A 58,519-nucleotide genomic window follows, 5' to 3' on the forward strand; every position below is an offset into this window, starting at 1 on the left:
CCAAGTAGTGCAAACAATCACATATATTGCCTACGTGCTGGTTGTCAAGAACACAGTCAAGTCTCCCATTCTGCCAAGGTGGAGGAGGGGGCTTCCGCATAATGTGCCAAAAGGGAGCCTCTAAAGAGCCATACATGATGATGGGCTAATGGTAAGGGGAGTGGTCTAAACCATACAAGGCTTCAATAAAAGCCACTTGTCTAGACCTCTTAGGGGTCCAAACTTTCCAGTAGCATCAAAGGCGGCTGCTGCACTGAAAGAAAGATTTTCATCCAACATTTGCTAACAATTTCTTAACATATTTTTGTTTTAATTTTGAATTTTATATTACTTCTGAAGAATAAAAGACAACATGACGAGTCTCCTGCGCATCACCTTGTTATCCTTAACTCTGGCTGGCAGTGTGTGCAGTCAGCCGATGGCCACTAATGCCCCATATTCAGGTAAGACTAAAATTATATCGAAATATATAGGTGACTTATTTTTATTTTAAGAAGAAGGATTAGCATGTGACACATGTAATGCGCTGAGAGGTCCCCAAACAGCATGCGGGTCACTGGAGGAGAGGTTTCTGGGGTAGTATCACACACACATTTGGCTCATTGACTTGTTACCTGCAGACCACCACATTCATACATCATAAATCACGCTCCCTGCCAGCATTACGGAGGGAGGGCAGAATCATGAACACTCCTGGTTGCACTGTTGAATGGGGTCATGAGGGTCACTGTGCTTGGTCGATGTCGGGTCTCACACAGTCCTAACATAATCTTTTGGTTGTTTGTTTGACATGATACGATTACAAGGGAGGTGTGTATTACAATTCCAGCTGACATCCACATACCTGGCTGCATTAACTGCATGCTATAAAATCACGTTTTAGCATCCGCTGCATGCCTGTGACATCATATGACATCATATGTCACAGGCAGAATATCTCACTTTGCGTTTTTTTTTCCTTAGATGAGAGGAAATAGATCATATGCAGACAAAGTGATGATGTTTTTCATCCAAATATTGGAACTGACCCCGCAATGGCCAATGAAGTGTGTATGTGGGAGTGTTTGCACAGCTGAGCACACATTAGATCCTTTGTTTTTGTTTAATATGCAAAAAAAACACTAATTAGGGAGGAATCTATTTTCAGAAACATTGGTAGAAAGTACAAAGACAACGAAAAATCACCTGTGACTTATAAAATGTCAAAACTTTACTAAAAGCAGGTACAACAGATCAGCAGAATTGATCAAGCAGTTCAAGCATAACCATAAAAATAGAGCCAGAAGGAAGAGAAGTGAAATTAACTCACAGTATACAGTAAATGACTCCCTAACTAACTGACTGGAGGAGAGGCTGTATTAAATAAAAATACATAGGGTGAGCCCCCGTACCACTTCCAGGCAGTACACTATAACCTTTGATAAAGCATATGAACAGTGTATTGTCTGTGTGCTCACAGGGTGCCGTCTGTCTTTACGCTTACTGATTCACTCTGGCGCCCTGAGCGTTTTGCCAGTCTACCACAGTAACATGCATTGTGACAGGAGCGGAGTTAAGATTAATAACCCACAGTCAAGCGTATAGCACCCAATGCTGAACATCAGCCGAACCTCTTTCGCTGTGAGGTAATAGTCTGTTAAGTGTAATTCTGACTGTGGGTGCTTCCTAGGGGTTGCCACGGCTGTTTGGGGAATGGGGCTTGCCTGGAAATGGCCTGAATCCAAGGCCTGGGCTGAAGTAGTGTTCATGTTACATGATCAGATGCTGATGACTTATTAAATGACAGGCTGCTGTGCTGGGGATACTAATATGCATCCATGCAACAGTGTTGTACCCGTTTTCTACGTTTGCACACATTATTCAGCATGGAGAACAAGAATGTATTGGAATTAGAGAGTTGGTGTTAGTGTGCCGTGTTTGCACCAGCTGTGCTTGTTAATTACGTCACCATAGTGACACAAACAGGTCAGCAGCAGAGGAAAGAGAAGTTGGATTTTCAAGCATCTTCTCAGTGAGTTGCTGTAAGAGCAAGATGTGTCTTCTATCGTTTCATTGCGGATATATTTTTTTACAAACTACAAGGTAGAATTGATCTCAAGATTTTAAATTGTATTGTATGGAAATTTTAAGTACAGTGTTCCCTCGTTTATCGGGGGTTTCCAAAATAGCCCGCAATCAGTGAAAGTAGCCAACTTCATTTTTTTTACATTTATTATGTTTTAAGGCTGTGAAACCCCTCACCATACACTTTACACCGTTTTCTCAGACAGGCAATAACATTTTCTCACATTTCTCTCTTGTTTATACACTCAAAAAAATTCAAACCTTTGTTTGATTTTTTTGTTTTTGTCCTGTCCAGCCATTAGGGCAGATAGTATTGTTGGTCTAAATGTCCTTACGTGCTCAACACATTTGCTCTGCCAGGGAAAAGTGTGAGATACACTTACCCTGTTATACAGAATTTATTTGACTTTCATGTTTTGTTGTTATGCAAATTTGGAGCGGCCGGATCGGCGCAGGAGGGGATAGAGAAGAAGAGAAAAGAAAACAGAGAGGGGAGTGCGGGGATAAGAGGGGGACAAAAAAGAGAGAGACAAGGACAACAGCAACAAAACAAAACAGCAACAAAACAACAGAAACAAAGAAACCTTTGTTGAAATTTTAATGAACAACCTTAATGATCAACACAAGAAATTATTAAGCCACTGACACATATTTCACTCCTGTGGCCGTGTCTTTTCGTCCTGGCGCCGTACCGCTGTACTGTAGCATTTTTGTATCCTTTTTAAAACATATTGCTGCAGACGAACCGAGGGCTCATTTACAAGCAAGCAAGCTCGCTATGACACAGGAGACATGGCAGGACGGCACAAAGGAGATTGATTGACAATGCTCTACAGCCAATCAGGACGAAGCAGACAGACGAGAGAGGGAAGAGGTAGACTCAACTTCCCACAGTGCAATTCTTCTTAAAGGGCAGGCTAGGCTTGTAACAGCGTTAAAAAAAAAATCTGCGAAACAGAGAATCCGCGAAAGGTGAACTGCGATAGAGCGAGGGAAGACTGTATTATAATAAAATTCTTCACAACAAGCAAATGAAATTCATGAAATTCAATTTAAAATCTTTTCAAGGTAACAAAAATACAGATCAATGTAAAGCATTCTGTGAAATCCTACTAAAATGATTGTTAAAACTGCTTTCTACTTCCAGAGTTTGTTCTGATCTCACTCAATAATACTGTATTTACAACTTAACAAAACACTGCCTGTCATTGGCACTTCCGTAAGACACAGTGAGGCACAGATTTTCGTGCCTCGATTTATGACTGACATGACACCTGGATGGTCTGTCTTGTGTCAAGTGACGTCAAGACTCTTGATGTCACTTTCCTCTGCTCCAGAAATTTTGAAGTCCCATTTTTTTAAGCACACCTCATTAAATGCGTAGTGTTTATGAGGCACGGCAAAGCCTTGAGTCATTCCTGGCAATACAAAAATCCATATATAATTATCTGGCGCACAAGGGGTGTTTCCTATAGCTCTTGTAATACTTGGCATGTTGATGACCAGTCAGAGACGTGTGACTGGTGATTAACTGGTGTGATGTGTAGATTGTCAATGGTGCTTCTGCTCATTATCAGCTATGTGTGCTGTGTGGTTGGAACTGTTGATGTGCAATAAGGCACATTCCATAGGGATGCAAAGATACCAGTGGCTCCACTCATTGCCAGTGAAGGACATCCTTTGAATGCAGTGACACGGCTCTAGTTTGGTTGTTGAACACAACTTGCAGCCGAAATCTGAGACAGAATGTTTCAGGCCTGATCACTGCAGATCCTGACTCCAATTGCTAGGCTGATTGCACAGGGCTGTGCTTGTGGTTAAAGGGGTCAAAGGTTGTCTACATCTGTCCATCTGGGCCCCATTATAGCCTAGAGGAGGTCGCCGCCTCTTTGCTGCTTCAGGTCCACTTGTCTAAGCAAGCCCTGTGAGGTCTAAATATGGCAGTTACAGAGGTTGTGGGACCTCATTGAGGGTGGGCTGCTTGGAAACCTTAATGAATAGATATGTCGCTTGTCATACATTTAGTTTCTTTGTTTTATCTTAAAGGAAAACTGCACTTTTGTGGGAATTTGTATGTGTTATGTAGCGTTAACTTTCTATACCCAGTTAACCAATTAGCATTCTAAGAATGCTATTTGAACGTTCGGTGTTACTTGGGTAGTGGCTTGAGGCGTTGTGAGCGCGCCACTGACGGGCTGCGGGAGAGTGTGTGGTGAAGCTAGTCGCTAGCTGGCTAGTAACTCGCCGGTGTGGTGTGACAAGGTGTCAATAAGCCAGTGAAGCATTTCGATCGGTGTAACAATGTTAATAATAATGATAACAATGTCAGTGTAGCTTGGTTAATATGCGCGTCACATAACATGTAAATGGAGCGTTGTTGGCGCTTTTTGGAGTTTTTTTCAGAAGGCTTAACAGGCGGAGGCTGCACGGTGGCCTAGGGGTTAACATGTTGGCTACACAGTCAGGAGATCGGGAAGACCTGGGTTCGAATCTCCGTTGGGCATCTCTGTGTGGAGTTTGCATGTTCTCCCCGTGCATGCGTGGGTTTTCTCCGGGCACTCCGGTTTCCTCCCACATTCCAAAAAAAACATGCATGTTAGATTAATTGGCGACTCTAAATTGTCTATAGTTATGAATGTGAGTGTGAATGGTTGTTTGTCTATATGTGCCCTGTGATTCGCTGGCGACCAGTCCAGGGTGTACCCCGCCTTTCGCCCGAAGTCAGCTTGGATACCCAGCATACCACCGCGACCCTAATGAGGATAAGCGGCGTAGAAAATGGATGGATTTACAGGCAGAATATGTGTTTCCATTTACGTGCATCTTAGCTGTGTGTTTTTAGCTGTTTTTATATCTTTAGAATGCACAGAAAGGAGAAAGACATACGTGTCCATGTGTCTCACATAAGGATTGTGGATGATGGGCAAAATTCCTTTAGGCTTTCCTAGTTTCACCTGTATTACCCATATACTGTACTAACAGTCCTCTTCTCCTTTCTAGTTAAGGTGATCGCCGACCTTGGGGCCAACGTTACATTGCCATGCCGTCTTCCGTTCAGGGGCCACAGTTTCTTTGGCATTGGCATCCGAGTCAAATGGAGCAAGATAGCCGACGACGAGGCTCTAAATGAAGACGTGCTGCTTTCCATGGGCTTCCACAAGAAGACCTACGGCAGCTTTGAGGACCGTGTCTACCTGCAGGAGCTTGACAGCGAGGATGCTTCCTTGGTGATAACTGACGTTTCCACAGATGACACTGGAAAGTATCGCTGTGAGATCATCAACGGGATGGTGGACACCATACAAGAGATTGACCTGGAAGTGCAAAGTGACCTCACTGATGGTAAATGCATTGTTTTATATGTACTGTATGGGCATAACATGGAACATGATGATGGATATGCTTCTATTGAACACTTTGACAATCCCATATCCTCTGCTGTAGGTGTGGTGTTCCCCTACTTTCTGCCTCTCGGACGCTATAGCATTAACTTCAACGAGGCCGTGCAAGCATGTTTGGATCAGGACGCAGTGGTTGCCACCTTTGACCAGCTGTTTGAAGCCTGGAAGGGTGGCCTGGACTGGTGTAATGCAGGCTGGCTGGATGATGGTACCGTGCAGTATCCCATCACAAAGCCCAGAGGGCCCTGTGGCGGTGCCAACAACGGTCCTGGCATCAGAAACTACGGCAGGCGTGACAAGTACCTGAGCCGCTTCGATGTGTTCTGCTACACTCCTGCCTTGAAGGGTGGGTATTTAGTTTTGGGGGCGGAGTATGTAAATAATAACCAAATGCAAGTAAAGGCTCTCTCCCACTGCATTGTTTATTCCCTCTTTTATATTCCCTCTGAAAAACAAAGCCATATGTTTTTTGGACTTTTTAATTACATTTTCAGCTTGTTCACAGACATCTCTAGACACTGACAGATGGCATTAGCCGTTCAGAACTTTGGACATGTTTAAAATTTTGGATCGGGATTGGTGGTTCATATACGTTACTCTGATGGGTTTTTTTTACTGTTTTCACCATTACTCGGGGGAATCTTACGGGTTTTTTATGGCTTTTGGACAGGCGGACAGCTCATCCTCCTCCAGCCACAGAACTCACCGTATGTCACATGACAAAATTTTGCAACAATAGGATGAAAAAGATATGTTTTTACAGCCATGACGTGTTATATACTGTTCTATCATCCGTGGCCATAAAATTTGAATTTGCCACCATACGACTTCCATATTTAGATGGAGGCAGACGGAATCGTTAAACGGTAGCCTGGAACAAAGCCTTCAGGAAATATGGTGTACAGATTGTCCTGGTTTTGTCGGTTGTTGTGTCCCTCCATTGTCTTCCTTCTTGTCACCGCACACACTACTGGTGGTTATCAGAACCATTAAAGGCGTTTCTTTTTTTTTTTGCTGGGATGGAATAGAGGCGAGACGAGTCAGAATAAACAAGGATACATCTGGCCAGCAGATCTCCACCACATGTGGACCACAACTCATTGCTGAGTTTGAGCCGAGCGTATATTTTGTTGGCCATGTGATTTCTAGTTTAGAGCATGAACCTGCCATACATCAACCTTTCAGTTATGAGAGTGCATTTTATGTCTGTTCTGTTTTGTCTGCCACTTTCAGGACGTTTCTACTGGCTAACCCAGCCTGACAGGCTCACCTTCGATGAGGCAGTTCAGGCTTGCATCGACGACGGCGCAGAGATCGCCAAGGTGGGCCACATCTTTGCTGCGTGGAAACTCGAAGGCTATGACCGCTGCGACGCCGGATGGTTAGCGGACGGTAGTGTCCGCTACCCGATCTCCAGGCCACGCAGGAATTGCAGCCCCACAGAGGCTGCAGTGCGCTTTGTCGGATTCCCAGACAAGCAGCAAAAGCTCTATGGTGTCTACTGCTACAAGGCTGAGCCCTGAGTGGGTGCGCTTGAAGCCTTGACCACCAAAGAGCTGCTAGCGCATCCCAAAATAGCAACAAAGTAGCTAATCTTCGGCTCTTGAGTAGATTGAACATCATGACATCCAGAAACTGTGGTTACTTAAAAGAAACATTTACTGGACATTTCATGGTAGATAAAAAAATATATGCATGTCAAACATCAATGTTGAAATATGAAACAGAGACAATGACTTCATGGTTTTGTCAGTTAAAAATTTCAGAAAAACAATACAACATATTTGACAAATGTCACAAATAGTGACCAACAGTTCAAATGTTATATTACAGCAACATTTGCATCTTCAACATTGAATGTCCTTTTTACTGGTTGGTTTAGTAAAATGTTTTTATTTTTGTTTTTTAAATGAATGTGAAAGTGAAAATGAATAGATCAACACAGACTGTGACTTCATGTGCATAGAAAGCACCGATCAAATGAACTCCCATATCAGATTGACAATTTTACTGTTAGAATCGTGTGCTGTTTCTTTTTGTATTTTTAGTTTTGGTAGAGCGGGACAGAGTCCAGACATAGTAAAAGTACTGTTGCCCTGATTCAATTGTTAAAGTACAAGTAGGGTTCCAGTAACCAAGTAAAATGTACAGTACTTAAGAGTAAATGTTACCTGCACACTGCAAAAAAGAACAAGGGCATATAAATCATGTAAATTAAAAAAAACTATAAACTACCTTTAAAAATGAAAGAACAATAATGAAATAAAACATGCTGGCAACACGCTACACTGATTGTCACTGATTTACGTTATCGCTTGTCGCTTATCCAGTTTAGGATCACGGGTGGGGTGGAACCTATCCCAAGTCACTTTGTGAAAGGCGGGGCACAGTCAATCACAGGACACATGGAGATAAACATGTCACACTCACATTCACACCTATGGACTTATTACTAATCAATCCAACATGCATGTTTTGGAGTTGTGGGAGGATACTGGAATTCTCTGCGTAAACCCATGCAAGCATGCAACCATGCTATTATTTTCTGAATTTGTATTAAACATGAACCATGTCCATATTCAGTATCATAAACGATTAGATGATGTCTGGTTGCATACAGTGTGGTCTTCTGCGACCAAGCATCTCTTTTTAGATGTGGTTCGTCCAATTTCTCTTTGATATGATTTAACATGTGTTGAAATGTGTTGCAGTTCATCATTTCTTCTCAAAAGGTTCACATTTTTCATTTTTTTCACTATTACTTCTTCACGATTTGCTGTTGATGCTTGTGGTGTCTTCATGGTCGTCATCATCGTAAGGCACAGGAAATTCCATCATCATCTTTCGTTATTGATGAGTACTGGTACATTTTACAATTAAAATTGCATTTAATAAGTGTGAGAGGCATATAATAGGATTTAGAGTATCTAAAATAGGTATTTTTAGAGTTGAATTGGGTGCGTCCATTATTTGCGGTCTGTCACCATTCTCTCAGGGTCTCCGAACATAACCCCTGTGAAGAGCTGCAATGTGTTGTACACAAAAAGAATACTCAATTGCATTTACACCGTATGCTTTTTAGTAGCATACCCTACAGCATCATTCCTGTCATTGTATTATCAAGTATTATTCTCACAAAAACAAGTCCCACACGACCACACTATCATTTAACATTTGCTTTGGTGATTCAAATCCTAACCCACACATTTCATCTAGAAATTCATTTTGTCCATACCACCTGATAAAAATGATCTGCAACCGGAGTCAATTTCTAAAAGCATTCTGGGTACAATAAACCTTTCAGGTATTCCGCTGTACACATTTTTGCATAGCGATTGCAAGTCACCCGGAGTGCCTCTGGACACTAATGGCACCATTAGTGTGGCATTTCAAATCTAATTGGTCAATGCAATGTTTGTGGTTCGCTGTGGTTTTCACGAGGGCTTCCTGCTCCGTCATCAGCGGAGATGTAAGGTGTGATTAAAGGCTGCTGCTGGAAGTCCCTGCCAGGGAGGCAAAGGTGCAGTATCACCATGTGAAATGCACACCACTCATGGGTGACCGGTGGAAAAACATGGAAAACATGGAGCTCTACGCGCAGGTCTCAGAGGAGTCCGTTTTTGGTTTGTTTTGAAAAGGAAAGGCTCTCTGGCTAGTCCTGATTTCATCGACCTGACAGGCGCCTGGGCCTCAGCAGTGTGTTAATCATTGTTGCCTTGCTCTTAACCCTTTCAGGCGCGACACAATAGTTGCATACGTCGGGCCTAATGTGCCACCATCATTAATTTGTTTGAACAGAAAATACATTCAATCAGATTAGGGCTGCAGCTTTCGAGCATTTTAGTATTTGGGTATTCTACTGAAAATTCCTTTGATTAATCATGTAATCTGAACATAAAAACATAAAAACATATTTTTGCTTGGTTAATGAGCAATTATAAATACACAAGAGAACATAAAACATATCACTGAATAACGAATAACCAATTGCTTTCCTTTTTTCGATAATCAGTTTTACTTCTTAAACTCACATTGTGTATCGAAACAAACTGTTTTCTTGGGTCTGATAGATTAAGTAAAAGTGTTTTGTGGATAAATTTATCTTAGTATCCGAATCTGATTTACTAAACAAGGAGATCAGTCATTAGTTTACATTATTACGACTAAATTACAGTACAAATGACAGTATGTTAATGGCTGTGCATTTATAAACCTGCAACATCGATGCTGCAACATCGAAGATGTGCTGTTGTGGTATGGAAGTGCTGCGTTAAAATGAAAGCACGTCACAGCGTTCAACTTGCCGTTTAGCCTGAAATGCTCCCACACTTTCGTCATTTTCTGTCTTTAAAAGAAAAAAATTGTTGTCGTTCTTTCGTCCCATCTTCCATCTTCCCGCTCCTTCAACCAAACATGCGCTTCTTCCTCTGCGTGGGTGACATAAGCGCACAACGATTCATTGGCGGAGAGAAAATGCCTTGATTTGTTTTTGTAATTGAGGTACTAGAATTACGAGGAATCGTTTCACCCCTAAATCGGATCAGAATAGAATAAGTAGCAATTTTTTAGAGATATTTCCCCATCAGTGTACAGCAAGGACTCAATCTATACGATATGCCGCAGCATATACTGTCGACTCGAGCGTTTGCATCACTTTCACCGTGGTATTTCACAGCTGAAGAAAACCTAAATTTGACCTAATTCCCATGCATTCCAACAGGCAGCTCTTTGAAACACACGACTATTTCTTTTGTCTAACATGGGGGGGGGGGGGCAGCTAACTATAAAAAGCCACGCAAATGAAGTGTTTGAGTAGTGTTAAATCCTCTCAATTCAACGGGGCCAGGCCAAAAGCGTGGCCCCTCATTTGGCAGATTTAGACAATTCCAACTCTTTATTGCCCTAATCAGACTGGTGACATTTTACTTCAAAGACACATCTTGACTGTGGGAAGTAATCTCCACAAAGTGACAGATCAGAAAGTGCTGTTTTTGAAATTGCTCTACAGAAAAGGGCACATCAGCAGGATATGATATATTTTTACATGCACAACGGTGTAGAAAATGCTTCTTTCCTATAAAAACATTGCCATAATTTGTCACCTGCGGGAGGTGCTACATATTCAGTGTTTGAAAAAACAGATCCCCAGCATCCATTCATTCATTTTTTGCCACTTACAAAATTCTTTCATCCACGTTTCAAAAAGCATTTTCATTCTCCATGCAAGTCACATTCGGTCAGGGAAAGCAGAGCCTCATCTGTCGCAATGAAAAATTCAAAATTATATTTTTCTCTGGGCTGCACGCATACCCCTGCGACCCTAATTAGGATAAGCGGCATAGAAAATGAATGAATGGATATTTTTCTATTGAACTGTGTTATAAATGTATTTTCCTGCTCTAAATTGTCCATAGGTGTGAATCTAAGTGAGAGGCTTTTGATGAAAAAAAGAGACATAAAATAAATATTAATATTTGTCCATTGAACTGTATTATAGATGTATTTTCTCTATGATTCCAATCCAAATGTTTTTTAGAGTAAATTTGCACATTTCCTGATCAAATATGTGGCAGAAAGCTGAGCTGAAGCTGCGGTGACTCTCTACTCTCGGTTTAAGTGCACAAGCTCAGCCTACCGTCCGAGTATACTTCACTGAGTGCACTGGACAGGGGATGATGCCTGTTTGTCAGCATGTCGCCAATATAATGTTTGCATTTCTTATACACCATGACTAATGTAAGGTATTTAATGCAAGTGTGACGTTATTCCTACTAATTAGACAATATAATACAAACAAATGTAGTATACTGAGGGGCTGTAATACTCTTCCTGAAGGGGCAGGGGCGTGCCCCTTTTTTTTTTTTATACAACAAAATTAGCTAGAGATAGACTTAGAAACAGGTCAAATGCATGAAATATATTTTTATGCTCTGCTGAATGAATGAATTTGACTGCCAAGATGGAGGATTATATATCCAAGCTCAACAGAAGGTGATCAGACTTTTACAACAAAGTTTGAACTTTTCCTGGAGAAGGATAGGGTGCATGTACTTCATATGCAAATAAAGGTAAGAGCACAAATGAATATAATAGTGTTGAACATAATGTATAAAAAAAATCATTTGTACTAAAGTATTTTAAAAAGTTGCTAACATAGGTGAATTATGCTCTTCTTTTTTGTTATCCTCTTAATCAGCAAACTGTAAAAAAAACAAAAAAAACTCCAAATGAGTCAGTGCCTCACCAGCCATGAACCTTATCGCACATCCCTGTTTATACAAAGCGATCGTTATCATCACCTAACCTAAATGAATAAAGTTAAATTGTATGTACTGATATTTTCTTCATGTGAAACCGTAAGGTGAGTTGGAGATTCTCATTTGTGCAGAAGAACTTGCTACAAACTTAAATGACATAATGTGGTATCTTGAAGTTTTGATGAATATGTCAGCTCGGAACAAGAAGAAAGGAGAGGCAAAACAGAAAAGATGGCGCGTTTAAGACACTGACAAAATAAAATTAGGCGTATATTTGTGGTCTCTTCTCAGATATGAGCACAGTAGCACGTCCTCATTCAGAGCCTCCATGTCCACTACCTTTATCCATTTGACTTGGGTAACAACAACAAATTGTGTCCTTTGTAGGGGAGATGATACGGCAAAGCAACATTTGCCCCGGTGTTGGCTATCACCTGAACTGAGGATAGTTAAGTCATTGGAATGTTTTTGTTTTTTTTTTATGCATAGATGCATCTGTTGAAATGTATGGTAAGCCAATGAAAACCTCATGAAAAGGATGACAAACACAATCATAGCCAACACCTCAATTGATGACAAGCAACACGGTTCCCACAGTCTCTGTGACCTCCATATTTAGACCTCACAGGGCTTGCTTAGATAAGAGGGCCTGAAGCAGCAAAGCGGTAGTAGAACCCTTCAGGCAGTAATAGCGCCCAGATGGACCGATGTACACAACCCTTGACCCCTTTCACCACAGGTACAGCCCTGAACAATCAGCCTGGCAATTGGAGTCAGAAAGTCTGTCACTGATTTCTTAGTGAGGGTGACATTAAGTTGTGTGGTGAACGACCAAATTGAAGTTTTGCTTAGAAAACGTTGTGACTTGATCTAAAGCAGGGGTCACCAACACGGTGCCCACGGGCACCAGGTGTCCCCCACGACCACATGAGGAGCCCACAAGCCTGCTTTTCATTCAGGTTTTCAGTGAATAATGACAACACTAGAAATAAATGCATTCTGAAGTATAACATGTGAGTTGTGCATACCAACATTTTGTTAGTGTTCTGGTAAAACAAGCATATGAAAAAATGAAGGATGTTACTGGTGCCGAGTTCAGTCCCATAACCATTAGACGCCATCTGCGAGAGAAAGGGTTTTAAGAACAAAAAACATCTCCAAAGGCCTTGTCTCCTTCAATGCCACAAAATTGCCCGTTTGGAATTTGCAAAAAATGTTATTCTCTGATGAGAAAAAATGTAACCTTGGCGATCCTGATGGTTTACAACGTTACTGGCATGACAAGGAGATCCCACCTAAGATGTTTTTGCACACGGCACAGTGGAGGGGTCTCCATCATGATCTGGGGTGCTTTTTTCTTCAGTGGAACAATGGAGCTTCAGTTTGTGCAGGGGCGTCAAATGGCAGCTGGCTATGTGGAGATGTTGCAGGGGGCTTCTCTCATGACTGAAGGCACTCGTCTATGTTGGTAATGACTGGGACTTCTTCCAGAGGAATAATCTCACTCTTTTGGACCTTTCCTGCATGTTCCTCTGATATAAATCCACTTGAGAACATTTGGAGATGGATGGCAAGGGAAGTTTAGAAAAATGGACATGATTTCCTGACAGTGGATGCCCTCGGTGAAACCATCTTCATCACTGGAAACACTGGCATCAAGCATGCTCAAGACTTTTTTTGAGGCGATTAACAAGAATGGTGCAACTACTCGTTACCGAGTTCTTTTTTTTAACATTTCATTTCTATTTTAGTAGGATTTCAGGGTTTTTTGAGCTATGGTCTTAAACTTTTGAACAGGTGATGATGATTTTAGTTTCATAGTGGTTTGCTATAAATTGCTTACTCAAAAATGTTTTTGTCTCACTCCCATTTCTTCTTTTTGCATTTTGAAGCTCTACTTAGAGCCTCCTTTAGATCCAACAGCGCAAAATGTAAACGCAATTTTTCAACTGGTCTTAAAATTTTGATCAGGAGTGTATCTTTCCATCCATTTATACATAATCTAACACCTAAAATCATTTGAGTATAGGACTCCAAAGACATTTTAGCCTACACAGGCACAGGCACACAGGAGTCGTGTAACTGAATTACATTGTGCTGGCCGGGTTTTATATGGAAGACCGGACTTCACCGGATACAGAAAGTGTTGTGCCGAGTCGGGCCGAGTGTTATTGAACGGACCAGGGATGATCATAATCATTCACGCTCTTGCTTTGACTATGAAAAAACCTTCTGTTTCCGGCCAGAGCACGACGACACCTACTCACTAATTCCAATACACTTTCATGTTCGTCATGTTGAATAATGAGCACAAACAATAACACTGTTGCATGGATTCAAGGACTCAGGCCATTTCCAGCCAAGCCCGTTTCCCCAAACTGCCCTGGCAACCTGTTGGAAGCATCCACAGCCACAATCACGCTTAACAGACTGTTCCCTCAGTGAAAGACAGTCATTTGGCTGATGTTCAGCATTGGGCGCTATACATTTGGCTGTGGGTCGTTAATCTTAATGCTTCTGCTTAACTGCTTAGGATGCCTGTTGCTGAGTTAGATTGCCAATACGCTCAGAGCATCATAGTGAATCACACCCTGTGAGCACACATACACGGCTCACATGCTTCATCAAAAGGTTGTACTGGACTGCATGGAAGTGCGCTGTACAATGGGGCAGAGATGCAGTTCCCCTAGATGGCACTGTTGCTACTTCCAACATGTATATACTGTATTTAAGGCAGAGCAGTTATTTAATTGAAAAGGAAGTGTAACACAGCACATCAGACAGTAAGAGAGAAGGCTTATTTTCCTGTTATATACCACAGTTATATTGCATAGAAAGTGCTCCATTAAACAAAGGATTCAAGGTGGGCTCAGCTGTACAAAAAACACAAACATACTGGCCATTGCAGGAACAACATTTCAACATTTGGATAAAAAATGCATCATTACTTCCCAGAGTTTACATTTGAATCACTGCAGATGATCTATTTCCTCTCTTAAAAACACACACACACACACACACACACACACAGAAAGTGAGACAAGCTGCCTGTGACATCCACTGAGTCAGCATGCAGGGGTTGCTGAAGGTGCATTAATAACACTCCATACATACATTACAAGATGTGGCACCAATTTATTGTCTCATTCCATATCACGCTGCGATCAGCTATGTGCATATAAACTTGAATTAAAATACACTTCTGTCCAAATTCCATTATTTTGTAAATAACAAAATGGCCTTCCACTAAACTATTAAGTATCTTAGATGGCTTTCTTAGATGGTGAATTGTAAATTGTCTAAATAAAAGCCAACCAAATAGCTCTTTATTTTAGAACCCGAGGCCCGACATCCACCAGACACAGTGGCTCCACGTGACCCAATACGACAGTACAGGTCGTTGGTCTGTCCCGCTTCAACAGTGCTGGCGGTGAGGCTGACTTATTGACTAGAGGTGGTCTGACCCTCACCTGTGCATGAAACCAAGGTCTTCTTTCATGGCATGTGGCTAATTGACTGAGAGAAATGATTAACTAATTTACCTGTGCTCTGCAATTGACCAGTCTAAGGTGTACCCCGCCTCTTACCTGAAGTCAGCTGGGATAGGCTCCAGCATACCTGCGACCCTGTGAGGATAAGCGGCATAGAAGATGGATGAATATTTAATGTAGTGAAACCTTGGTTAGCGTCATTAATTTGTTCCAGCAGGTTCGATTCTAACCGCAACGGATGTTAACCGAATCAATTTTCCCCTGCGAAAATCCAAATAATCCATTCCAGAAAGACAAAAATGTGAACACAAAACACATTTTTATAGTTTTACAACTATAGTTTGACAATTAGAGATGTATATAAATACATATAAATGACCACTGAAAAGGATAAATGAACATTTAAGGTTACTTTTACCTTCATTGAAGGCATCATTCTGGGCGTGACTGAAAACAGGAAGGTGGTGGTGGTTGATCTCGCTGCCACATTGTGTCTTTGAGAACGTTTAACCTTAAATGTTCATTTACAGTATCCCATTTTATGCATGTAAAACTATATTATTGTGTTAATATTTTTGACAGTCAACCGTTGTTGACATCATACAAGGACGATGTAACTTCCGGTTTCGGTTGCCTTTTTATTTAGCTTGCTAATAACAAGGAACAAGGAAGGACGTTTTGGGATAAGAAAAAAAACCCTCTAAGAACACAGCTGGAATCACGCAGTGTTTTAATATGACAGGACACACGCCAATGTACGCAAACCGATGCAAAATTTAACTAACTGAAGTTCCACTGTAATAATAATAATAATCATGTACAGTAATGTCATTCTTCCACCACATAAGTCACAGGATCCTCCTGTCAAGGGCTATATTTTTACATTATGGGGTAGCCGTATTGCAGAAACTTACACAGAATACCGTTACAAGTTTTAATAACAAAAAGCGCACACCAGTGTGGAACAGTGATTAATCAGAGAGACAGATAAAAAAGTGTCAATGAGAAAAAGGTTGCTGTGTCTTAACTACGAGAGGGTAAGTGCAAACAAAAAGGCAGGCATAGCCTCAAGGGAAACAGACGCTGGAGATAAAATTATAATAATAATAATACACAAGCACGCTAGCAATAGCCATACACACGATTCCCAACTGCAAATACTCACAATGAGGCAGGAAAAGGCACAAGGAACTAGTCCAACTAACCTAGAGAATGGCCGAGATGACAAAAACAGTCCTGCAATTTATGAATGAATGCCTGATTGACAGCGAACCACAGTGAGAGCCATATCCAAAAATGGCCAAAACATGGAACAGTGGTGAACCTTTCCAGGAGTGTCCGGCCAACCAAAATTACCCAAAGAGCGCAGCCACGACTCAACCAAGAGGTCACAAAAGACCCCACAACAACATCCAAATAACTGCAGCCCTTAAGTCAGTGTTCAGGACTCCACCATAAGAAAGACGCTGGGCAAAAACGGCCTGCATGGCAGAGCTCCAAGACGAAAACCACTGCTGAACAAAAAGAACATTAAGGCTCGTCTCAACTTTGCCAGAAAACATCTCGATGATCCCCAAGACCTTTGGGAAAATACTTTGTCATCTGATGAGACAAAAGTTAAACTTTTTGGAAGCTGTGTGCCCCATTACATCTGGCGTAAAAGTAATGCTGCATTTCAAAACAAGAACATCATACTAACAGTGAAATATGGTGGTGGTAGTGTGATGGTTTGGGGCTGTTTTGCTGCTTCAAGACCTGGAAGACTTGCTGTGATAAATGGAACCATGAAATCTGCTGTCTACCTAAAAATCCTGAAGGAGAATGTTCGGCCATCTGTCCGTGACCTCAAGCTGAACAGTGATCCCAAACACACCAGCAAGTCCACATCTGACTTGAATCCAACGGGGTTGCTGTAGCATGACCTTAAAAAGGCGGCTCAAAAACCCTCCAAAGTGGCTGAATTACAACAATTCTGCAAATAAGAGTGGGCCAAAATTCCTCCACAGCGCTGTAAGGGGCTCATTGCAAACGCTTGATTGCAGTTATTGCTGCTGAGTGTGGCCCAACCAATTATTAGGTTTAGGGGCCAATGACTTTTTCACACAGGTCAATGTAGGTTTGGAGGTTTTTTTTCTCCTTTAACAAAAACCGTTTAAAAACTGCATTTTGACAGTGTGACGACACAGCTGATTTTTAAATTTCTTTCATCAACGGAAACATTTAAGTGTGACAAACGTGCAAAAAAATAAGAAATCAGGAAGGGGGCAAACCCTTTTTCACACCACTGTATGTACAGTAGAGGACAAGCTAAAACTGCTGTCTGTATGTTTTTGTCAACAAGATGTACCGTACTCCTGCAAGTTTTCATAATAAATTAGTAGTATCATGGAAGAAAAGTAAGAAAATCGATGCTGAAAAACTTCCATCACATTTACAGTTTGCCTTTGCTAGGAATGAACAGAAAATCAGTTTTAAAAACTTGACTGATTCCGCCACCTGCAGGTGAAAGCCCAGCATTGCATCCAGTAGAGGACTACAATTACTTCTTTTCAGCCATCCTCATTCCGTGACATCGTCTTAAGAAATGAAATGCCATTATTAGCTCATATCATATAATATTCGTTTTTATTTCTTTGGTGAGTTAAAGCAGGAGGGAAACAGCGTGACCTCTTAAAAAAAAAAAACAGACATTCACAGTGTGACAAGAAACATAATGTTATAAATACAAAAAAGATATGTGCACATTAAGGCTGAGACATTCACAGGCAGACAAAAACAAACATGTGTCTGTTAAACAAGACTGCATCAACACGTACATTATTATGTCTGTGGTACGCAACATTGTCGCAGCTGAAGAGGCCCTCCATCTTATTTGGTCCACTGAGACATTGTCAGTCCTATTGTGGAAGACATGCATGAACATCAGAAAAGATTAAATGCATTGAACGGTCAAATGATAAAATAGTCTGTGAGTGGACTAGAAACATTTAAGGAGATGATCTGGGAAATAAATTATATGCATCTCTGCTTAAACAGATGTTACGTTCAAGTCTTCGGAAGCGTTTCACAAAATACATTCTCTCAATAATAGACGTCACAAAGTATAGCTCAAAAGCAGCAGATGAGAGCGAGACTCTTTGGTGCATAAACATGAACAGCATTACGGTTATTGTAAACATGTCATAGCAAAAAAAAAAAAAGAGTTGTGCATTAGGTGATAAAGGCTTTATTGTGCTGTGAACCCAGACAGCAGCATCGACGTCTGGAATGCACTGTACCGTATTTAATTAAAAAACTCTCCATAGAAATCTTTCCATTAAAAACATGAGAATTGGATTTCAGGTCGGTACCTTTGTAAGCTGCCTCGGCTTGGTTTGAATCAAAACAGACACTTACATGATGAGAAAATAACAAAATTACATCTGTCCCTTTTATTTGAACACATTTTTTTTGCATGATCATCTCTGATGCCTCCAGCTTTGCTAAACTTGTCCACCAAACAGCATGACAACATCAAGATTTCATTTACATAACATAAGCGCTATAAATTCACAACAACCTTTTTTTTTCCAAAGAATAAGGAACACTTACGGTGATTTTTAAATAGCACGGTTGGAATACAAATGTGATATGTAACAGCCAGCAGTATTAAAAAATATATATTTGTACTTTTTTTGTATTTCCAGTAGCCAGCTGAAAGTATTTCTCCACACAGGCACTGGTATTAGAAAACAGTGTCTCTTGGTTGCAAAAAGTCATCTTCTTTAAAAGGCACTTCATAAGAGTCCATCCAGAATGCAAAGTCCTCTTGGATTGTTTGTATTCCCTTGTGCTTGTTCCTTTATTCCCCCACACAAGTAACAAATTGTTCTAGAGCCACAGACAGTGCATTTGGAATCACACACTCTTCCGCTTGTGTTCAGTCTTATCTCTCTGTACCCTGTAGCGCTGATGGTGGAGACGGAAGGCCTGACCTGGCCATTGTTTGAAGTTGTTGATGCTGTACAGACTTTTGTGTTGATGTTTTCTGAAGAAGCTTCTTTGATAGTTGGATGCTGTAAGAAGAAACCTGAAAAGTTAGCTCTAGAACTGTGCCATGCTTTTGTTGACCATGATCACTTTCTCTACTCACGGTTAACGCAGGAGATTTTAGGGGCATCCCAGTGTCCGTCCCCACGACAACGGATAACCGGAAGGTGCCTCTGAATGTAGCCTATCCGGCACTGGTACCTCACTAGTGAGTTGATCTCGTAGCGATCACGTTGTCTACCAAAGGTCCGTGCATTCTCCACCATCGGGGGCTGGCTACATGCCACTGAGGGGCACAAGCAACAATAAACTTCACATAAAATGGCACAGCTGGATCATTACTGCATGATTATACAGATTCAAAAGGGGTATGGTTTGGAATTCAACCAAAATGTTTTGAAAAAAAATATACTCTTTCTATGCATTTCATAATAACGTTTTTATTATTGTCATTACGACCCACGACTTCCACAAAATAGAAACTAAACATTTCTCCACAACTGTTCTCCACAAATATGTCAGTTAATGTAAGGTTAATGTATGTGCAAAATGCGATTATCAATGAAAGTCTACAGTTAAGGCTTGCAGACTAGGATTTTTCTTCCTTACCTGTGCCCTTCTTGCAAGTGAAGGTGAGGTGGTAGTTGCACGGAACATCATTCCACTGGCCGTCCTCATGCCAGATCATTACTACACAGTCCTCTCCTGAAGAGAAGAAGCTGTCAGGCTGCTGGGGCCTCCAGTTTTCATAATGCTGCAATTAAAGACACGTAGGGAGTATGAGACGCAATATAGAAAATGCTTGTCATTTAGCTGCAGATTTCTTCATGACCACAAGAGGGCGCAGCGGCGTGATTAGAATAAAATCAAGTGACCTCTGTGATGTGATCCAAACAAACACCATATGTTAGCCAAAGCAACAGCTACATTCAGACTACAGACTACAAACATGCATTTTTGAACAACACTATAGTCCAGTGTATTATTCAGCATGATTTTAAAGCAGCACCCCAATTGGTATTCATGTAAAGGCACTAAAGCTTTGACCTAACATGACATCGTTATGCACTGTGCAAGCGTAGCTCTGAAATTCAACAGATGCTCATTCACACGCTCATACGGCATACACACAGCTGTAGTGCTGTGGGCTACTCGATGTGCAATTGATGCGACCTGCAGCCTTTCAGCACATTGTGGGGCTCAAACGACCTCTTCAAAGATGAGACCTCGCCACACCCCCAAAACCCATCCCCCTTTTCTACAACAAGTCATGTCCCTGGGCCGTGCTACTCTGTCATTATGCTTTACAAACACAGCGACTTCCGGCTCACTCACTCCTTAAGCTAACAAATGTCATCAGCTGCACTGCAGGACGGCATCTTCCTCAAAATAATAATAACTAACTTTAGAATACAAAAGAAAATGATGAGGGAGTGTTAGGGAAACGAAAAAACAGCAATGTTTGTTGTATATTTGGAGAAAAACATCTTCAGAAAAGTCCAACTTTAACATGTGAATCACAATTCTCACACAATCCCATTTTCCCATTCCCATTTTTCCTGAAATGTCCCTTTTTTCAGTGATTTCTCACAAACTTCTGATTTTATTCAGGTTGGAGAATTGTTTCTTTTTCAGTGTGGCCCCGATACTTACTTATTCTATAAATCATTCAATGAATATATTGAAGAAAAGACATGGAAGTTAGCATTTTTAGCATATTAAAATGGGTGAGGGTGACCACCCACCCAGACCCCCCAGACTGCCGAGTCCATCTTTCTGGCAGTCACAGGTGCTGTCCATCTGTGTTGTCTTCCAGCCTGGTGGGCCCTTCCAGCAGCGACTGACTGCCTGTTTCAGGAAAGGCGGTGGGGGGGACTACTATACCATAGTATACCTGTCTCCGCCTGTCTGGTTTGAGTGTCACTCACACCCTTAGCTGAGAAAGGCTCTCAATAGGTGGCCTAGGTGCTTATCTTTAAACCCTTTGGCTACCTCTATGCATCTCCTATCTGTGGAATCATCTTTGAAGTGAGGACATCATTCCATACAACATGAATGCACATGGCAATCAGTCACTTTCCTGTTTAGTGACAGGGATCCTCAACACTGCTAACAGGTTTCCACTTGTGCTATATACACACTCCCAGTGCCGTCTTCATGTATAGTTGGGCCCCACATTGGGAACATCTTCCACAATGCTGCAATAAAGGGTGTTCCTCTCTACATGAGAACATCTGTCACTGACACCACGTCCAAATATTTAGACTGTCGCTTTGCCATGTTTGTTGAGGGGGAGAAAAAAATGGCGTGGGAGAGCAACCTATCTTACCGTAGGGCTGCCATCAGTCCATCGGAAGTCACTATCAAACATCTTATCATTCAGGCCAATCCACTGGTAGTCCTGTCCAAGACCTAACAACCAGAACAGACAGCTGATTGCATTTCCCGCCCTTATTAGGACTGCTCAAGTACAGAAATTGAAGCAATGGTGTTTTCGGACTGACAAGAAAGTAATCTTACGGTTTACAAACTGTTGCTCCTCGTGGGAGAGGATGCTGGTCAGGTGAGCCCCATGCATGCGACACTCTCGCTCCGCTGTGTCCCAGTTTCTTCTGCTGGGGAAATACTTGTAGCACTGGCCATGAAACTTGTGCCAGCCATAGTCACACGTCTCTGTGTCTGCAAGGAAAGAAAGCAATAGGGATTTAGTAGCACATGAATATTAGCGTAGCATCCATAAATATCTTCTCTACTGCATCCAGTGTTAACAACTCTACATTTTGGGGCTCGAAGCTCACTGTTATACATGGTTAGTACTTTTAATACAATGCACTGAGCTAGTTTCTATAAGCATTGAAGAGAGCTAGCTGGTAAGAAAAGGGGAAGTCAAAAGGTGATTTGACCAGCAATTGGACAGCAATATTGATCACACGGATGCTGTGTGTCTGAACATTAACACGGAAATCTCAGCTTTCTGTTAGCTGTCTGTGAGTTTTCTTCAGTGCAGTAACAGAGGAACACAAAGGCCTATATCTCTCTGGGTTGCAGTTTAACCAAACATTTCTAAGACAGCAGCTGCATAGAGTACACAGTCTGAGTGTAATTCACTGATGAGTGATCTTTTGCAAAATGAAGGGCGTAGAATAGAAACAGGCCAAAAGTGCCTACACCCTAAAAAAATACCCTGGACTCAGAATAAAAAGAAAAACAGCATTCTTCCATTGAATGTCAGAAATATCTAGTTTATGTTTGCTCTGACCAAAATTATTCTCATTACAGATACTGTATATCTAATACAGTACATTGTTCCAAAAGTACAGTATTGTTGATTGGAATACTCTATAGTATGATAAAGTTACCAAGAAAGAATAGATTGTGTTTAGAGAAAATTGCATGCTAAGATCACATATATTAACAATATAAAAAATGAAAAAAAAAACCCAATGAAAATGGTTAATATTTTTCATTCATATCTGTAATGCAACGTCTTACAGTCTTTTGCCTCTTCCCTGTATACTTTCCATTCTAGAAGATACCCTTTATACAAATAAAAAATACACTTAACTTGAGTGTTTGGAACAGAAAATATATACAAAACAGATACTAAAATGTTACTGAGGTGAGGCGATACTGTATGTGTTTATGACTCATCTAATGACCGTGGGACTTCTATCTTGAGTGTGGATATTCTTTATAACACATTATCAAATAATAGCCATCCATTAATGTTCAATAAAATGTGTATTCAGTCACACCATACAAAAACAATTTCTTCTTGGTAGGGAGAGATTTTGGAGATAAGACTTACCCTCCTCACAAAACAGTCCAGAGTAGCTTGGTAAACAAACGCATGTGAAGCAAGCCACTCCATCAATGCATGTTCCCCCATTGCGGCAAGGGCTGGACTGGCATTCATCAATATCTATTAAAAAGAGTTATTTTCAAGCCCTTTAAAAGTAGATTTTTACAAAGAAAAGCATTTTTGGAGAACTTTTTCCAAGACAATTTCCTACCCGTATCGCAATGATCACCGCTGTAACCAGGTGCACAGCTACATGCAGGAATGCTGCCACTCATGTAGCAGGATCCTCCATTCTGACACATGTTTTCAGTACAAGAGTTAATTCCTGTACACAAAGGAAAAACAAAAAAAATGAGTTGAAAAATAAACCAACATGTGACTGTATTGGCTTTAACACTATTTAGCATGACAAACCTGGAATTTCAACAGCCACTCCCAAAATGGTGTGGCCCTGATCAAGATCCGTATCAGGAGGCAAAGTTGTGTCCTCCCCTTTGATTGGTGATTCTCCTCTGCTAAGAGATGACTGTGTAGTTATGTCACTGTCTAGTTTGTCATCATTACCAGAGAATGATGGCTGAGTTGGTGTCACTGAAGAAACTGACAATATGTTCTGGCTTTGATGTTCAACTGGTGTCACTGTGAATTCTTTATGGTCTTGGGGGGGTATTGAAGGTCTTTCTGTTGCTTCTGGAACTTCCTCTTCTACAGAAGTGCGGTGAACTTCAGCAGACTCCACCTTTGAAGATGTGGTAGTAGCATCTACCTTGAAGACCGTCTGGATTTCATCAGATTTTGGCTTTGTTGTGGTCATTACATTTCTGGACAGACTCTCTGTGCTGGTTGTACCAATGCGTTCGTCCAGGCTGCTGACTGAGTCAAAAGGCTTAGCAGCTTGACTAGTAGTATGCACTGTTACTTCGGTCGTTGTTGTCCTGTCATTGTCGTGTGGAATGCTCTCCACTATGTTGGGATTTGTTACATCATAATCTGGGGTCTCCTCACCGATACCTTCATAAATGTTGTCAGCTGGAGACTGTGTTATCATTTCTGGTTCAGTCTTTTCACCACTTGAAACTTGTTCATCGGTAGGTTCAATTGTAGCTTGTTCTACAGAGGCAGATCCAGGATCAACAGCTGAAATAGAAGCAGCAAGGATGGTCGTTGATTCGCTGAACTGACTTGTAAACACAAAACTGGTTGGTGATACATCCACAGAGGAGATATCTGTGTGAGGGCGATGGGTCAGTGAAACCTCTGAACGTGCTTGCTCTAATGATTCCTGGGGGGGTGTTGTGTTTTGTTGCGGAGAAAATGTTGTGACAAATTGTACTGAAATACTTTCCTGTGATGGCACTGATCCGGGAAGGGCATCGTCATCTGAAATATGTTCTTCAGGCATTCTTGTGGTCACGGCTTTATGGTCTGTAGATGTTTCTCCAGAACTTGTCAAACCAGTGGGGTCCTGTGTGCTTGTTAAGTCAATGTATTGTGTCTCCTCACTGTCAACATCTGTCAATCCAGCGTCAATAGAAGTTGGTGTCTTGGGTAACTCAACAGTACTCGTCACATCCGGGGACTGTGTCGAATATGTATATATATATGTATATATGGGTGTCTCAGTAGATTCAGCAAAGACGATTTCATCTGAGATATGTTCTACAGGCGCTGTTGTTTCTACTGTTTTAGGGTCTGTAGAAGTTTCTCCAGACACTGTCAGACCAGTAGGGTCCTGTGTGCTTGTTATGTCCATGTATTGTGTCTCCTCACTATCAGCATCTCTCGATCCTGATTCAATAAAACTTTGCGCCTCAACAGTGCTTGTCACATCACGGGATTGTGTTGAAAATGTCTTTGTCATGGGTGTCTCAGTTGACAGTTGGTCAGACGTGTCTTCATATGATGACTGTGTCTGAGTTGATGTGCCGAATGACGTAGTTGGACTCGCTAAGTCTGCATCCAAGACGCTTGTTATTGTGACCCCTGAACCATCTTCTTCCGTTGATGTGAAAAGACTTATCTCTGCTGATGCAGACATCTCTCCACTTTCTGAAGAGCTTGAACTTTCATCAAATGTATCTGGCTCACCAGTTTGATCCACAGTCTTCCCAGAGCCAAACTGTTCAGTAACATTTAAAATGGAAGCCACGTTTGGAGTCGCAGTACTTGGCAGTGATGATAATGCTGGTGAGTGAGTAATATCAAGTTGTGCTGAGAATGATTCAGTTGTTTCCTGGAGGCTTTGTTTGCTTGGACTTTCAGGAGATGATTTCAATGGCACATTCATAGATGAATCAGTCTCAGCAGTTTCTTCTTCTGATTTTGCAGTCTGAACAGTTTCTGGAGCCGTTGTTATAGATTCAACCTCAGGAGGGATCGATGCTTCGATGTCCTCCATTTCATGTGAATGAGGTGAGGTAATTGCAGCATCAGTAATTGAAGGTCCATAACTTGATTCTTCAGCTTTTCTATCTTCTAATCCTTCTAATGCCTGTGTAGGCACACCACTAGGTTCATAATACTGACTTGACCCCTCAACGGGCAACATTGGGCTTGTTGTGGCTACAACACTAGTTTCAGCAACATTGGGATGATGAGTGAATGTAATCTCAGACCTGGCCGGGTGGAAGGAAATCTCGGACAGGGTAGTATTCAGTAATGGGACAAAAGTGGTAACAAATTGGATAAATGGGTCAGGGTTTGATGTGCTTTCTACAGAAGGTCCTGTTGATGTAGAAAACGAGTCATCTGTAAATGAGGAAGTGACATAGTCTACTGTGCTGTCATTCTGTGATGGGAACAACGCTCTTCCATCAGAGGAAGGCAAAACTGTTTTTGACAACGTTACCTCCTCCAACTTTGTTGTTTCATCATTATGCGTGCTGGACCGAGTATATTCTGTACTTGCTACAGTAGTTTCACTCTCAAATGTCACTTTGGTCAATGAAGCTGTTGTTTTATCTGCGTTCTCATCAGCAAAACCCTTCACATCTAAAGGATATAAAAATGTTGTGGAGAGACTCTGGTAAGTGCTATAAGGAGCAGTCGCTGTTTGTGTAGGAGGCTCTGAAACATAGGTGTGGTCATGTGATTGTGTTTCAGTAATATCAGCCAAGGAAGTGACAGATGGCTTCTCAGTGCTGTAGAGACTTGAAGCTGCATTTACTATTTCCAACTCCCCACTCCCAATCTCAGGTGAAGAATCTGCATATGATATTGTTTGAGGCTTCACAGTTGAAACAGTCAGCCTTTCCTTAACTGAGATGTCAGTAACATCTTGTACAGCAGTGGCTGTACCTGTACTATCGAGAGATGATGAAGGACTTTGTAGACTTTCATCTGTGGCTGTTTCATCAATAGCTTCAGGGTTATTTGTGCTCAACATTGAAGAAGCTGGTGATGTTGCCTGGGTCCATCCAGAGGATGTTGATGCTGTTGCTGCTATGGTTTCAGTGCTAATTAGGTCTTCCACTGCAGAACCTTCATCTGATTCATAGCCACTTGATGACTCTTCATGAGATGCTTGACTGGTTGGTTTGACTGAAGCAGGCTCAGTAGACACTGATGTGTGTAGTACAACAGTGACTGGGTGTCCAGAGACTTGTGACGATGCACTCACATCGGAACTTGTGGTTGCAATGGCCGTGGGAAAGTATTTTTTTTTGTCATCATCATCCACTTGCTTGGAATCTGGGTGTGGTGTTGTGTTGTTATATGATACTTCATTGCTTGATTTTATTGAGACAGTCATAGCTGGGCTGGTTTGAGATAATGATGTTTCAGTGTGTTTGGTGGCTGTTACTGTAATATCGGATGTGGATGGGGAATATTCAGAGGTGGTCGAGGCGTGTAAAGTTACAGGTGTAGGATTGACAAAGTTGATGGCATCAGTTCCTGATCCCTCTGGTTCTTCTGTCACCTGCAATTGTTGTGTCATTTCAATTGCTGTGACACCAGCGGCATCCTCTGTCTGAATAGTTGGGTTAAATGGCGAAGAGGCGACAATGGAAATGTTATCTGCATCAATAATGATATCAGTGTTGGTGATGAGCTCTGGAGATGGACTTCCTTCTTGTGTACCCTGTGTAACTGAAGCAAAGAGTTGGTGTTCATCTTTTGCATCTTCGGTAAAGATAATTGGTTTGCTGGTTGATGATTTAGACACATGGAGGACCATGGTAGGTGTTTGTTCTTTTAGGTCAGTCTTGGCATGGCTGCTGGGAGTAACGATAACAACCTGTTGGTCTGTAATGCTGTGATATACAATTGAAGGAATTGGGGTTGGCACAGTTGTGAATTCATCGTGTTCACTGCTAGGGATGATTGTGGTTAGGCCTCTTGCACTGTCAACATCAATGGAATAGGGGAGGGGAGTTGTTAAGACTGATTGTGTTGCACCCTCAGCTACAGTTATTACATCAGAACCAGTGCTAAAAATGGGAGAATGTGTCATCTCAGGGGTGCTGGAAGTTAATCGCATCTCTCGTGAGGAAATCTTCTCATCTGTGGTTGAAGTGGCCGAAAAAACTGTTTTGATTTCACCCGTTGCCTCTCCAAATGTCATGGTCATCACAAACGGATTGGCAGTGAAATTCTCTGTGGTTTGGCCATCAGAACTCTCCTTTTCTACCAATGTGAAATCTAACGATGATTCATCAATTTTGGATGTAACAACTGATTGGGTAGAAGACACCACATTTGCCGTTGGCTTCACTGTGCTATAGAGAGAAGACCCTGCAGTCACAGCTGTTGCTGTTAATGGGGTCTCTGTGATGTGAACAGAAGGTACTGTAACTGTTGTTTCATTTTCAGTAGATGTAATTTCATGGGATGCTGTCTTTGAGGACATGGTAGTCCAAACATCTGTGCGCACATTTTGGGAATGTTCACCTGAGCCATCCTCTTCTTTATACTCTGATCTTGTTTGCGTCTCAGGTGAAAACGCTGTTGCGCTCACAGTGTTGTACAAAGAAGAAGCTGCATTGCTTGCAGGTTCAGTGTCAGTATACTCACTTGAACTGCGCTCAGTAACAGCACTGGGTGAAAGAGTGATTTGAACTGTGGATGCTACAGTCGTGTCAAGCACTGAGGATGTTGCTATTGGCAGAGATGTTGACATGCTAAAAGGGTCAGTACCAGAACTCTCTTCTTCCATTGTGGAATCATCAGTGAAGACACCACTTCCTTGCTCAGTAAAGTAAATCTCATCACTTGTACTTGGAGATTTAGTTGATGACACAAATTCCTTGGTGGGCTGTTTGCTAGGGTGTGTTGATGAATCAGATGTACTCCTGTCAGTTTCCGTCTCATCTGTTGTATCAATGGGTATATCCCCACCTGATCCCTCTGAACTTGTCTCTAAGTCATCCTCAGGTGAAAGCCCAGACAACTCCATGTCATCATAAGTAGAGGTTTCTTTTGTAGTTAACACAGTGAAGCTGGGGGTTACCATGAGATGAGTTCCTTCAAATATATGGGGATCACCTGAACTTTCTTCTTCAACCTGTGCGTATGTGATTGATGGTCTGAAGGTGGGTCTTGACAAGGTCGTTTGCTCTACAGATAATTCTTCCATTGGTTTTTCTTGGGGGATTTCAATTGTGACGGCAGATATGGCATCTTCTGAGCTTCCAGCACTCTGGCTCTCAGATATCTGACTTTGTTCTGTTGCAGAAGATAAGGGGGATGTGTTTTTACTTTCAAATGAGGGCATTGATGTTGGTTTCTCAGTACTGAACAGAGAAGACACTAAGGTCACTTGAGGTTTTACAACGGTATTTGTTTGGGCTTCAGATGATGGTGGCTTATTTGTTGTAAATATTACATATTCTGTAAGAACTTGGCTTGCTGTCTTTTCAGTATGAACCTCAGCGGAAGAAACTGTTGATTTGGGTTCCCCTGTGCTGAACATGGTTGTAACTGGAGCACTAGGTAAATGACCTGAACCTTCTTCATTTGTGAATAGTGAGTCTAGGACGGAAGCTGTGCTGGTAGGGTCAACAGTTGTTCTTGTGGGAGGCACGGATTCAAGTGAATTAATGTCAGTGTTGATGCTGTGTTTTGAAAGGGCTGGGAACTTGGTGCTGGCAAAAGTAAAGTGTGTCGCTCCAGAGCCCTCTTCGACATTGGTAACATCTGTGTTGGAATCTGTTGTACTGGTAAGTAAAATGATCGTCACTGCATCTTCCATCGTGCTGTATACAGATGTCGTTGCAATGTTAGCGGCAGGGTGAAATGGAGGTTCTTCAGTGAATGCAGTGGAGAGGGACATAGATAATGTTTCAGGAGTTACTATGGGTTTTTCTGTTTTACCTGTAGCAGGTACAGTTGAGTTCTCAGTGCTATCCTGGGAAGACTCTGTAGTAACCAGAAGTTCTGAGCTGTCACTTGCACTTGTTGCATGGAATGCCGTTGATAGTGCTGGTTTTGCTGTACTAAACATTGAAGAGATGGTTGTAGATTTTTGCCCCGTGACTTTGGTCAAATCTGGGTTTTCATCAATACGCTCTGTGTCATCAATTATTTGAATGGAAGGCTTAAGGGACATTGGAGATTTAGTGGCTGTTTCCTGTGAGGTTCCAATCACAATAGCAGAGTGGCTGCTGTGTTCCATTATGCTGTCTGTAGTTGGCAAAAAAGGCAAGCCAGATGATTCCTCTGTTAAAATTTCAGTTGTCTGCCCATTTGAGCTGTTGTGTTCTGTCAGAATAACTGCAGAAGTTGCATCAAATTCATTTATGATTGGAATAACTGAAGGTTTTTCAGTGCTCTGTAGTTTTTGAGCTTGTGTGACTGTTGACTGTGGAAGTGTTACAGCAGTGGTTCCTGGCAATGCAGACAGGCTGGATAGATAAGACCTATGAGTTGCTTCAGTAGAGCCTTCCACATAACCAGACGTGTGCATCCTTGGCTTTGGTGTTTGTTTCTCAGGGCTGAGTGAAGCAGCAGGGCTTATTATAATAACATTATCCTCGATGGAAACATCTGAGATTATCTTTTCATCTGTTGTTGATCCAAATGCAGCTATTGTTTTTTCTGTATGACTTGTTTTAACAGTTTCTTGTGTTTCAGTTGACATTGATGTTATTTTTTCTGTGCTGTGTGACGTAGACACTACAGTAACAGCAACATAGTCATTTGATCCTGTTGTTACTGGCGTAGGTGTGCTGGGCATGAATGAGACAGTGGTTGTTTCACTTGATCGGAGTTTAGAATAGTCCAAAGTGTGGTCACCAGAGCTGTCAATATCTTGAATGATTTCAGATTTAATGGTTGTTCCACTGTGAGAAGGAATGGATTCCACAATGTGGGTCTGGCTACTAATGTCACTCTCAATGTCTGGAAGAGTGAATGACAAAACAGGCGTTATAAGTAAAGATTCTGTAGTAGAACTTTTTACAATAGAAATGGGAGTGGCAGGTGGTTCATTTGAGTATGAAGACATCATGGGTTTGGTTGCTTGGTCATTTTCTACTCCTTCAGCTGTCTCTGTGATGGAGACCAAAGATGTTGATGGGGAAGATGTTTGTGCAAAAGGATCTGGGGTTTCATCACCTGACCCTTCATGATCACCTGAGGTTGGGAAAAGCCTTGTCCCACTTGTGTACAATAGTCCATCTATCTGTGCTGAAGTCACAGACTTTGGTATTTCAGGAGAGAATGAATAAGGTTTATCAGTAATGTGGATGGATGACACACGTGTTGATGTTTTGGAAACGGCGCTTGTTTGATCATCATGTGATGTTGTCACTGCTGGTGTCTCAGTACTGAACATTGATGAAACAGTGGTGATTGTTGACTTTTTCAAGAATTCCTCTGTACTGTCTCCAGAACTCTCAGTGTCTGGAGTAGTGAAGTACGGCACCATTCCAGTTTTAATAGTTGATCCACTGTGGGACTCAACCATTATGGTGTCACTACTGTTTTCATCAATGCCCTCATAGACTGAAAGAGTAGGTGAAACTGTAGTTGGTTTCTTTGTACTATATAAAGATGATGCAGAAGTAACAGATGTCTTTGAAAAGTCACTAGTTCCACCACCATATCCTGCTGTCACTGCTGGTGTACTAAACTTTGAAGAAACAGTAGGTTTGACGATATTTGGCTCCGCAGTAAACTCATCACTAATATCTCCTGAAGTCTGTGTGTCTGTTGTAGTGATAGGAGTGACTGATGAAAACTTTGTTTGAAGGCTTTCTGTTGTTTGATGTGACATTGCATCTGGGGAGTCAGTGCTGTACAAGGATGAGCCTTTGGGGACATTTTTTTTTTCCTCAAGTGGTCGTTCTGTTGGCTTTTCTGTGCTAAACAATGAGGATGCAGTAGGATATGCAGACAGTGTTATTTCTTCACCCGAGTTCTCTTCTTCCATTTCTGGGAATGTTTGAATTGTCTCCTGTGGTGATGATGGTGCTGCTGTCACTTCCGGGATGTCAGTGATAAAGATTGAAGAGGAAGTTGTGGTCGAAATGGGTGACTCTCCAGTAAGACCAAAGAGTGCTCCAGAACCTTCATTCGTCCTGACTAATAATGATTCTGTGTCTGGTATCATACTTGATCCAGTGAAAGATAAAATTGACTCTGTGCTAACCTGAATTACCGGTATAGTAGAAAATACAGCAGGTTCTTTTGTTAATGCCTCAGTACTTTCGAGAGATGAAACTTCAGCAGCTGAAGTTTTTGAGAATGTGCTTGTTTCATCTTTATATGATGCTGTCATTTCTGGTGTCTTTGTATGAAACATTGAAGAAACAGTAGTTGTTGGCTCTCCACTGAAGCCAGTACTGTCTCCAGAACCATCTGTGTCTGTGCTACTGGAAACTGATAACATTCCAGGTTGGATGGTTGAGAAATTGATGGAAGGAACAGACTCAACCATCATAGTCTCACTGCTCAGAATTCCATCATCTATGTCTGAAACAGCGGAGTATATAATAGATGAATCAGTTGGGAACATTGTAGTGCTCATTGGGACAGAGGCCACAGAAACTGAATGTTCTTCTGTAACTGATGCCTTTTTTGTTTCATTGCTTGTTGTTTCATGTGGCATTGAGTCAGTGTTGTATAGGGAATAACCTGAGGCAACAGTGTCCTTTTCATCAAATGGCAGTTCTGTTTTTTTCTCTGTGCTAAACAAGGAGGAAGCTGCTGGAGATGCAGTGACTTTGCTCTGCATATTTGTGAGTTGTTCACCTGTGGTCTTTGCAACTGAACCGGTTCCTGGTGTGACTGACCAGTCACTCGTTTGCTTAGAAGGTATTTCCTTATATGTTGTCACTGCTGGGATGTCAGTTATATACAATGAAGAGGAAGCAGTGGCTAAAATGAACGACTCTCCAGTGAGATCAACTGTGTCTCCAGAACTTTCTGTAAAAGTGGCACTGGCAAATGATTCTTTTTCAGGTGTTATACTTGATCCAATGAAAGATGGAATGGACTCAGTGCTCACATTATTAATCTCAGTTGTTGTGACAGTTGATGATGCATTAGGAAGTCCTGATGTTTGCGCCTCAGTGAAGGAGGGAGTAGCAGTAATGACAGAAGATGTCTGAATGAACGTGTCTGGGGTTCGATCACCTGAACCATCTTGATCTGCTGGGGTCTGAATAGAGGTTGCCCCTGTTGTCAACATCACTTTCCCAGCCTTATCTGTACTTAATGATGTTTGAATTTCAGAAGACACTGAACTTTCCATGGTACTATACAGGGCAGTAGCAGTAGCTGATGGTTTTGAAATAGCAATTGTTACATCTTTATGTGATGTAGTCACAGGTGAAATCTCTGCACTAAACATGGAAGAGACAGCAGTTGTTCTGATGTTTGACTCTGTAATAAAATCGTCAATGATGCCTCCAGAACTTTCTGTCTCTGTGGTTGTAAAGAATGTTGCCGTCCCAGGTATCAAGGTTGCTCTATGATAAGAAGGAACTGACTCTACCATCATATTTTCACTGCCTGTGATACCATCATCAATGTCTGAATTAGTAAATGGCAATGCAGAAGAAACATTTGGAGATATAAATATTGAGTGTTGAGAAACTGCAGGATCTGCAGTAACAGATGGGAATTTTGTTTCAAGGCTTTCTGTGGTCTTTTTCAACAATGTTTCTGGTGACTCAGTTCTATATAATAAAGATGAACCTGTGGTCTTGTTTTCCTCAAGAGGCAGTTGTGTTGTTGGTTGTATCTTCTTGTTGTAGGTATCTGTTCCTATGTGCATTGTGGAGGAAGCTGCTTGAGATGCAGTGACGTTTCTGGGCATCTCAGTCATTGGATTAACAGTGATGTCTCCTGAACCTTCAGAGAAAGTGGTACTAACAAATGACAGTGATTCTGTTTCAGGTGAGATACTTGATCCAGTGAGGGATGGAATTAACTCAGTGTTCCCAAGTTTAGTCTCTGGAGAAGTCGATAATCTTACACGAGATTCTGCTGTCGGTGCTCCAATGATGTACAGAGTAGATGTAACACTGGGAGATGACTGAGTTAATTTGTCTTGGGTCTGTTCACTTGAACCACCTTCATCTACAGAAATCAGAAGTGAGGTTTCCTCAGTCTTAGCTGGAATTAAAGATGCTTGCATTTCAGAAGACACTTGAGTTGATTCAGTACTGTAGAGGGATGACAAAGTAGTAACAGGTGTCTTTAAAAGGTTTCTTGTTACATCATCACGGGATGCTGTCAGTGCTGGAGTCTTTGTACTAAATAATGAAGAAACAGAAGGAGTTAGGATTTTTGACTCTTCACGAAATTCACCATTGCCATCTCCAGAACTTTCTATATCTGCGGTAGTAAAAAATGATGGTACTCCAGTCTTCATAGTTGGTTCCCTGGAGGAAGACGGGAACTCAGCCATCATACCACTGGTTATAATTTCATCCTCAATATCTGAAATAGTAGATGATACCATAGAAGAAGCAGTTGGAAATGTTGATATTGGAGTTGTCACATCAGAGCTCATGGAAACTGAAGGTTCTTGTGTAACTGATGGTATTTTGTTTTCTGTTGTTTCATGCAACATTTCTTTTGGGGAGTCAGTGTTGTAAAAGGATGAATCTGTGGCCAAAGTCTCTTTATCCTCAAGGGGCAGTTCTGTTGTTTTTACTGTTCTTAACATTGAGGAAGCTGTAGGAGTCATTTGCTCTCCTGAGCGGTCTTCCTCTGTGTCTGGGAAAGCTGAACTATTTCCAGGTGTTACTAATGACACGTCAGTCTGACTTGTGTGTGCAGGGGTCTGTGTTGGCATTTCATGTGACGTTGTCATTGTTGGGGTATCAGTGCTAAACACTGAAGAAAAAGTTGTTGCTGAAATGAATGACTCTCCAGTGAGCTCATCTCCAGAACCTTCGGTGAAAGTAGTGCTGACTGATAATGATTCTGTTGCAGGTGTCGTGCTTGAGCCAATGCCAGATGCAGATGATTCATTTGGAAATTCTGCTGTTGGTGCTTCAGTGCTGTAGAGAGTAGATATAGTGATCACAGAAGATATGTCTGGAGTTTGATGACCAGAACCAGCTTGACTTTTTGAGATGTTAGTAAAAGTCATGTTATCAGTCTTGACTGCCATTTGCATTTCAGCAGACATTGGTGTTGATTGTTTAGTACTGTCCAGGGATGACGTAGCAGTAACTGTCATTTCTGGTGTTTTACTTGTTCCATCTTTATGTGAACCTGTCACTGCTGGTGTCTCTGTACTAAACACTGAAGAAACAGTAGGCCTTGTGATTTTTGACTCTTCAGTAAACTCATCAGTTATGTCTCCAGAACTATCTGTTTCTATTGTGGTGAAAAATGATGCAATTTCAGGTTGGATGGCTGGTCCACTGACTGAGGGAACAGATTCAACCATCATAATTTCACTGACCATACCTTCATTCACAATATCTGCAACTGTAGAGGATACAATAGAAGAAACACTTGGAGATAATTCTATTGTGCTTGTCACATCATAGACCAGCAGCTCTGTTGGTTTCTCTGTACTAAAAAATGAGGAACCCTCTGAGGATGGAGGGACTTTTGTGGGCATCTCAGTCATTTGTTCACCTGTGGTCTCTGTAGCCGATCTTGTCTCTGGTGGTGCTGATGAGTCGTCAGAAGGTGTTTTATGAGATGCCGTTATTGCTGCGGCGTCAGTGAGTGGTAGTACTGAGGTGGTGGTAATTGTAGAAATTAATGACTCTCCAATAATATCAGCAGTGTCTCCAGAACCTTCTGTGACATTTCTACTAATTGAAAATGATTTGGTTTCAGGTGTCATACTTGACACAGTGACAAATCCAATGGATTCCGTACTCGCATCTTCAACCTTAATGTCTGACACAGTAGATGGTACAGTCTCTGCTGTTAGTGCCTCAGTGGTGTAGAGTGTCGAAGCAGCAGTGACAGAAGACATCTGAAGAAACATTTCCTGGTTTTTGTCTCCTGAACCATCTTGATCAGTTGGGTTCAGAATATGGTTCTTGGTTGTTAATACTCCTTCATCCGTCTTACCTGTACTGAATCTTTGCATTTCTGGAGATATTGGATTTGTTTTCTCAGTGCTGTAAAGGGAGGATGCAGCAGTAACTGTTGTTTTTGGAATGAGATTTGTGCTGTCTTCGTGGGATGTTGTTAGTGATGGTGTTTCTGTACTAAAGATCGAAGAAACAGTTGTTTTGCGTTTTGGCTCTTTGGTAAACTCATTTGTTCTGCCTCCGGAACTCTCTGTGAATGTGGTAGTGAAGAATGATACCAGATGTGGTTGGCTCGTCGAGCCACTTAATGAAGGAACAGACTTAACCATCGTACTCACACTTCTCACTCCATCTTCAATGTATGAAACAGTTGGCTCTGTGGCAGAAATTTCTGTTTTTTCACCATCCAGCACTGTAGATGTTTTGATGCTAAACAACAAAGAGGATGTAGAAGAAGCTGTCTGCGTTTGACCACCTGAACTGTTTTCATCTGGTGTTGGCAAAGTAGAGCTTGCCTCTGTGAACATGGATACTTCACCGGTCTCTTGTATTTCCAAAGATCCCAAAGTTGTTTTTTCAGTATTTAGGGGTGATGTAGAAGAGGCAGATGTTCTTGGAATGTTATTTGTTCCATCTTGATGTGTTGCTGTTACTGCTGATGTCTCTGTACTAAATACTGGTATGATGTTTGACTCTTCGGTAGACACATCAATGTTATCTCCAGAGGTTTCTGTGTTTGTGGTAGTGACCAATGATCCTGTACCAGGTTTGATGGTTGATCCACTAAGGAAAGGAACTGATTCAACCATCGTCGTCTCATTGCTTATATCGTCACCATAATCAGAAACAGGAGTCAGTACTGATGGTTCTTCTGTCTGATTCGTTATCCTCTTCATGAGTTCCTGTTCAAGTATGGATGGAGTAACTGTATCCCCTGTTTCTGAAACAGTCGAGAAATTGCTCCTGACCATACTTGGAGGTGTTACTGTGCTTATCACGTTTTTTTTAGGAGTTACTGAAAATTCCCGTGTGGCCGTTTTAGTCGCATAGATTTCAACTCTTTCTGTGGCTGCTGTTGAGGCCTCTGTGCTATAAGTAGAAACTGTACTTGGGATAATTTGTGTGGACATTTGTAGAAGGTCCTCTCCAGACCCATCTACATCAGATGATGTGAAAAGATCATTTGTATCCATTGTCTGAACAGTGGAAGCATGATGTTCTAAGGAAGGTTCTTCTGTTTGAAACATGTCTGCGGTTGTAACTGTCTCCGATGGCTTCTCTGAGCCTTTGTACAATGTTGTATGTTCCTCTGTGTTAGACACTGGAGATGTGACTATGAAACGTCCAGAGCTTGTGTCTGCTTTTTCAGTGATAGAGATTGTTTCTTGATGTGCTGTCATTGTTACTACATTCCCCATATTAGGGGTCACTGCATTTTCTATTGATGTCATAGCAAATGTTTGATTGTCTGGGTTTTGCCCAAACGGATGGAATGGTTTTGTGTCTGGGATTGCTGTCGAAGGTTGAATATGATCTTTAGCATCACTGGTGGTTCGTACAGCTGCGTTTGGAATATTTTCATCATGCTTCGAGTTGCTAGAGAGTGGAGAAGTTGATGTCACAGCAGTTGCCTTCCTTGTGTCCAGTTTTTGGCTCTGCAGTGTAATTGTTTGGGAAGCACTTTGTGGGGAGGACTCATTGGCAAATTCAGTGAGAGATGCTATTGTTGTTTTGTTAAATTCAGTGGTACTGTATAAGGGTAAAGTGGTGATTGTAATCGATTCATGAGATGGAGGAGTTGCAATCGCATCTTCATGACTCCCAGTGTGCACACTTGTGACTGTATCTACTTTACTCTCGTGAGTAGACTGTTCAGACTGTGTAGAGTGCAAACCTGAGGAAGAAGTCACAACTCCTGGGAAGGTATGTGAGGGTAGTCTGATTGTCAATCCATCTAATGTTTGATCCCCTGAGCCTTCTTCAATCAATAGCCCATCAGTCAGATTACCTGTTTTACCTACTTGACTTGTCTCTGTACCCGCTGAAGGCTCAGATATGGTAGAGGTTGATATCAATGATTCAACATCACCATCAGGTGTTAACTCAGCCTTGGTAGTTCCTTCAGGGAACTCTGAAGTCCTTAATGATGTGGGAACTGTTGTGCTGGAGGCATATTCCTCAGCGGTATGGGCTTCCTTTTTTTTCTCTCTATCTTGAGTGGAGCTTATTGTTGCGGTTTTCCCATCAGCATCATTAGTCGAGGATGGGTACAGAGACTGTGGAGTACCTTGAGAGGAGTCTTCAGCAGCTCGAGGGGCGTATGTGCTTTTTATTTCCTCCACTGTGGTCTCAGCAAAGTATCTGTCTGTGTGATGTTCAGCTGCAGAGGGAGATGGGGCTCGATCCTCCGCCTTTTCTGTCTGAGTCACTTGTGAGTCACTCTCCATAGTTGTGGGCGTGCCCTCTGACTTGCCAACCTCCGTTTTTTCAGTGGCGGTGATGACAGAAGAGGTTTCTTTGTCTGTTATTATTGTTTGGGTGCGCTCTGCTCTTTTGGTCATGTGTGCCTCAGCTGTTGATACAGTCGGAAGCATTTGAGCAGAAGTAGTTGTCACATCCCACATCCCCTCTGTGGTTGTCATTCTAGATTCATGTTCAGGGAAAATTTGAGGAGGTTTTGTTTCAACTATTGGAATAATATCATAGTCAGGGTCATCCGGGTTCAGTGTTTCTGTGCTTGAGAGGATCCCATTTGTTGATTCAGTTACGCCATTGAAAGTTAGGTCGGGCCATCCATAATCAAACACTGTAGTTATTTCTTCACTTCCTTCGAAAGTTGTCACATTTGTCACAATATGGGTACCTTTGGCTTCTCTGTCCTCGGGACCCAGCGGATTGAGCGTGATCTCATGTTTGCCATTAATAAAACTAACAACTGGAGCGACAGTTACAGTGGCAGGTGATAAGTCTGGATCTCCACTCTGCAGGGTGGGCTCACCATCTACCACGGATGGAGTGGGAAGATCAGGCATCACCGGTAGGACAGGAGAGTGAAGGTCTTGTGACTGAAGGACCTGGTCAACTGCAAATAGAATAAAGGAAAGCTGTGGTAAACGCATTTTAAATTGACATGCATGAAACAGAGGTAGCGAATCAAATAAAAACAAATAGAACAATGCAATATTAATTATTAGATTACATTTCTAATCTTGGGAAAGGTATACAGTAATCCCTCGTTTATCGTAATAATAATGCAGATGTGCTTTTCAAGGTACCCAAAGCATTTCACACACCTGTGGTGGTAATCTACATCTGTACCCAAAGCTGCCCTGGGGTAGACTGACGGAAATGTGGAAGCCAATTCATGCCGGCGTCCTGTCCGACCACCACCAAACATTCATTTACATTCATACACCAGTTTGGGCAGCACTGGAGGCAAGGTGGGTGAAGTGTCTTGCCCAGGGACACAATCTCGGAACTGGGTGGTGGGAGTAAGGATCGGACCTCCAACCTTACGGTTTCTTCTCTACCTGCTGAATGAACCACCGCCGCCACATTGCGGTTTAACAGGGTTAATTGGTTCCAGACCCGACCGTGATAAGTGAATTTCTGCAAAGTAGGATTCCTTATAGCATAGAAAACCTGTTCATGACCATCTAAATACGTTTTTTAACGCTATTAGAGCCCACTAGACAGGAAATATAGTAACCCTCACACTGGTATTAGCCAATATAGTAGACATAATCAGAGAAAATAAGCCATTTAAGACATAAATAAGATTTCTGCTAGTGCGTGCTGCAATAAGTGTGTTCTGGACATGTGGACAGGAAGTAACGTCAGGCGTTCTGAGTTTTAGCATTGAGTCAAACAGTATCCAGTGTTATTGTTATTATTATTGTGCCTGTTGTGAGATCATTCAAACCTGCAATAAATGGTTGTTGTTCTGGCGATCTGGTGCATGTGTGCCTCACTGAACATTACACTAATGTTACTAGTGACACCTAGTAGAATGCTACATTTCATCATGGTCTTTATATGACTTTTGAATGCCTTATATTAGCATATTAGGTCATTTAGCCATTTGTACGATTGAAGATGCTTAATTTAGCAAATTTAGCAAACAATGAGCAAATAAATGTATATTTTGCTAAACTGAGTCTAATTGATACATGTACTGTCGGTCAAAAGTTCTCATTTAATGTGACTTATGCTGATTGTGGTGTAAAATATTATTGCTTCATGTTTGTTGAAATTAATTATTGTATGTAGGGTTCTTTATGATTGGTGTATGTATAGTCTTGTCAATGTTATGACAATAAATGAATAGACCGCAGATGAACTAAATTTGGTTTTGTAAACCCACATTAAATGTGAAAAAAAAAACCCTACCATGATATGTGCGGCTATCCGACAGTAAGGCTAGATCATAGCCAAGAGAAGGAAAATGTTATTGGTATACAACAATGTGAATACAAACGCAATAGCTTCACCCGCTCTCTTTCTCTTGCTGTTTCCCACAAATGATTGGAAATGGTGATTGAAAAAAATTATTGGTTGCACCCAAGAACACCTGTAGCAGCTGTTTAAAGCTCAGACCAGGCCTGGGAACACATGCAGTGGACCCACATGACTGAGCCACACACGTTCAGCTTATTCACAAATGACCTCTTTCTTTCTTTATTGGGCCCAGAGCCAAAGTTTCAACAGAAATTAGCCACCACAACCACTAACGGTTGCAGTATTTTATTTTCTAGACTATCAGTGTCTGTGTCTAAACATTTGCATTTGGCTGTTTGGGGTCCTAAAACAAGTTTAGGACATAGAGCTATTTTCTCAAATACATTAATGGAAGGTGTCCAAGTACTATATATTGATATTGAGTACACATATTTTGAGTAATTTCTGAATTGATGGAAAAAGGTTTAGTCTCTCCAGGTTTGTGACTGTAAGTACAATGAGTCAACAGTGCTGGATGCTTGAGTTGTTGTAAAGAATCTAATAAATCATAATCTGAAAACTCTTAAACAAGACACTTTACTTTTCCAACTTTACACTTATGAAACCAAGAAGTATTTAATTCATCATAAAGAATGAAGCACATATCAGTGGCATATTTTGCACTGTTACCATGCAACCAGACAAGACACACCTCCTGTCATGACATTTTTCCAAAAACGTTTCCCACAAATCCTAGGAGAGCAAAAAGTGTGTGTCATCTGAGCCACATGACATGATGTAGCAGTAAAAGTGTCTGTAATCGCCCACTTTTGGTCACGCGTCTTCAGGCTATCCTGGCAGCGAGCGGAGAGTTTGTGTTAGCAATGACATCACCACATGAGCTCAGGTCCAATGTAAGCTGAAGACAGGCTTTCTTGTGGCCAGTAGACTGTGTGGATTTGATTGAGTTTGCCCTCCAGGAAGTTTGTACTTGTTCACAAGGGCAACACACAACTGGATTTTTAGCAGAGACCTATATCCATAAATATATCCAGGCAGACTCTATAGTATCTCTATGCTGGCACTGACACGCATATAAGCCGAGCAATGAGTACTGCTGGAAACTGACTACAAGTGTTCCATTAGACATACCAACAATTTCAGTGAGAATAATCTGGAATACAGTTTCCAACGCTGCCAAATAAGACAAATGGCTTTTCTAACTCCCTTGTGTCATTGCTGAAGTCATAGTAGCTGTGATGGATCCCAATCATAATATCGAGAAGGGATGCACCTGCTGTTCTCGAATGAGCTCATGTGCTGCTGATCTGCAAGCAGCTCACAGTTTAGCAAAAGAGGTACATAAATCCAGTTGTTGACCACATTTCTGTTTTTTTTTTCTGTCTACATTGTCATAAGACCTAGATACATGAAAATCACTATACAGTTGAACTCCATCTTATTGAACATCTTTGTAAATTATGTTTATTTGACAAATGTACAACATTTAAATAGGTGGCCAATTTCAATAGGCAGTAGTGGTAATGGTCTGAGCTCTCCTCAAACCATTGCCTTATTTTGAGGAGTTCGACAAAGTTTTGGGCCAAAGATACCAGCGTGCCAGCTTGCTGGTGGGTTAAATACCACAATGCTGTTCTTCTCCGAACTCCACCGAAACCCTGGAGGCTATCACAAAAAATGACTCAGGCACAAGTCAGACCTGCCTGGACTCCCGTAAGTTGTATTTGATTGATTTAATGTTCACAACGCAGTTTTGGGTGTAAATACTAGCCTGCTTTTAACGTTAGCATGATAGCTTACTATTGTCGAATGAATGAAAGCGTTGCCACCCGCTCCTTCCCATTTGTGCATACGGCAGCAAATTAGTGTCATTGTAAACCAATAGCCATGTAAGAGGTAACGTTTATTGTGCAAATGTGTTCTGCTTTAATATGTTTTTATCTTTCTGTCAGAAAACAATGGTGATGAGATGGATCATCCTCCCCTCGCTGCGAGCTCCCCACAAACCCAAAGCCAACAACGTGCAATCTTTATGTTAAAATGTTTTGCATTTTGCACCTTAATTTTTTACATATTTGCACCTTTATATTTATATTTTTACCTGTAAATAATGTTTAGTGTCAAAGACTGTAGTGAGTTGTGTGTTTTGATTTAAAAAATGCTCAACACTTGAAATTTCCTGTTATTTCCTGATCGGAGGCGTAACCACTGTGACAGGACAATGGAAAATGAAACTGCTGTCAAGTCAGTTCGCAGGCAACAATGTTCCACCCCGCCCTCAAACTTAATCCAGCACCAACACCAAAGTTTGCTACAGTGAAGAAGGGGTGAGAGAGTAACTTGCATGATTTGTCTTGATTTTGATGCCCTTTCTGATGTGAACCTCCCATTTATCCTGGCTTGGGACCTGCGCTCAAAAGCGCCAGTGGCTGGGTATCGGGCCAGGAATCGAACTCGTGCCGATGGACGAAGGGTGGCCGCATGTAATATAGTGTTCCCTCGCTGCACTGCGGATTGCGGTTCACCGTTTGCGCACTCGCTGTTTCGTGGAATTTTGTTTAGTCCTTTTTTTTTTTTTTACAGCGTATGAACATGCATTGTGTTCTGCTTCCTGATTGGCTAAGCGGCTGTAGGCCATTGTCAATCAATCTCCTCCGTGCCTTCCTGTGCAATACAAAATCTGTTCGACTTGCCAAATTTACATAAATGTTCGATCGCTAGCAATGACGTGCTGTATGTTTGCAAGTTTTATCCCCGACAACACCCACAATGTCGACAAAACCTTCTGCACCCAAAAGGCAGAGTAAGCCAGCGACGCACAAAAAGTTGAACTTCTGGACATGCTGAAGGAAGGTAGAAGTTACGGCTGTAGGGCGCCATTACAGAATAAATTAATCTTTGGTTTGAGAAGAAGGTCAAGTAGGAGGATACAAAAACGCTACAATACAGCGGAACGGCGCCAGGACGAAGAGGCACAGTCAGAGGAGTGAAATATGCCTGAGTCACTTAATCATTTCTTGTGTCCAACCTCATAAGTTGATCATTAAAATTCAAACAAAGGTTTGAACTTTTTGGAGAGTGTTTAAACAAGGTAGAAATGTGAGAAAATGTTAATGCATGTCTGAGAAAAGTGTACAACGTGTATGATGAAGGGTTTTACAGCCTTAAAACACATACCTGTAATTATTGTAAAAAAATAAAGTTGCCTACTTCACGGATTTCGCTTATTTTGAGAACCTATCCCTTGCGATAAACGAGGGAACGCTGGACTACACTACCAGTGCGAACTACTGCAATTTATATATTTTGCAAATTTACGATGGGGGTTGAATAACTGTAAGTGCAATTGCATATACTGTAAGATAAAATGTTGTCGTACTATAACTGATTGATTGATTGAAGTAGTCTTTCAGCACTATAAACACACACACGCCTGAGACAGAGCAAAACCAAAAGCTCAAACATGAATTGGATTTTTGCATAGCCTCCATGTCAAAGCTAGTGAGAACATACATTTGAGATCTCAATCCTACAACCCACAGCTTCACTTCATGTCCACCTTTTGAGCAGCAACAAAACCTAGTCATATAAGACCGAGAGGTGACCAAGGATGATAACATAGATTCAGTGTTGTTTCTAGATTGTACATTGCAATTCTGAGGCGAGTCTTACCTGGTGTGTTCTGGTTCTGCATCACCGTGGTGTCCTTAATGGACTCTGTGACCATTTTTTCCAGGGTGATGGTGCTGTTGGTACTGCCTGAAGCTGAAATCATTGGAGCGGATGTGAAGAACTCTGCATCAATGTCTGTTGTAGTGAGAGCATCACTGTTTTGTTCCAACACCTGAGCGGTGGACTGATCAAAGACACTTGGCAACACATCCTCTGGTGATGTCACACTGACGTCGATGAGAATTGGAGCACCCGTCCCGGATGCAGATAGGGTTTCCTCCGGTGTCATGACGTCCTTTGTGTGCTGTGTGGTTGTTTCCAGTGGCTTGTGGGTTGTCGTGGCGATGTCCACTTCGCTGCCAGGCTGAGTGTTACACATGAAAGTGGTGGTGCTGGTGGGAATGGCGGTGGTGGCAGGGATGTCTGTTTCATCTGTGCTGAGTATGGGGTCGTGTGATGTTGGCTGTGTGGGTGACAGTGCTTCTACTAGAACATCTGTCTCCATCTCATCAGTGTCACCATCATAGAACGGAAAGGTGATTGAATCAATTGATGTCGTCACATCAGTTGATTCTTTTGCTTCAGAATCCACAATAGTTTCTTCAGTTTCCCCCTCAGCAAACATGGGCTCTGTGCTGACGGATGCATCTGGTAGGATTATGTCAGGTTTAATGGTGCTGATCTCAATCACAGAGTGATCGTTCGGCTCTTCAATTGCTTCTGTTGTGTCAGTGCTTCCAGTTGTGATGTGGAGTTCAGGTAATGAGTCGCCCCTTTGGGGAACAGATTCAACATAGGTTACATTTTCATGTATAAAGTCTTCAACATCAAAGTCTGGATCCACTGGTGCCAGGTCATCGATGTCTTCATGTTCTTCCATGATGGTTGGTGCCACGGTGGTGAATAACTCCTCCTCTATGCCTGCCGGAGTGGGTCGAGGTGGAACCATACTGGTAGAAAACATAGATGGAGGATTCGTAGCAACTGCAGGTTCTGCTTGAGCATCTGATCCAGTTTCTAACGGTTGGGTTTCAGTAAGCACACTACTCTCTAGTAAAGGAGTGGTGGAGGAGGTGATGTTTTCACTGGTGGCAGTGGCCACTGACAAATCCACAAAAGAAGTTTGGTTGATCATCAGTTTCTTTCCTGTAAAACACACAGATATACAGTAGGTATTAAACGACATCGTCTATAGCGATATTTGTACATACTGTATGTAACACAGAAACAATGTTTGGGACAGGGGAAACATCGATGACTAAATGTTTCAGAGAGAATCAGAGTGAAGGACAATCACTCATAATAAAAGTGCATCTAATGTTGTAAAATAAAGTCATGGCATTAGTGTTAATCAATAAGTAATTTACTGTATATCACTATCATTGGGTAAAATTGATTAGCGTTGTTGCATTGATAGCGATAGTGACCCAGTTTAGACAAAAACTCTGTTTGTCTAAACATTTCCTTGAGTCTCTAAAACAACCAAAGTGATTATTTGAAGAACAGAACATAAACATTTAGTTCCAGCACTTTACTACATAAACAATCTTCCTTGAACCTTTTCAGCTTTCTGTCACAGGATGTCAAATACAAACAATGCAAAAACTGATTATTGAAAAGTAAATTTTAGAAAACAAAAGAAAAAAATATCTATTTTTGATTGAAAGTTTTCTTACTAGGCGCATTATTTGAAGAGAGAGACAGTTCTGACGCGCCAAATTTTAATATAATATTTCACAGTTAATTTGTTCCAGACCCAACTGTCATAAGTGAATTTTGGCGAAGTAGGATTTCTTATTATTAAAAATACCACAATCTTAAAAATTGGTGGATGACTATGAATCTACTGTATCCCCTGTTACTGCAATGTTTTTACAAATGACCGATTCCCTTAACTTGTAGTCCCAGGGTTGTTCTCAATTACTTGCACACAAAAAGTAGTGTAACACCTTTAGAGAGCTTTTCCTCAATGGCATGGAGAATGTGTAAACTCCGTCTGTGACATACACATCCAGGTTCTCCTTCCCCATAAAACTATCTCTGATGTAAGATGCAAGACACGATTTTTCCAAAGAGGAAAACACAGGCTGCTTTTAAAGGGAGTGCATTATCTCATTGAAGCCGTTGCTATTACGGAGGTTTTTGTTTTGTCCAAGCCAATCCAGGAACCAATCAGACACCAATTACACCCCTTTCCCCTTCCATGCAGCCTAATTTCATCCTATCTTTCTGTGTAGTCCAACTGATGCTGCTATACATAGTTTACATAATAATTCCTTTCTACATATGGCACAGAGCGGAAGGGCAGGAAATGATGTAGTGGGTCCCACCATACAAGGGTACTTGAAAAGCACTTAGATGGGGGCGTAAATACAACATGGCTGAGAGAACCGACAGGGAATACACAGAGCGGAGAGGAGAGGGTGGGCTGTTTGTGTGCCCTCTGAACTCCATAGGGACTTATCACCGCGAGAGTTGGGCTTGCTCAGGAGCGCTAAATGGCCAGGCAGGGGACGGCTTATCTGCCCAAGCTCCCATTTGTAAAGATGGAAAGGCCAGGTCAAGGGTCGCCGAGGATGACTGAATTTAGAAGTCCAGCAGTAGCTTTGTCTATTATCCGTATGTCTGCTCTGATAAGTACAAGTGAGAATGATGGAGCGCAAAAGTCTGACAGCGGAAATTAGGGGAGAATGGCAAAAAAGGGAGTAAGATAGTGAGACTAAAAGGACTAAAAGGTGAGGGATTCTGCTGCTTCTCCTAATGGAAACTATCATCAGTTGTTTGCTTTGCCCTGTGGGTGCTGATGAGTTAAGAATCGTCACAGTCTGCTAATTTCCAGTGAACCATGACGTGTCACTTGTATTGAGATGCATTGTGGTAGTCTCCTCTCTTCCCGTGGCACATCAATGACCTTATTTGTACGCATACTTGAGTCTTTTCAATGGAGAGTCCTTAAGAACATGTAAGAAATGTCACAATTGGGATGAATTAGGTCTCTTGAACAGTGCTTGAATAGTACTTGAGTGCATAAACTGTTTTAGAACAGGTTAAAGGATAAGACGAATCAAGCAGAAGGACACATAATTTAGTCCTCCTATTAAAGTAAGGGCCGGTTTGACCATTAATTTTGAAGTAAACAGTTTGTCACATTACCCCTCCCCATTTGGTTCATTTTACAGCCATAGAAATGGACTGGGGCAAAAAATCTGAGACAGTGAGGTCAACTGGACACTTCAATATATGAGGGCAAAGTCCGGCACATCAACACTCGAGAAAAATAATTGCTCAGCCTTGTTAATTAATGTTGCTCTTATGGAAAAATGGGCAAGTACCAACAAGTGCCCAAACAGCAAAATGTTTGGTGTGGTTCACATATGGGGAATGTATAGAGATTTCAAAGAAAAAAAAGCTATAGGGTGGGGACTGTCTCGAAGATGAGATCATAGTCTGGACGCTTTTACAGAAATGTCTGTGCTTTCAAACACTGTCTTTAATGAAGCAAAATATGAACACACGTTGAATGCACCGTCACTTACAGGTAACACTGTGTTCCCTGACACTCAGTAAACATTGACGTGTATCATCTTACCTTTAAAACAGTAAGCTCCAAGCTTAGTCGTTGGTTCTGGGAATCCACTTTGATTCCTATAGCGATACATGGTCCTGACCCCCAGCAGGCCTCCACCGCACTGAATTTTGGGTACAGCAACAGGATGTCGGGCACTGCCGTCTGAAAGCCAGCCATAGTCACACCGGTCCAGGCCCCGTCGCCACGCGGCATGAAGCTGGCCGGGAGATGCCAGCTCGCTGTTCCTCTTCTCACACTCTTCTTTTGCTTCGTCAAAAGTCATTTTATGGCTTACAGGAGGGAAGAACACCTCGCCTGGAATGAACATGACAAATTAAGGAATGGGTTAACAAATATATTACATAATAACATGATAATAAATCATCAACAAATAGGGAAGCAATGCTGCTTTAGTAAAAGAACAACAGTTCTTTGAAGCTTAAATCATTATTGGGAGTTCACCATTGACAAATGAATTATGTTACCACCACGGTTGTAAGTTTTGTTTGGTTTTGTCTTGATTTGTTTTTTTTTTCTGTGTGAGCAAATTGCTTAGAGTGCGGGCAAGTGTGTGTTTTTTGTTATGCCTGTTAGGACCACGTGAGGCCACCAGCTCCCACTGATTGGCTGCATCAGGAAACCAAACCACCTTAAAAGTCAGAGAGAGAGATGCCACCGGTGAAGGGTACCTCCCATCCCGCTTTCATCCCAACTAGATGTATTTTCGTTTTGGAATAATGGACTCTTTTTGTTAACAAAACACTCTCGGCTGTATTTCTTTTGTTTTTGTTTTTTTGGAAATAAATGTATGTACAGCACAAAGAAATTGTCCCCAATGGCTGTCTTGACATCTGAGAGAATTAGGAATTCTCCCCTTTATGTTCGGCCTTGGCCTTTTCCCTTAGACAGGCTGTAATAAATCCAGATGGTGTGGATTCTGGAACATTCATCCATCCATCCATTTTCTATGCCGCTTATCCTAGTTAGGGTCGCGGGGCATTATGCTGCCAAATCACTTTGGTTTGGCAACCATCTTGTTGTGGTTTCATTATCAAAGGGTAATTTTTTAGCCTTCTATTGAATTACCAACCTTTTTGATACTGTAAGGTAGCAGTAGGATGTCATTGGGTTGGCGAGGGTCATGGTCATGTGGGACTGTACATTTTTGGGAAAGCAAAAAAAAAAAACCCATAATAACAGTTATGGCCAAAATTTTTAAAAAAATTATATTTTCCGAGTTGATTCGTAATCGCTTCAGAACCCCTTCTCCTACCTATTAAGAGTTCTGGTCCTTTTTTTCTAAATTATTAATTAAGCATGTATGCAAATGGCCAGAGTGATGTGCAATGTCACAAACAAACATCATGGGATTTGTTAAATACGTCAACTCTGGCTTTGCTAGGCTCACTGCTACATTACCAAAAACAAGCGAGAACTACAATGGCCGTAGAGTGTCAAAATACTCAATAGCAGGCTGGTAGAAATCCAGGGAGCGCGACAAATCCACAAATTAGAGTGAAATACACACTACACCATTGGTTGGACACAAATGTCTCAATTTGACTGAAGAAAAACAAATATAGTGAATTATTACTTGAGACAGGATTCCAATATGTCTGTGTTTTTTTATTTAAATTACATGATAGGTGACACTGTATTATAGTGTTATGAAGTCACTCTATTTATGTAACTATTCCCGTCTAGCCTAAACAGTTTGCAGTAGAAGCACGAGTTGGATCAGGGTTTACCCTTCCATGAACTGTACTGCAATCCCAAGCTTTAGTCTAGTTGAAGTTGGTAATGTGTGCAAGCGTGCAACATTACCAATGCTGCAGTCAGTCATCAAACTACTGTTACAGAGGGGATAACAGACTCAAAACCTGTTTTCATTTAGTCCAGGGTGTAACATTTCAACCAGTCCCAGTATAGATCCACTGATTTACAGTGGCATTGGCATCCACCCTAGGAATGTCGCCCATCCCTTTATCACTTTAAAACAAGCAAATCCAGAAGGTGATCACAATCTTTTAGAAACTCTACATGTTTTGTTTGGTTTTGTTTTTTTTGCCTTTTTTATTTTTTTTAACCCATCAACTGTTATGAAGCAGATCATCGGCCATGTTTGGTTTGCCAAATCAGATGAAGTAAAATATACAATCAGTCAACATCTTAATGCATACATTTTTTTAAAAAGTTGATTGGTGGCTTGAATAACACATAGGAAAAATGTATGTGTCTCGCTGGTGGCTGTGGGGTTGGGTTTTGTTCTCTGGCTGACACCACTGTATGCATCTGTTCACACTAATGATGCAAATGTCACCATTCAAAATGACTGCTTGTTATTCATTCAGTATTGCATTACAACTAAACCAGCCTCATATTATAGAGAACATGTGAGCTGGACAACCGTGCAAAACTACAGGTGGACCTGGGTTTGTGACATTCAGTGTTACGATGTTTCGTTGTTACAAACAAAAATTCTGTGCGCATTTACAAGGAGATCTGGGAGGAGAAGAGGAGGTTATTCTTCCAGGCTAGCCTGGCACAATATTTTAAGAAGGTGTGACAACCACACAGGGATAAAAGTAAGGAGTTTTCTTGATTACTGATTCATTAAATTATTGTATTTCATAATTTCAATAGCAGTTAATTGGTTCCAGTCCCAACCACAAAAAAATGTATTTCCACAAGACAGGATTCAATGTTAATGAATGGAATACTGTAGTAGTTAGAGAATAAAAAACCTGTTTATGACTTTCTAAATACATATAGTTACCCTTGCTTACTTCTATTATTCACTGCGCAACTGTTATGCTCGGGACTCGAGCTGGCCGCTAGCTAGTAAGTTAGCGTGCTTTAGCTGCACCGCTGTATAAGCCGCAGGGTTCAAGTTTAAAGTTTACGAAAAAGTAGCGGCTTATACATCGGATATATAAGGAACGCCCTCTCCTCTGGTTTCCAATCAATATTTGCAATAAAAGTGACCGTTGAAACACATCAATTAGTTCCAGCTCCAATAACACTCTCCATCTCTCTTTAATTGCCATTGTTCGCTGGCAACAAAGAAAGGTAACAAGCTAAGAACTAGTGCCACTGTTATGCACTGAGTTGACTCACCAGAAAACAGCGCCCCTAGCATTTCAGCAGAGAATTGCATGTCACACCCCCCCTCAACACGCTAATTTAGGTTTAATTAGGTATAAGTTCCAATTTACAGTAAAACTGGAAATACATCACAGTATAGGTATAGAACTCGTTCGTAACCTGAGGACCACCTGTACAAGAACAGAAAAGAGACTGTGCTTTGGGTCAAAGACTTTAAGAGTCATTAAAAAGTCTTCAGTGAGTTAAAATTAGCTTGTCAGAGGATACAGTCTGGAAGTGGAGTACAGAGAAAAACTAGCTGAGGAGGGAAGATCCTCAGGAGAAATGTCAGAGACTTTTACGACAGACATGATGACAATTTTATTATGTACTAACCACTATGGAGAGTCAATATTGGCTTTATCAGAAGGTTCTATGTTGCTCTTTAGCTGTAGCTTTGCTAGAAAGTCTCCTTTTGTGAGTGACTTACCGTAAAGGTTGTCCACATAACAATATACATCATAGGTCTCTGTGGGTTTCCTGATTCCATATGACCTCACCCCAGGTTTTGACAGTAGGTTGCCAAAGCAGCCCTTCCTGGGGTTTCTAATTGGGTATCTGTATAGACAGATAACAGAAGGTCCATTTTACATCACTTCAATGTGTAGATAAATGCAGTGAAATGCAGTGACATTGATTTTTACTCCAACACACCTAACCGTCTGGTCAGCAATCCATCCAGCGTCACACTGATCAAAACCATCCTCGTACGCTGCTTTCAACTGGTCGTACGTGGCGATGGTTGCTCCATTGTTTTGGCAAGCCTCGACAGCCCCCTGGTAGTCCAACGTGTACCTGCTGGTTTTGGAACGGTAGTGAAAGACGACACCTGGACACGAAAAAGTGAATTAATGTAAATATGCAGCATGCTGAACTTAATCCAGAACTGATCAGGATCATTTAAGGTCTCCGGGGAATGGGTTGACTTTGGAAAGGTGGAACACTGTACTAATGATGATGGGTGATAAACTCCCACTGACACCACCCTGAGATCATGTATTTGTGGACCACAGAATAGTTGTCAAAAAGCACAAACACATAGAAATCCCACCTCTGCTTTCTATATTGCAATATAATGACTTATATTTCTAAAAGTCAAAACATATTGCATGATTTACGGTTAAAGCAACTTTATCTTTGGCTCTCTATATCATGTATCTCCAATCTCATATACAGTACATACTGTAAGTCATCCCTTTTGTTGATGGATATTGTAAGACAGGAAAAATATTTCACTAAATCTCACACTAGAATGCAACAGCCTTTACTGAAGGAAGCGCTGGAGGTTGAATAAAATAAAAAAATGAAATAAGGTGATGTTTAGCTAGACCATATACTTTCTGATTCTATAGCAAGTTGTTGAAAGGCCATACTTGGGAGGTTTAATCAGAGAATATCACTCTTATGAAATTATTCAGTCAATAGTACAGTATCAGTGCTCTCTGTTGAACCACGAAGCAGCACAGTTCAGTTCAGTTTGGATCAGGTTAACCTCCATGTAATCCTTCACAATTCACTGGATTTTTTAAATGATACCATTTTATTAATTCATGTTAAGCCTGAAGAAAGCATCTCACCCATTATACTGTAACCAGCACTCCAATTTTGATATTTTGGGACCATTCACAATGGAACCAAACCAATGAACTAAACTGAGCCGAACCATATCACTTACTGGAAAACAGGCTTTTGGTTCCAAAGCACACTGGGGCAGATAAGATGATCTTACCATTCACATCGAGGTTAACTGTGTCGTGAGTGTCTTCAATTCCGTACATGACCTCACAGCGGTACGTGCCTGCATCACTAGCACGTAGCTTCACTATGGTCAATGAAGCATCCCCCACATCCTCAGGGTGACTGGGCACGGATACACGGTTCCTGTAGGTGGAGCCAATCTTGATGACCCCGTTTTGAGCTACCAACACTGTTGACTCTACCCCACCCTCTATCTTCGTCCATTTGATGCGTAAATAGTCTTTGGAATAAAGAATGGTGGCATTTGGAGGGATGACTGGCGCAGAGGTGGGAATGGTTGAGAAGAAGCAGGGAAGGTTCACCTTCCCAGAGAGGAAACCAGTGACTGGCTTGATGATTGATAGTGTGCTGGGAACTGAAAGACAAAACAAACGCAAAATAAAAGTTATAGAGATTAATAGTTTAATAGAATAAATTCACTGTCAGAAACAGAAGTATACTGGACGCTCCAAAGTCAAACACTCCAAAAATTTGTACAATTTGAAGTTCAATCAAAGTTTTCTGGACAAATATGCAAAAATCCCCAAAAAACTGTAGTTTAAACTATTATCATGAGTGGGACAGTTACACAAGACGTCTGCAAATCTTATGAGACTTCAGCTCAGTGAGCATCTAAAGGATAAATGCCACATGTGCTTTGCTTTTACATGTGAGGCCACCACAGAAGGGTACTAAAGGAAAAGAAGAAAACCAACAGCGATAACCATAAATAGAAAATTGAATTTCTTGCAACATAGAAAAGCGTCTGGCAGCTCAGTACAAAAAAGTAATAACAATTCGGGGAGTCCTGATCCGATATTGATATCGGTTCAATATGAGCAAAAAAAACAGTATTAGATTATATCAACGTGCATCTAAAATATCCAACATAAGCACTCCGATACAAGCAGTCCATTCCATAATTCACATTTCAGCGGCACCTGGATCCATCATGCAGAGCTCAAGTGATCACAACAACAGCATGTGCTAACAAAGGAACAGGAGCAACACAGGTCATCACAGTCCGAACAAAGACGTCGCAGCCGAGTGCAAAACCCGGCATGCACAAGTCCTCTGCAGTGGCACAGAAGTGGGCAAGTTCAACATGACCAACCTCATCGTGCATCTGAAGCAGCACAAAAAGCAGCATGAGGATCCTCACAAGACCATGGAGAAACAAACATGTAAAAATCCGCAAAGCATGACAAAGTTGAGTTTTTCTCTCAACCCCCGACGTCACTTCCTGTCCGCCACTCACTCAGCTCCGCTAGGGAACACATTTGCAGCTACACACACAAGTCTTATTTATGTCTGAAATGGCTTATTTACTCCTATGTCTACTATATTGGGTAATAGGAATGTAAATGTGACTATGGGGTTGTGATAATGTTAAAAAACGTATTTAGAAGTTTGTAAACAGATTGTGCTTTAACTTTGAAAATATTACAATTATAAATAAGGAATCCTACTAGACGGAAATGTACTTATCACTGTCGAGTCTCGAAACAATTAACCACAATAAATGAGGGATTACTGTACATGATTAACCGTGTTCACTGTAAAGCGTGAGTGTATTTGTAATCCTCAAGATACAACTAACCCTACCAAATGCACGAAGGCCAAAAAGTTACAGTTCCCAGACTGTGAAAGTCAAGCATCAAGCACCCCTAAAGGTGAGATGATGTACTTTTGGCCAACACATTTGCATTGACGTGTTGTGAGAGCACAGCTCAAACTGTCAAAAACATTTGCATCATGCGTCTTAAAATTGCTCTTCCAAAGTCACACCTCATCCTCATAATTATACCCAATTTAATCCTGACTAGACAGAATGTTAAGCATACATGAAATTAAAGACATTTGGTGAAACACCCTGTGTGACAGTTCATTCATTCATTCGTTCTTTTTCTCCTGCACTGTACACTCTGTACTGGTCGTCAGTCAATCATAGGACACATGTAGACATTCCCACTCACATTCACAACTATGGAAAATTTACATCTCCACTCAACCTAACATGCATGGTTTTTGACAGTGGGAGTGTTTCTCAACTAGACTATCCTGATGATGACCAGCAGACCCCCTTAAAAACAGGGAGTTATGTCATAATTACATACAGCTCATGCATGACTTTGTATTTAATTCTTAATGGTATAATGCAATAAACAGTGTGGTAATATCGAAGTACGGGACATGTTGTTGGCAGACAGTTACAAATGGAGCATAGTCTTGTCATGAACCAGACAGTGTGCTGTGCTACTGCTGACTGTATCTCAGTCTGTCACGAAGCAAAGATGTCAGACAGACAACCAAACACAACATGGCAACAGGCTGAATCACGCTGACTCATGTGGCGAGGGGGGGATTTATTTTTTTCTCGAAGGGGTTGTGAGTCGGGGGAAGTGGAGGTGGGGGAGTATTTAGGAGAAATAATGCAGGGAATGCTCTGGAAGCAGTGGTGGGACTGCCTTAGAGGCATGAGTGTGTGTGTGCTTTAACAGAGGGCCTTATTAGGATGAGAGGTGAAACCAGCTGTTATTTCCAGCCTGGTAGCTTGCGCTAATTGAAAGGTATCCCCCCCCCTCCCGTCCTCAGAAACAGACAGCGAATAGTGTCCAAGAAGAGCCTCGGGGGCCAGTGGGGCCCCCAGGTGCAAATGTCCTCAGCCACACTGTAACACCTTGAGAAAGATCTCACAGGTTGGATTAAAGAACGAAGGGGAACGTTTGTGCTTTGATGCATCGACTGCAACATATCAGTCAGTAGCACACAGCTGGATATGACCCTATCAGAATGAATGAATGAGGGGTGAGGAGAAAGTACAGATAAGTGGAACTGTATTTCAAACTTACTGCTTGCAGTTGCTGCTTGACAGAGGCAATATAACCACAGGATCTGCTTTATATGTCGTATCATCTATTGGCAGAAAAAGACAAAAAAAGTGCTTTTAGAAACATGCGTGCCATTATTCTCAATATCACGTGTTTTGAATCAATGTTCACGGATCGTCATATAGGAATAAATTAGGAATATGACCATGTTGCCAATTAAAGACACAGTAGGCATTACTTAAGGGTGCAATTTTGTATTTCCAGTCAATTTCTGGGTGGTTGCACTAAGCCTTCCTGTGGGGTCAAACTGCACAGGAGGACTTGCAACCCCCCACACTCTCATTTACACTGTTGAAACACAAATGGTGGCTTGTTGGTGTTGTAAATAGTTGTCTATAAATTTGTCTCTACAATGACATTTTAAGACTTTGTAATAAATGTTACATGAGTATAGTAAAATTCATGGCAAATGATATGACAGAATTTTGGAAATGCAAAAAAAGAAGTAGTTCTGATTAGATGATGCCTAAAAGCTTAAAATACACCAAAATTGCCTATATGCCAATAATGTAAGCAATCGCCTACAAGAATCAGGAATACAGTTGAACAAGTTCGATTTGGTCCCCTTTTGTGGCACCAGTTGGATAGAAACACCTGCCTTTTGTGGATGCAAGTGAAATCACATTGATAAATCATTGATTGGTGTATCCTATTTATGGCTTTGTAATTATTTGTCATTAAGTTGTTAAGTAAAATTAAATTCAAGTGCCTCTTACAATGTAGCACTGATGAAGGTTATCTGAGGACAACACAGCATCATTGGGTGCTTCCCTGTTCAACACACAACTGACAACTTTAATCGCAACAGAATGTTTATCTGTTTTAATGCGCATTGAAAGAGAAGTAGTTCCTCTTTTCAATAGAACAATGAATCACGAATCTTTGTAGCAAAGGTGTGATAATGAAAGCCAAAAATACTTACATTGAAGTCGCTTTTATTCCATATAATGCCAGAACTATGTCATTAAATCCAGTAAGTCCCAGTGCGTAAAAGTGCGTGCGTAAAAGTGTTCCAAAAGTGTCCACTCCTGACCGGCGTAGCAGCAGCACGTTTCTCCACCTAGATGCTCCACTCCCGAGCTGCGTGGACCGGCTCCGAGATTGGATCTGGTTGTGGACGGAGAGGCAGAAAGGGGTGAAGTGCCGGCGAGCAACACGTTGAGTTGAGCTTGACTCGCACTGTTATTTCGTTGGTGTTTGGAGAGGAGGGGCAGAGTGCCATTCTGAAAGTGAATGAGACACCTTGGAGGAGGAGGGGGAACTCTTAATTTGGGTCTGTGAATCTGAAGGCCGTCCTCAAACAATCAGACTCGAAATTACGCAGTTAACTTTTGCAGGTAACACATCTGTCACTGTGGACATATTAACAAAAGTGTTAATATTAATAATCGAGTAGCTGTAATTAAACAAAATCACAAAGTGATGATCAAATCAACAAGCAATCACGTTTCAAATAAAAGCCCTGTGCGCGCACCACTCACCCAAGGGTGCGCAATGGAAACAGTGTGGTAGTCATGTCTCTGCTTCCAAATTGAGTCACAACGCCTTGTTGTTGCCAGCAACACAATTCTGTCAGTACCGGGAGGGAGTTCTCATGCAACCAACAGAACGAATTGTCAGGATGTGCTTCAACTTTATTTTATAATCATCAAATTGAATCGAATGTGCTTTTTGAAATTGATATGGATATGGTATGAGAAGTAATTAAGGAGTGGTCGATTATCGACACATTGTGATAAATGAATTTAGATTAGTGTTATAAATGAAAGTGCCGAGCTTTTCCACAGGGGGAGAAGCTGGACCACAGTTGATCGACTCGTGTCTAATAAGCAGCATGATTGGCTACTTCTAGATAGGGAGGAGTGCCTGAGTCTGGCAGTGATTTCAAATCAGTTGAGAATAAAATACATTTTGTCAATGCACAGAATTTGTCCATTTCAATGAAAAGTTCATTGAAATTAGGTGCAACCCTTCCACATGTAAAAAAAGAGTAATAATACATATAAAAATGATAAAATTAAATTAAAAAAAGGCATATTGAACACTCAAATGTCACGTCCCTGTCAGTTTCAGTATGTGTAAATATGTAGTGTAGACTCTATGGTGTAGTGCAATATCATAATACATGACTTGTAAACGTGAAATTGAGTAGTGCAAAAATGAGAATTAGGCTTTGCTCAGGGCAATTATTGTTCTGGGCTTTTTAAACTGGTTTGTTTTGTAGCTTAAAATCAAATATCTAGTAGCAGTTCAAGCAGCTGATGTCCTGGGTATGATGGATCCCTGAAGATGGTTTGGGTTTTCCTGATACATTGTGTGTGGTATATGTCATGACTCTGTGGAGCACTTTGCATCCTGCAGCTGTGCAGCTTGTACACCACACACACATGCAGTATGTCAGGACACTCACTATGGAGCAATTACAGAAGGACAGTAAGAGGCGCATTGGAAGCTGGTAGCTCCTAAGGAAATAAAGCATTTGCTGTGCCGTCTTAATGATTGCTGTGGTGTTAGCTTTACAGATAATGCCTTTCTCAATTTCTCAATCGAGACGCCCAGGAACCGGAAGTCAGAGACACTCTACACACAGACCCCAAAAATGAGTAGCAGTTGGGTTGCTTTCTTCTGAAGTACATAATCAGCTCTTTGGTCTTGGTAGTGTGTAGAACAAGTTTGATGGCCTTACACCAGCCCGTCAGCCGTTCCACTTCATCTCTGTAGGCAGTTTAATTCTCATTTGATATGAGTCCCACTAATGTAGTATGATCTGCAAACTTGATGATGGTGTTACTGATGTGCAGTCAAAGGTGTACAGGGTGTAGTGTAGGGCAGTGGTTGTCAAATGGTTTGGCTGCTGTACCCGCAATCACCCTTCAATTACCCAAATTGTGAACATTACATAAATTACTTTGATTTATTTCAGTTTGAAATGTAGGAAGACTTTTTGCAATGGTCACGTGGTTTCCTAAAGGGTGCTAACTAAGTTTACACTCAGTGTCCTTTCTCTCCCGCTCAAGCTTGCAAGTCGGCCATAAACATGGCACGCACCTCGCGGAGAGGTAGCAGACGCGAGATGCGCTCACGGACATCGAGTCATTACACTCTTTTTTTGGGAAAGACTCCGCGACACACAGAAAATGGCTCTGCGACCCAAAAATTGGCCAAGAATGAATGTGAACGCAAAGCGTCTAGGAAGTGATGTGCATGTGCAACAGCATGAAGTCACAATCACATGCTGTCACATGCTTACGTAAGTTACGATTGCTGCAGTGTGTGCTCTCCTTGATGCGTTTGTGGCAATCTCAAGGATTTGTGCGATGGGAGTCAATGCTTTCTTAACTAAATGATTCTGTGCAGGAGATTAAGAAGAGGGCAAGCATTTTGGCTATGGCAGTTTGTGGAGAAATTGTTGCGACATCTGTTCCGAGGAGCATGTGCGTGGAAGTCTGAGCCAGGAGTGGTGGGACATCTCTATGAGCTGCTTCACTGACACTTTTTAAAAATAATTTTCAGATGACAAAAAGAACTTTTGCCTACATCACCTTTATCCAAG

General features: G+C 41.5%; 2 protein-coding genes across 2 annotated transcripts; one reads left to right on the forward strand and one right to left on the reverse strand.

Moving 5' to 3' along the window:
• The first annotated feature begins 228 nt into the window (after nt 1-228).
• Nucleotides 229-7,972, forward strand: hapln1a (hyaluronan and proteoglycan link protein 1a). Its single transcript, XM_054773692.1, has 4 exons — nt 229-443; nt 5,065-5,406; nt 5,509-5,811; nt 6,699-7,972. Exons 1-4 carry the CDS (start codon nt 353-355, stop codon nt 6,986-6,988), a joined length of 1,026 nt encoding a protein of 341 aa, XP_054629667.1. The 5' UTR covers nt 229-352; the 3' UTR covers nt 6,989-7,972.
• A 9,897-nt stretch (nt 7,973-17,869) lies between these two features.
• Nucleotides 17,870-56,101, reverse strand: LOC129180156 (versican core protein-like). The gene is made up of 15 exons (XM_054774314.1): nt 55,889-56,101; nt 54,928-54,991; nt 52,068-52,451; nt 50,993-51,167; nt 50,769-50,896; nt 47,216-47,509; nt 43,627-44,772; nt 23,459-38,578; nt 23,256-23,369; nt 23,051-23,164; nt 21,763-21,921; nt 21,572-21,654; nt 19,852-19,996; nt 19,346-19,528; nt 17,870-19,268 (listed from the first exon to the last, which is right to left on the reverse strand). The coding sequence occupies exons 2-15, from the start codon at nt 54,989-54,991 to the stop codon at nt 19,111-19,113; spliced, it is 18,267 nt and encodes a 6,088-aa protein (XP_054630289.1). The 5' UTR covers nt 55,889-56,101; the 3' UTR covers nt 17,870-19,110.
• Between the last annotated feature and the right edge of the window lie 2,418 nt (nt 56,102-58,519).

The sequence above is a fragment of the Dunckerocampus dactyliophorus genome, chromosome 4, assembly GCF_027744805.1.
Source record: "Dunckerocampus dactyliophorus isolate RoL2022-P2 chromosome 4, RoL_Ddac_1.1, whole genome shotgun sequence".
Lineage (NCBI taxonomy): Eukaryota > Metazoa > Chordata > Actinopteri > Syngnathiformes > Syngnathidae > Dunckerocampus > Dunckerocampus dactyliophorus.

What these genes read in the sequence shown, in the direction of transcription:
- hapln1a (XM_054773692.1), top strand. Translation starts at nt 353, where the DNA reads ATGACGAGTCTCCTGCGCATCACCTTGTTATCCTTAACTCTGGCTGGC. An exon ending in GCAAAGTGACCTCACTGATG is followed by an intron (nt 5,407 to 5,508) that starts GTAAATGCATTG and finishes CCTCTGCTGTAG; the next exon opens with GTGTGGTGTTCCCCTACTTT. An exon ending in CTACACTCCTGCCTTGAAGG is followed by an intron (nt 5,812 to 6,698) that starts GTGGGTATTTAG and finishes TGCCACTTTCAG; the next exon opens with GACGTTTCTACTGGCTAACC.
- LOC129180156 (XM_054774314.1), bottom strand. Translation starts at nt 54,991, where the DNA reads ATGATACGACATATAAAGCAGATCCTGTGGTTATATTGCCTCTGTCAA. An exon ending in TCAAGCAGCAACTGCAAGCA is followed by an intron (nt 52,452 to 54,927) that starts GTAAGTTTGAAA and finishes TTTGTCTTTCAG; the next exon opens with TTCCCAGCACACTATCAATC. An exon ending in AGTGGCTGTTGAAATTCCAG is followed by an intron (nt 23,370 to 23,458) that starts GTTTGTCATGCT and finishes CTTTGTGTACAG; the next exon opens with GAATTAACTCTTGTACTGAA.